At 41.0% G+C, this 72,089-nt stretch overlaps 1 long non-coding RNA gene across 1 annotated transcript; it reads left to right on the top strand.

The window, feature by feature from the left end:
- The first annotated feature begins 44,752 nt into the window (after positions 1-44,752).
- Positions 44,753-61,602, top strand: LOC310842726. Its single transcript, XR_014563324.1, has 3 exons — positions 44,753-44,765; positions 61,307-61,391; positions 61,422-61,602. It is a non-coding gene; the product is annotated as an uncharacterized lncRNA (long non-coding RNA).
- The last annotated feature ends 10,487 nt before the right edge of the window (positions 61,603-72,089 follow it).

Below are 72,089 nucleotides of genomic sequence, written 5' to 3'. Positions count from 1 at the left end.
TCCCCAATAAATGAAAAGCTTGAACTGTTGATCTAGATCCTAGATTAAATACTTCGTCATGGAAGAAAGAAAAGGTATACCAGTTGCTAACTTGTAGTTCTTTGTAGCACATCAAGAAAGTATACCGCTTCAGCAGGATCATAACATGTACAATGCCCAGACATCCTTAGAGGAAAGGTAGGATGTAAATAAGTAAACATGGTACAAATAATTAGCTACCTTTCTCCCAATTAACTTCTGCTACCTTCTGACTTACTTGGGTTTATTTGTTCACTTGTTTAGACCACATAAAACTCAACAGATTTTTTGCCACTTTCCTAAAATCTGGTATCAGAATTGGTATTTTGCATATAAGAAACTCAGTTTTGGTAACGTAGACATTTTCATTCCACAACGGACTCACTCCAGGAATATTCCATGGAATTCTCGCACTCAAAAATCTAAATTATTGTGCTTTGAGCCTTGACTGCTAATCATATCTGAGCTCCTGGTTAGCTCAGTTTGCGACAAGGCAAACCAGTGTACAGCCAACAAGAACAAGACTTATTGGGAGATAGACCAGTGATCCAACCAGCCCTGGATTTAAAAATAAATAAATGTATCAAATGTCAGGGAGTATCACCTGACCCCTGTGGCCTATCGATGCAGAGAGACTTTCTTGGTTGGTGCTGGTAAGTCTTGCAGTTCCCTCCTTTAGCCAGCGAGTGGAGTATAATCTGAATCTCTCTCTCTCTCTCTCTCTCTCTGCCTGACACATCCCTCACATCTCTAGCTCAGCCTCCAGTTCTGACACTTCCTTCCATGGGCAAAACGCTTCAAAAGCTTGCACATCGTAAGAATCGCTAGAAGTGCAGCGCTGCAGAGCAAAAATCTCCCCCTTCATTATAACTAAAAGGCATGCCAACTATCTTTCGGAGAGCTCTTCTCAGGTGAGAGCGCAAGAGAGGCCTAAAGACTCCTTTTGTCGTCTGTGTGATGCCTTAAAAAAAAGAAAGAAACAAGTTTCCGAGTGATAAAATCGGCAAGGACAGGACCATTGTCATTGCTCATTTTATGACCTCAGGCATAGCTACACTGCCTCAGACTGCCTTGGCACCATTAGTCCCTAGACTGTTTCTGCTGATTTTAAAGAGGCTTTTGTTGGTAATCAGTACAGACTTTGGAATCCCAGGACACCCATACTAGTCACACTGAGCTCAAATCAGAAGGTGAACAGGCAGTAACAAGCACTGTGGCCCACACTGACCCTTAGCAGCTATTTATTTGCCATAATAAGTGAGCAAATAGCTTTCCCAATGAAAAGGCATATTTTGGGAACTGATAATAAATCAATCTTTGAAGAACGTGAAATAATTATTAGCTTTATGCCAAGTTGTAAAAGAGAGAGAGAGAGAGAAGGGGGGAAAAGCAGGCCAAATAAGAGCCCCTGCTTCAGACCCAGACAGGCTTCCCATCTATAGAGATTTAAAGGGGGTCGCACATCAAAAGAGGCCATTTTAATAGCGTTCACATGACTGAGGAACAGTACTTCGTTTCTGAAAGCGATACGCTCCAACTTAATGAAATCTTTAACTTGGTGGGGAAAGGAACTCGAAACAACCTGTAGCAATTAGTAACAACAAGAATGTGTCAGTTCTTACTATGTAGAAAGAATAACAAACAGCCCAACTTTAGTGCTGTGGGGGTTTTTTGTTTTTTTAAAAAAGGATAATCCTCCCCCCACCCACCCCACCCTCCAAAATAGTAAAAGCTCTGTTCTTATTTCAAAAGAAGTTAAATTGTGATTAATAACAGAATTAAAGGAAAGAAACGGGGAGCAGTAAAAGGGAACACTGCCCTGCTCCATGAGAGATAAAACAGCTTTGCTAAGCAAAACCTGCAGTGGAAAAGCAGCCTTTGATCCAACTAACTCCTATGGAGGAAAGTTTCTCTCTCTTTTTTTTTTATGACTCCACTAGGATTAGGACCATACCCCACAATGCATATGGTGTTTAATGGGAATACATCTGCTATTGAAAAGGGAGACTGCATATTTTGCGTGGTGAAAGGGTCCAGCTTCTGCCACTAGTATCTCCGCTCACTTCTTTTCACCAATAATCATAAGCATAAAGGATGGGAAAGACCTCTGCTCCAAATTCTGGAGAACTCCTCTGCAAATTGGTCCAGATGGAGCAATGGTGGCCCCGCCAGTTTGCAGCCAGGGTTTGAGTCGCCCCCCAATGCAGCAAACATTTAACTGTTCTTTGGGGATTGGCTAATCTGTGGATTCCAGTCCTCTGGGTTTTTCATTTTTCCACTCTTCAATTCATTTCTCTACGTTTTCCCAGGAGAAGTTGATCCTACATGGTGTCAATCACTTCTCTGCCAGGAAGCCGCTTGCAAAAGAGCAACAGCCAGCACCGCACAAGGCCAGATCCTGCAGGATCTAGACTTGCACAGTGCCTTCCTTCACAAGCAGCTGCTTCTTCTCAAGAGAGATTTCTTGAAGCTGCTTGCTTGGATCCACCTTCCAGAGTCCACCTCATGCCCATGAGGCAAATGGGAGCAGAGCAACAAATGCAAACTTAAACAGCTCAGGACCACAATACCTCAAGGACCATCTCTCTCCATATGAACCTTCCCAGACCCTGTGGTCATCTTCTGAGGCCCTTTTTCATGTGCTTCCTCCATGAGAGGTCTGGAGGGTGGCAACATGAGAACAGATCTTTTCTGCAGGGATTCCCTGTTTGTGGAATGCTCTCCCCCAGGAGGTTTGGTTGGCGCCTTCATTATACACCTTAAGGCTCCAGGCAAAAACATTCCTCTTCAACCAGGCCTTGGGCTGGTTGACATCCAATGCCCTTTTAAAATGTGTCATGGAAGAGAGGAATTATTGGGTTGTACCTGTTTTTATTATTACAGTGGTACCTCGAGTTACAGATGCTTCAGGTTACAGACTCCGCTAACCCAGAAATAGTACCTCGGGTTAAGAACTTTGCTTCAGGATGAGAACAGAAATCGTGCAGCAGCGGCGTGGCAGCAGCAGGAGGCCCCATTAGCTAAAGTGGTACCTCAGGTTAAGAAAAGTTTCAGGTTAAGAACAGACCTCCAGAACGAATTAAGTTCTTAACCTGAGGTACCACTGTAATATATATTTTGTGTTTCAATGTTAAGATTTTATGTTGAGAACCAGCCTGATACCTGTGGGTATAGGGCAGTATACAAATTTATTTATTTATTTATTATTTGCACAGTAGCCTTATTTCTGCACACATTCACACATCCCTCTATATCCTCCACCTAGGCAAACAAAAGACCATTAACAGAGTTGAAGTTAACATTGCAGCCAGGCAAAAACACCCAAGGAAGGGTGCAAAGGGCAGCTAGTGAGAGCCAGCGAGAGATCCCCCAAGAGCCAGATAGAGAGGCCTGAAGGTCCACATTTGGCCCTGAGGGTTCTATACCCACCCACCCACCAACCCACCCCAGATATATACACATTATAAACACAGTCTGTGAATAAATTTAATATCAAATAAAATGAAGTCTCAAGGAAAATTGCGCATTGGTCCTTACCCTAAATGTCAATAAAGAAGGACAAATGGCCCCAAGTAATGATCTGAGTCCAATCTATTGCATCCCGTGATGCACTCCTCAGCACCTAAGTAATCACACAGCAATTGAAACGGCCTCTCTTTTTATGACTCCCACATCCATCCTTAGATCCTAATAGGATGGCAAAGGAAACCAGTTAAAAGCTGTGATAACAGGGGAAGTACAGAGAAGATCGGCAGCGCTGAAGACATGAAACGAAATCAAATGGCAAGTGTGGGGGAGCCGTAACCTTAAAGAGGGAAAAAAGAGAGAAAAGCAAGACCAAAGGAAGACTTTGATAAAAGTAATGATAGCTGGTAGATTTCTCTCTCTGGCACTCCCAATAGTATCGCTAGTGTTAAGACGAAAGCCTTACAAATGAATGAGCAAATCAGCATTCTTTCCTTCCAGTGCAAAGTACTGTACATTAGATTTTTCTACTAATGTTCCTGTCATGCAGTTTCCCATGTGTCTGGCATGGTTAAGGGACCATCTTAACTTCCTTACAGTTGTCACTGGGTTTCAGTAGACTAAACCACCATCTGTCAACAGTAATTTTTGCAATCCCTCCTCCTGCTTCTGTATTCATCTATCTATCCATATGTACATCTCTTTCTTTTCTTTTCTTTTCTTTTTCCTTTTCTTCTTTCTCCTTCTTTCAAAACTTTTACTAGTCTAATACTTTATCTGCTTTGGACATTCATTTTAAATATTCAGATGTTGACACATGTATGGGTATGTATTATTAGCAAACCTATAATAAATTTTAGGAGCAGAATCCAGAAGCAGACTTTTTTCTTAATTTTGAGTAGTGTTAGAGTTCATTGTCAACAAGAGGTTTTGGAGATGCACTTTAGGGAAGGAATTGTGAAGGATCAATAACAGGCAATGTTAACCGTAGATTAATATCATGATAGCTTGGGTGAATAGATGTAAATTTTGATTGCATTCCCTAAGTTTAGTGTGTGTGTTTCATTTTTATAATGCGCACATGCATCTGCAAACCCAAACTATTAAATAGGTTTGTTCATGTTCAATTAACTACTGGTGGAATACGCTTACTGGAGAAAACTTTGGGGGAAACCCATGGCCCAATAAGAGTGTATGTTTGCATTAGGTATGGCAAAGGTTCCAGGGACCAGTTAAGCTTCTATCTTCTCACCATGTTCCTCCTGCTGGATTTAGCTTGCATGAATGTTGCGTCCTCTATTGCTTTGCAGTAGCATGCCATCCACTGCACAGAGCAGGGACAAAATGGTGACATAGTTCCAAGCTGCACTGAACCAAGCTCCTTGGTCACAAAACCTTATATGGCTTCCCACAGATGGATTTGTGTGTGTGCGCACGCACACACACAAACACACACACACATATATGGCACGTCCATATTTGTGAGGACACCAATGCAGGATGAATGATTCATGCAGCATTCATAAAGTGGGCATCTTAGCATCTGGGCAAAGGAACAAGCTGTTCCACACACTGTCTATGGGAATCTGGACATTCTGCTTTCACCACAGAGCACATCATAAGATACGGACACAAGTCAAACTATGCCTATAGACAACATACACCTGAATGTAAATTGAAAGGTCCACAAGGCAATTTTTCAATTCTGCTGAGTTAAAAGAAGAAAAGGGTGAGGGAGTCCCGGGGAACTGATCTCAAGCGAGAGAGAGAGAAGCAAAAGGAATATCCCTTCACAATTCTAGTAGCCCTGAGTTGGCATGTTTCATTACCATCATTGAGTCAACGCTGTTGTTAGCACATCTTATTCTACACATGTATCCAATTTTAATTATACGTAGGATTTATATTAAAAGGCAGTAATAGTAAATAGTGGTAGAAGGATGGAAGCTTGATATCAGATATTTCAATCATATCCAGATTTTTGGATTCATTTCTTTTAAAAATGTATTTATTAAAGCCATGAGAATTCAGACATTTGAGAAGTTCCGATGCAAGTAGTTTACTTAAATGCTGCCAAACAACTGTTTCCCACCATGGATGTAAGTCTCATAATGCACTATCACTATTTAGAAGATGTATTCATTTACTCTATAATGTCTAACAATTGGATCCAGTCAACGGGAATCTGAGCAACCAGAAGAGAAACATGTGATTTTAGGGTCCCCTGTTGGTTGAGAAGTGATCCAGAAGTGCAGAAGCATCAAAACGGTTTGAAAACTAATCCCCAAAACGGTCCCTTTTTTAAAGAGAGAGAGTGCTTGTAATTTTGCTTTTCACTGTACTGTTCTCCTGTTGCGTCAGTAAATGTAACTTAATATGAGCTGGCGTGAACTGCAGCAAGACTGTGCTGGATTAGAAATTTGGGTAAAGGAAGCTCTTCCCTCTCTGTCAATTACATTGTTTGCATTGGAAAGACTGATGACAACCCACTGAAAGCAGTTTGGGAAGATGGGCAAGCAGGAAAGGAAATACACCAGTCTTGGGACGCAGCATGCTGAATCAGATGTCATTCCCCAGTGAGATAACTGTAACTGCAAGTGACTGCCATATCTAGGCACTTTGGAAAGACAACTGCAAGTTATGTACAATGAAGGTCTTCCGATGGTTTTTAACTCACTCTTGAACTCAGTGTACACTACCGAAATGCGTAGAAACTTACATTTGAACAACTGTTTGAATTTCCACCAGATGACTGCTGGACATTTTGCCTTTGGAAAGCATGGATTTCTTATAACGCAAACTTAGCTGTCAGCCCACTCTCTCCCAGCCCCTATGCTTCACAATGTGAGAGGGTTTCCCCCATCCCTTCCTCCAACATTTGATTCTGCAAATGGGCTGCTCTAATTGACTTGTTCTGGCCTGGTGCTGGAGGATTTTCAGGGCAATAAAGATTAAAGGGCTCGGGACAATTAGCCTACTCTGCAAATGGCAGCAGGTGACAATGTGGTTTAAAGCAGAATCCATCATCCTATAATGTCAAAGGGGTAGAGGGGTCAGTCGAGACATACTAGGCAGGAGGTGAAGGATAAAACCTTTGCAGGTGTGCAGCTTAACAGGGTGCTAATTGGGTAGCAGGTAGCATGAATAAGAATCACAGTGGGTGCATGCAATGCATGAAGAAGTGGTGTGAATTGTCAGCTTAGCATGCCAAACTTCTCTCCTCTCCCTGCCTCGCCCGCTCCACCATCATCTCAAACTTCATTGCTGGGGTTCATGTTTAGGCTATAGTTCCTTGAGCTCACTTCTAAATGATTAGTCTACAAGGGTAATGAGTTCTAGATTATGGAACTCCTTCCATTCATATGCTGAGTGATTTATATGGATGTAAATATTGTGGGATGTGGGTGGCACTGTGGTCTAAAACACTGAGCCTTGGGCTTGCCAATCAAAAGGTTGGCGGTTCAAATCCACGCAATGGGGTGAGCTCCTGTTGCTCGGTCCCAGCTCCTGCCAACCTAGCAGTTTGAAAGCATGCCAAAAAGTGCAAGTAGATTAATAGGTACCACACCGGCGGGAAGGTAAATGGCATTTCCATACACTACTCTGGTGTTGGTGTTCCGTTGCGCCAAAAGTCACTTAGTCATGCTGGCCACATGACCCAGAAAAACTGTCTGCGGAGCGGACAAAAGCCAGCTCCCTTGGCCTGTAAAGAGAGATGAGCACCACAACCCCAGAGTCGTTTGTGACTGAACTTAACTGTCAGGGGTCCCTTTACCTTAAATATTGTGTAAACGGAAAATGTTTCATCTCAAGGATCAGTTGGTCTTGCCAACGGCATTAGATTTGAAGGTTCTGTAGAAATGAAGCAAGGAACTGTATTTCTGCCTTCTTAAATTTCTTACCTGACCCCATGACCATTTGTCTTCTATATCCGAAAATATCTAAATACTGTATGGATTATATTCCAAACCACATTTCTGCTCCAAGGTGATAGTAGTAGGTAGATCTTGTACTTCCATAGGAAAACAGAGAAAACTATTGTCTACACCAGGGGTCAGCAACCTTTTTCAGCCATGGGCCAGTCCACCATCTCTCAGACCATGTGGTGGGCTGGACTATATTTTGAAAAAAAATATGAACAAATTCCTATGCCCCACAAATAACCCAGAGATGCATTTTAAATAAAAGCACACATTCTACTCATGTAAAAACACGCTGGTTCCTGAACCATCTGTGGGCCGGATTGAGAAAGCAGTTGGGCTGCATCCAGTCCACGGGCCTTAGGCTGCCTACCCCTGGTCTACACTGACTGCCTGCCCATGATTTCAGATGGGTCTGTCCATTCCCTACCTGAAGATGCCAGGGATTGAACCTGTGTTCTTCTACACACAACAGATTCTCTACCACTGAGCTACAGCCTTTCCCCTTGCATGTAGGGAGCTTGGAGTGGCATAGTTCTCGCTTTGAGGCGTAAGCTGCCAAGCACCATAGTCTGGCATCTTTAAGCAACTTTTTTTTACTATTAAGCATTATCAGTGCTTTTCCCCCAAGAAAAATAGGTGCTAGAACTCACCATGAAGTTCTTACAGTAAGTCCCTGGGTGATGCCAGTTTGTCAACCCATGGAGGTGCTGAAAACTAGGGCAAGCTGCCTCCCTAGCTAGTTTGGAGGTCACCCCTGGTTTTGATGCAATCAAATAAATGCACCTCTGCCTCCCTCGTTCTAGGGCAGCTCGGAAAGACCCTTCGGAAAGCTTAAAGCTGCTGCCACTACACAGAAAAGGAAATGCAAATTGGCCAATCACACATAGGAGTGGCTAGTAGCTAGGTGGAGTCATAGACCTAAAAAAAAATGTAGACTCACACATGCTGGACAGCTTCCATTTTGACTTGAAATGTTCATTTGGGGCTTCTCGGAAGTATGTAAAGGCAAGAAGCAGGCGGGGGGGTGCCACCTACAATGGTGCCCACCTGAGAAGTGCTGGAACTGTGTGCTCTGGCTGAAAAAAAAGCACTGAACATTTTGCAGATCCTGGTTTCCAACATGTAAGTGGTAGCAGAAGGCCCATGTTCTTCTCAGCCTTCCCTCTACAGTTTTGCATCTTCAGCATCCGTACACTGAATATCACAAGTGCATGTGGCTTACTTCCATAACTTTGATCTACAAGTTTGCTGTCTTCTGCACATAGAATTATAGAATTGTAGAACTGGAAGAGACCCTGAGCGTCATCTAGTCCAAGCTCCTGCAATGCAAGAATTTCAACCAAGGCATTCATGACAGACGGCCTTCCCACTTCTGCTTAAAAACCTCAAAGGAAGGACTGGAGATTTCATCACCTTCCAAGGAAGTCATTTCCACTGTCGAACCACTCTTACTATCAGACAGTGCTTCCTAATGTTTTGTCAGAATCTCCTTTCATGTACCCTGGCCTCAACCAGAGCCAGGGCTTTTTCGGCTGTGGCTCCAATCTGGTGGAACGCTCTGTCACAAGAGACTAGGGCCCTGCAGGACTTGACATCTTTCCACAGGGCCTGCAAGACAGAGCTGTTCCACCAGGCCTTTGGCCAGGGCACATCCTCACAGAACTCTAGCCCAATGGTTGCCATTAATTTGATTTGAACTGATTTTATAATGAAATGATTTTAGAATGTTGTATTATTTTACTGTTGTTAGCCGCTCTGAGCCCGGCTTCGGCTGGGGAGGGCAGGATATAAATAAAATATGATGATGATGATGATGATGATGATGATGATGATTACTATCTTCCACATATCTGGGACTCTGGGTCTTTCTGGCCATTTTTCACCATTTCTGGGACTTTATGATTTTTCTGACAATTTTTCACTATTTGTGGGTTTTAGGGGGTTTCTGATTGTTTTTCACCTTTTTGGGGATCTCTGGCTTTTCTGAAACTTTTTCTGAGATTTGAGGTTTTTCTCATCATCTTCCACCTTTGTACATGGTCCCCAGTGCCATGTACTCCAACATGAGGAGGTTGAACAGCCCGGGGGGGCAGGACCAGCTGGTACAACCCTCCCCACACCGAAAGAGTGAGGAGGAAGGAATTTATGTCTGCACAGAGCTATAATTGGATGTGTGTCCACAAATCTGTGCCACTTATTTTCAGACCAATCTACTTAAAACTGACTCCAGTTTAAAATGAATGGAAAAAACAAGCTCTGTCCATCAGCTGTTGGGCAGCCATTCCATATAGACAACCAGCCTCCATCAACAATTCAACCATTCTCCCCTTCTTATGGTTAGGGCTTTCATGTGGCAATTGAAAAGTATTGCTGAGCACTCTATACAAAAAGTGTATTCTTATAAAACACATTCAATAAAAGTGTAGCAGCTAATGGCAACATAAAAAGGGATTAAGCTAAATATTAGGCATCGAAGAAAGTACCTATTTAAGTCCTTGAGGGTCTTTTGCATATAAAAATCTTCCATTGGTTATTTATTTTGGCTGTCGTTTGGAGCACACAAGAAGGCAGTTTCTCCATCCCTTTACTGTATTTCTAATTTAAAGAGAAATCCTGTTGGCAAGACTTGACTTCAAGGACATCATAAACTGTAAGCTGAAAGGACAATATTTTTATATAACTGTGAGGCCCATAACCAAAGGAATCCTTAATCCCAGAATTAAGGGGGCTAGAGATAGAAAAGAAATAATAGTTGGGTTAACTCCCTCCATCCTGCCCACTGAAGACAAGTCCTCAGAGGAGCCATTCTCCACCTCTTTCTTCAGGCCACCTTCATGGCTCCAGATAAGGAAACAGCTCTGAAGGTCTTGGGACATGACGCCACAGTCTAGAAGTTAACAGGAGAAATTGTAAGCCACCGCAGTACAGAAGCGTCTTACCAGAATTAATCAAAAACACCAAAAGTCAGAAGGGCTTTTTATTGGAGTGCAAAATCATGAAACGACAGAAGCTGAATTCCTGAACTATGGTTTAGCTCAAGGGTGGGGAACCCATGACCCTCCTAATATAGTTGGGCTCCAACTGGAGGTTGTAGGCCAACAACATCTGGCAGGCCATTTCTGTTTTATCTGTTAAAGATGCAGAGAGGGAAATAAAATAAAAATAAAATAGATTATGGGTGTTGGTAACTTCCCTGGTTTCTCTGTTAAAGAGGATATGAATTAGGCATGAGAAAGAAGGACAATAAAGAAAATACCTATTTACCACATCCTGAACAGCGTACAAACCCAGAGGTTGTTCAGGATGCATTAAATGACCACCTAGGATTGCTTCAGAAGAAGGCTTTACATAACATCAAAAACTGTTGTGTATTTCTTGTTGGAAGTGTTGTGATGCAGTGATCTGGGATGCAGCATTCAGGCTTCATGACTAGTAGCAATTGATGGTATTTTAATGAAATTTTGTGGATGAAAAGCTATCACTCATTATTGGAAGGATGAACCATCTTCCCAAATGTTACTGTTGTTCCCTATTACAACATACCCTTCAACCATCCCTATTTTAACAGGACATTCCCAGAATTGCAGAGGCCACACAGCTTCTGATTTGATCCTGGAAAGTCCCAGGGACGAGCCGTTGCTTATAGCTGGTGCTGGCTCTTGGAGTGGTGCCGCGCTCTTCTGCAAATCAGCAAACTTAGGTGAGAATGTGGCACCACACATTTTGGTGTCATGCTCTCATATCCTGATTTTCATGAGAGGAATGTTAGAGAGTATGTTTCAGTAACACATCAACGGTGCATCCTTTGTGTTATCTCCCGGCCCTTACCAATTAAAATTTACACACATATTAGAGATGATGGACTGTTTCTTTATGAATCCTTAGATATCTTATTTATCTGTGACTTGCATTGCCATGCATATTGTCCATATTGTCTCTGTTCTTCTCCTTCTTCGTCTATCTCTTTCTGTAGTGCGCTGTGCCTGGAACAAAACAGCAATTTTTAAAAGGCCCTGGACAGAATCTGTATACTTTGCTTTTCTAATTGCTCTGCTCAACTGCATCAAAACCCAGTCACAGATTAGGGTGCCCTGGGCATGTAGCTCATGGCTGAAATTTATTGAAAAACTATATTCCTGACTACAGAAGTATCATCCAAAAACTTCACCTCTATGGTGCAACTCCAATTCATTTCAACAGGGCTCACACTGGAAGACTGAAACGTACCCTGATTAATCTAGCAATTCAGTCAGTTGCCGCCTGCAGCCCCAAGAATACCTCTGAATATCCTGTTAAATAAGAGCCCAGTGAACACAAATATTTTTTATCCTGAAATGCAAAGCAAATAGGTTAAATAACTGATACAGGAGTAAAACGAGAAGAATTTAGGATAATGAGTTTTCTTAGCCTGTTTTGCTTCTGGGTTTGTTCGCTATTTAAAAAATAAGCAATAAAGAACTCAACGGCTTTGTTTCTTTACAAACCACCCATGCACACGCTGAATGCTCCTTATTGTGTTTTATGCCCCAAAGCACTAAAACTTCTCAGCCCGCAAGTCAGGTTTTAAATAAATGTAACAATATTGTTTACCTGAATGGGCATTCTGTGAGAACAAGAAATAGCTATTGAGGAGGATTAACATGGAGAGGGCCTGTGTTAACCCAGCATATTACATTTTTAAACACGAAATTGAGGCCGTTGCTGTCTAGTTTTTTATCATTACTGGCCCAATTGGCTATTTATTTTGGGGAAGAGTGATTGAATACCAGCTGCCAGGTAATAAGGTTTTTCCTAGTCTGTTATAGGAATTAAATTATTAGCAATCAGTGGGGTTCTTGATAGCCATGTATTATGTGCTTGGCACAGTAGCTGTCCCTTAAATCAAGATGTATCTTTTAATCAGAAGTATCTCCTATTTATAAAGACTTCACAGCTGGCATAATTCAAGCTGGTTTTAGAGAAAGGGGGGAAAGAACACCCTTTTGAGAGGAGAATTTAATGCATCCAGAGACACAAGAAAACATCTGCAATAAATTCTAAAACAGGCATCCCCAAACTCGGCCCTCCAGATGTTCTGGGACTACAATTTCCATCATCCCTGACCACTGGTCCTGTTAGCTAGGGATGATGGGAGTTGTAGTCCCAAAACATCTGGAGGACTGAGTTTGGGCATGCCTGTTCTAAAATTTACAAAAAGTATGATTCTTGAGACTGGCCATGGAGGCCCAACTCACAGACCTGCCAGTAGTGCCCAGCAGGTTGGGGGCAGAGGGTATAGCTGGTCTCGTCATTGGTACAAATTGGTAGAGCATTTGCATGCAGATGCTCTGGGTTAAATGTTGTTTGTTTGTTTGTTGCATTTATATCTCACCTTTTTCTCCAAGGAGGGCAAGGTGGTGCTTATGGTTCTCCCCCTCCTCATTGAATCCCCACAACAACTCCGTGAGGTAGGTTAGGCTGAGGGGCAGTGACTGGCCCAAGATCACCCAGTGAGGTTCATGGCCATGTGCAGATTTGAACCTGCGTCTCCTAGGTCCTGGTCATCCAACACTCTAATCACTATACCACTCTGGCTCTCAGAGCAGTGCATAAAGATAGGAAACACGAGATGGTTCCACCAACTGGTGAAATGATTGCCTAAGTACTACACTGAATTCCTTCCTTAGAAAGCAAAACCTGGAGGCAATGTTCTAAGGCTCATTGGGCAGACACAAAAGTGGAGGCACTGCCGGTTTGAAGGACACTTCATGTTGCTAAACAAGCAAAAGAAGGAATGTGAGGCACTGAATGCTTTTATATACTTGTTTTTAACAGTTTTTACCAACCATGTTGATATTTTATTTCACATTTTTGTAAACCACTTAAAGCAGTGGGAGTTTTACAGGCCGGTGGTATATCCATTTTGTTAAATAAAACAGATTTTTCTAGTCTTCCCTGCTGAAGAGATTCACTCCCTTCCAATAGAAGCAGCTTGCAGCAAGAAGCTGAAAAAGAAATCTCCAAGGGTGAACTTTTTATGAACCAAAAAGTTCACTGGGATGAACATGAGCTAGTTCCAGGATGAACTTAGAGTAGAACTAGTTCCTTTTTTAAATGAACTCTCTAGGACATGGGTAGGCAAACTAAGGGGACCGGATCCGGCCCAAACGCCTTCTAAATCCGGCCCGTGGATGGTCTGGGAATCAGCGTGTTTTTACATGAGTAGAATGTGTCCTTTTATTTAAAATGCATCTCTGGGTTATTTGTGGGGCATAGGAATTCATTCATTTATATATATATATATTTTCAAAATATAGTCTGGCCCCCACAAGGTCTGAGGGACAGTGGACCGGCCCCCTTTTGAAAAAGTTTGCTGATACCCTGCTCTAAGCACTGGGTGGTGGACACTCCATCACTGGGAATATTTAAGCACAGACCTGACAGCCATCAATTAGCAACGCCATACCTTCATCTAGCATGGCAGATTCTGCACTCGGGCAGCCTTGAATCTATAATAACATGATCAATCCATGGAGCCTTTTAAGATTTGCTCCACACAGATGACAGGAAAGTCTTATAGCTTTACCATGACAAAACTTACTGTAGGAATTGGGAACTCATTTCAAACAGCACGTGGAGGCAGAATAAACAGCTGTTTTCGGGTTTTGAAAGAGCTGCCACTTCTGCAGAATTGTTTTGAAGAGGTAGGTGTTTCTAGGACTTTGAAACGGAATTTGAATGTTGGAATGCTAAAAGATTTAAGCGAGTACAAAAATAAAGCTTTTAACCTTGCAGGTGGCACTGACTTCCTACATAACTGTGTGAAAACTTTTCAAAAACCTTCTTTTGCCTCAAACGTCCCCCAAACATTCTTCAAAAACTGTTATGTAATATTATGTTGTGTTTTATTTATATACCACTTTTGGCCCAAAGACCCCCAAAGCATTAAACAATATTTTTTATTTTTTTGCATGCAGAAGGTCCCAAGTTCAATCCTGGACATCTTGTGGTAGGGCTGTAAGAGAACTGGAGAGCTACTGCCACTCAGTCTAGACCCGGATTTCCCATCATCCCTGACCACTGGTCCTGCTAGCTAAGGATGATGGGAGCTGTAGTCCAACAACAGCTGGAGACCCAAGTTTGGGAAACCCTGGCCTAGACAATACTGAGCTAGATGCATCGTTGGTCTGAACTGGTACAGCTTCTTATCTTCCTATGTTCCTATGGATTCAGTTGACCATTTGGTTCTGAATTTTCAAGAGAAACTGGTTCACCAAATGTATCTCGCCCAAATATGTCTACCTACATCAAAGTTAAGGCAACTTTGTATGCTCCATAAAAAATTTACTCAGGAATAAGAGAAGCAAAGTGAGAATAGCCTGGAAAGTCCCATCATAGTAGAAGAGAAGAAAAGGAAACTACACCCACCCACCACAACTTGGATGGCTAAGGGAGAGAAAATCATCCCAACCGCTAACATTTCCTTTTCTCTTTTTCTCAAATTCTTTAGCTAGAAAGCAAATCCTTGGCTTTCCTGCTGCACGCCCCAGATGCCCTCTTTGAACACACACACACACACACACACACACACACACACGATATTCACTTTAATAGGTCTAATTATAAAGAAATGCACTTTTTCAATCAGTACCAAAGTACCAGTAGGTTTTCTTCTTTAACACGCCAACCAGCTGTTTTGAAACCTACATCTCTAATCTCTTTCCTTCCACATGTTCAAACAGATGAAAGTAATTTTGTGCTCAACTGTCTATAAGTAATTAGGCTGGGATGTAAAGGAGTCTTTATATATCAGTTCAGAAAGAGCTACACTCTTAGCATACAGAATAATTATCAGCAATCTTCTTCATCTGTAAGGTATACCTAATGCATTTTACATGAGTCCCCATTATTAACATAACCTGACTATCAAAGCTCTATTGAATCTGGTGTCTTTTTCATGTAACTGACTGAAATCCCCCAGAAATATAATAATTTGAAAACAGTGGTGCTGATGATTTGTTTCAGCTGTAATTTGTTATTTCGCGTGCCCCCCTTCCGATCTTTGTTGTTTTCCTGGTAAAGACCTAAGCCAGTGGGGCTCCAATATACATAAACAAGTGTTCAGCTTTTGCTACAAGATGGATATTAATATTCAATAAGGGTCCTAGAATACTGCCTTTTCTTGGATTCCCAGGCTAAATTCCCTTAATATTATTAATTAGGAGGTCACAAAAAGAATACATTAATGGGAAACAAATTGGTATGTACCCTAAAGATAAGGCTATACCAGCTTTGTAAAGTCACAGAGAAGCATCATGCAGGTTCTAGGCAAGGTCTTGGATCCTGAAGGGCTTTTCCTGTCTTGACATCCCGATGTCAGATGCTTGAGATCTGCCTAGAGATGATGGGTAATTATGTCTCTGAGTCACAGGGGCAGGGGCAGCTTGTTAACGCCAATCCACTTATAAAAGGGGGCTGGAGCGTGCCTTGCTAAGGAAGAGGCACCATGGGATGGAGCTGCCCTAGTTGTGTTATGATGATGAACCTAGCAGTGGGAGACAAACCATCTTGGAAAGATAGAGGATACTTTCAAGTAGGGATTCCCAGTGTGTGGCTCCAACCCAGGCAATGAGTCATAGCAGGCCAGAGTGGATAGCCAGGCAACCAATGTTAGATTAGGCAGTGCATCATACAAGCTTAAATTCTTTTGCTTCTTGATAGCTTAATCCACAAATTCTGTCTGTGGATCCCCATACTGCTAAGTTCGTGTGTTGCTGTTCTGAAATAAGGTTATTAACACCACTTTGGGATCTTACAGGGAAAGAGCAAGATTCTTAGTTGAACAGAAATGAATTTTCTTGGGGAAATGTGTAAAACGTATTTGCAAAAAGTATATTTGAAGACAATTGTTGGTTGTTTTTTAGTTTTTATCTCACGCCTTTTGCATACCCACCGAAACTATAGATTGTGAGGAGGCATGGTCACTGTGGTGGAGCTACGTAACTTATGCTGCCTGATGACTCTCGCCCATTAGGGGAAAACCCACTTTCTTTCAATGCATGGCGGCTTCATGCAAAACTCCCTAATAATATTTGATTAATTCAACTAAAGCCTCAGGGTAGGTCACAGAAAATTAGGAAATGCTCACATTAAAAATCCATTAGATTCCAATGAAGCAACTTGCAAACATCACAAACGCTTAGCTGTTTCTACCTGTCACCCACCAAAGCCTGCCTGAATTGAAAAGTATTCTAACACATGCAAAAGATGCTCAGGTTTCAATAAGTTTCTAAGGAGGGAGTTTGTCCATTCCAATATACATGCAACAGGATTTTAAAGTGTGATGGGATTGTTTTATTTTATTAATATAATCACGTTGGTGTTATTATTTTATGCCCAATGTGCTGAATATATTTGTTCTGTTTGTTTTGCATTGATACTGACCTCCTCATCATGAGCCTGTCTGCCCACAAGCAAGCCAAGGCTGCAATCCTATGCCCTCCATTCTGGATTTCTGCAGGGTTTACTCTTTAGCTTTTTCTTCTCTTGAAGATGTCCCACAATGCAGCGGATATGGATTTTTCCTTCAAGTCAGTGGAGGTTTAGGATCAGAGGGGGAAATTGCAGCTCTTAGAAGGTAGTCTGCACATTTTGTTTCATAACTTTCCTTCTAAAAGGGCTGGAAACTTATTTTTAAAAGGAGAAAGCTCAGTGCTGTGACCTTTGCACACCACTATGTCATGTTGTTAGCTGTAACATGAACATCCTATAAGAGATCACCATTTTCACAGTACCTCAGGTGGCCGCATCTCTGAAACCAGCCCTCCTGAAACCTGAACATTTACACTACTTTATCTTCCTATAATGTGTCCTTATTGTTTTCTAATGGTACCCCAGCTCTGTAGCTTATTCACTGAAGTATAAAGCCATGAATCAGTAGCCTGATTCTGTAGTATCGAGCGCACACCATTTATTTTGGAATTAGGTACATCAAAGATTTAGCAACAGGACTTATCACCTGGTATATTATAAGGACAATATGAGGATCAACTGTGGCAATAAGATTTTTATTTCATTTTTTTAAAGAATGATGGTGTGGAATTGTTAAAATGAGATGTACCAGGACCCAAGTCTGTTTCAAATTCATGCCTCTTTACATGGAAGCCTTTTCTCCCTCATTCCAGATGTGTGGGGTTTGGTTGTGGCTAGCTCTGCATATTCAAAGGTGTTCTGTTACTTCAAGTCTCCAGAGACTGAACTTGACACTAAAACTGGTTTCATGCCTACGTGCTATTTCAATGAAGATTCAGATCCTGTATGAGTAGGTATGTGGTCTATCAAACATGGAGCAGCCATACTGGGGCAGCTGCATCACTGATGCACATGTCCGCATCGATAAAACACTGCAAACAACATTGATCATACATGTAATTCAACCAAGATACCTTTTGTGTGGTCTTTTACATTATGTAGGAATGCACATGTGGATCACTAAAACATTGCACGAAAACAATCTTGAGGCAATTATACATATGATTGCATCAAAATTAGTAGTAGATTACTTGGTCTGCAGACCATAAACATCAAATACAGTATAGGGTTATTAAGACAACCGCAGCAGAGGGCAGAACGCAATATGCTTGTTTACAGATAGCACCTTTTAAAATAAAAGCATAACAAAATCCACACTCAAAGCTGGTTCAAAAATGCAGGCAATTATGATTCAAAACTCATATTCCCTTTAACAATTGTGTGCTAGTTTTGATGACTACAGTCAGGACCTTGACTATCCCCCCCCCCCCCCGTAATCTTACAGAAGTCTGCCATTGAAATTGAAACATAAAATTCACCTGAGTCCCCCAAGTGCAAAGCAAGTACTGGAGAGATAAATTTGGATCCCTGTAAAAAATTACAGTTCAGTATAGAAGAGCCTGCCATAATATTTCAACTGAGCTACTTTGCAAGTACAAATGCTAAGATAAACAGGCCTTCTGTAAGAGCTGATAGCAAAGCATTGGTGCTGGTTGTTTTAATGGTGTTTGCACATGTGTATCAGCAATGCAGTGGGGAGAAAACAGATAAATAGAATTCTCTTCTTTCAGCCTGTGCCGAATTACCATTTTGAAGGGTTTTCAAGCTCAGCCCTGAAGGCTCATCCTTACATTTGACCTTCCAGTCTACTGGTTGGACGGCGGCTACATATTGTTATGAATTGCAGGGGGCAGGTCCCCCAAATTCTTAAATTAGTAAATGTTATAACTGAGCTAACATTTGGAGTATTAAGGGAATGTGCCAGACACACTGTAAAAATGCAGGCTATACCAGTTTTCCTGTTCAGGAGATCAGCTGACCGAAGTGCCATTAGGAAAGAAAGAAATCCAAGTAGCAGGCCATGAAGGGCAATTGACAATGCAGATACTTAGTGGACAGAGACAGAAGGAAGAAGGGGGAGGTTGCCAGGGTTACAGGGCGTGATGTCACCACAGGAAAAAGTGCCTTTTGCAGGAGGCTCTTGAAATGGAGGTTGCCAGTGTGACAGGGGGTGATGTAAATGGAAGTTGAGTTTTGCAAGGGGTCCTGGGAAGAAGGAGCAGGAAGTAGGCAGGAATCCATTCATGCTAGCCAGACCCAAGCTTGCTGAAGCTATTAGAGAAGCATCAAAAAACACTGTTGGAGTGTAATATTCTGCACCCTCTCCACTGAAGGATTCAGGCTGTAAATATGTGTAAATAAACAATATTTCATAATGACACTGTAGCCTTAATTTTCCAAAGGAAACACAAAACCTGGTTAAGCGCCAAGACCCCTGGAATCTTATTACCACTCAGTAGAGATTGGGTTAATTGTTTTTCTCTAGCTTTCTTATTCTTGTGAGAAATTTGGATGAGTTGATTTCATTTAAAATATTTTCTGTTACTATTTTCCCCCTTTCTTGATGGTTTTATGGTTGTAAGAAGCCTGTGTGGGCACTGCCTGAAAAAGTGACCTTAAAGTGTTGATGAATGAAATTATAAATAAATAAAATATATCAGTGGTGGGGAACCTCTGGATCTCTAGATGCTGCTGGGCTACAGCTTCCATCATCAATGGCCATTGGTCATGATGGTTGGCACTGATGGGAGTCTTACAAAGGGAAAGGGCTGTAGCTCAGTGAAAGAGCATCCGCTTTGGATACAGACGGTCTCTGGTTCAACCCCTTGTCTTCTCCAGGTGTAGCTGGGAGAGAACCCTGCCTAAAACCCTGAAGAGACACTGTCAGTCAGTGTAGACAGTAGTGCTGAGCTACCCTCCAACTTTTCTCCAACTTTTTCTCCATAATAATAATAATAATAATAATAATAATAATAATAATTTTATTATTTGTACCCCACCCATCTGAGTTGGTTGACCCAGCCACTTTGGGTGGCTTCCAACATATATAAAAACATTTTAAAAATTTAAAAACTTTCCTAAAAAGGTCTGCCTTCAGATGTCTTCTAAACGTTGTATAGTTATCTCCTTGGGTCAGAGGTCACATAACTCCATATTCTCTAATATTTATCTGATAAAAATAGGGGTGTCCTAAGGAAAAGTGGGGCATTCGGGGGTCAAATCAGAAGCCGGGGTGGCTTCTGTAAATCCAGGAGTGTCCCTGGAGAATAGGGACACATGGAGGGTCTGCATCTGTAGAACCACAAGCTACCCACTCCTAAGGTACTGTGCAAAAAATGTGTAGAAATAATTTTACAAAAATTCTAGGTAACCATGTTGGTGTTGAGGGCCATAAGTATATAAAAAAATGGAAACTGGGGGAATACATTTTCTTAAGGCCAATGAAAAAAACAAAAAATAGTGAACAAGCTTTCAAATCACCCTACCCCAAAGAAGAGTTCTTGGATGCTTGATAACTTGCTTACCAATTTGTGACATTTGCATTGCTTCTAATAAAGGTATTCCCCTCCTGTTTCTTTTAAAATTAATTTCAGAAATCCTCCTTGTTAAACCAGAATTTAGGAGGAGTGGATGCAGGGCCGAGTGAACCCATGGAACAATAAAGAATGGAATGGGGGAAATCCATTCATCCTTAATCCAAATATCATTACAGCAGCATATCCATCACAGACCAGAGTAAGTGTTTCAGAAATGCTGTCCTGTATTAAAGCAAAAAGGAAGCTGTATTATCTCCCACCCCCCTTCTTATACCAACGAGGACAAAAGTTTCATTAAAGCTTAATCTCCAGATGCATACATGGTTGTGATCCAACACATGGGAGGGAAAGAATGCCTTGCAATAAAAATAGTTTCTGAGTGCACCACACATGCATTTTCCCATTAGAAACCAATTAATCTACATCTGCCTGAGAGTTCTTCAAATCATCTGATATTATGCATAATGCCTAATGTATTCATGACAATAGCGTAAGTAGCCCACGGGGAGGCAAAAAAGTATGGAAGGAGAAAAGGATAGAAACTGAAATCATGCCGCGGTCTTTTGTCTTAACAGAATGAATGTGTGTATTGTCCGCTCTGATGTTCCATCCTTTCTAATAGTAAAATGAATCATTTCCAGATTATGCACAGGATACGTTTCTCTCTTTTTTTAAAGTGCTCACTAATTACCTAAACCAACAAATCCCAAAGTGTGCTGCCCTTATGCAAATGCTTTCTCATTGTCACCTTTCTCTGCCTTATAATCATCCTGTCAAGTAAGATAAGACACAACTAAGCTTCCTGGAGGAACTTAAATGGGTCTCCCAGTTCAAAAAACCAACAGGCTACATGCTACTCTAAACCCATGTGTAGAGCCACACACCGTTTTAATTGTGTGTTGTTGTTGCTGCTGCTGCTGTTTTGAGTTCAAAATCCTTATTTCCAACAGTGCATAAGTTTTAATCAAGTTATTTTTATTTTAAAAAGTTGTTCCCCTATTGTTTCACGACTGTTTGTGTCTTCATCCTCAGCAAGAACTTCTACAAGTAAGGTCACATAGTTCTATGCATGCAATCTGATCCCATGCTTCCACCAAGTTTCAGTCAAGTGCATGCTAAAATATTTGCCCACAGTTTCATTTATAAGAAAACAAATACTATGACATCTCTGATAGCTACTTAGGAACAGCCCCATGGGATCTGGCCATAGACTCATCTAGCCTAGCATTCTGTTCTCATGAAGGCCAACCAATTATCTACAGTACTTAAGTCCACAAGCAAGAAATGAGCACCACTGTTCTCTCCCCCAGTTGTGTTCTTTGGTACCCAAAGGCATAGCACCTCTGAGACTGGAAGTAGTTCTCTCATCATTCAGCTTCACTGGATGACTGTGAGTTCTGCTGTTGTGATAGTGGTACAAAAACATCTCTTCCTTCACAGCATCCATACTCTGTCATGTGACCCTCACTAATCATTTTTCTAAGCTACAAAGCTCCAGGTGGTGTAGACTCTCCTTGTAGGGGACTTGTGCCAACCCCTTGATCCATTTTGCCTGTCCTTTTCTTTTACCAGGAGACTTTGGTAGAGAGTCTTGTCTCATCTGAAGGGCTACCTGGAGAACAGGGAATATAGAAGCTGGTTATCTCTACTATAAAAGACCAGTCCATATCGAAATTGACCTACCTGGAAAAACCAGAGCTTTATGAACTCCAGTTTGAGCTGACCAGATCTACATTTCCGGGCCTAACTGCTTATCAAAACTTATTTATTCACTTCTGCACCTCACAGATTTTTCTGGTGTACTGTAGCTATTGGCTCCAGAAACCTATCAAAATACATTTCATTTGGATGTACTGTGAAAAAGAAATGAGCATTTTGAGAGAAAGCAGAATTAAAAATGTAAATGAAAACATGTAGATGTTTCATGCAGATTTCTTAAAAGGAGGAAATGAGGTAGACTAGATTTACTAGCTCATGAGCTCATATGAGGTGATGAATCTCAGGCACACAGGCCTTTCTATCCAACTCCCATTACTCTCTGTAGACCACTCCCCAGACACTCTCCCTTGGTCACACTTCACCAGTCCTACATTGTGCACTCCTTGGGTATATTTGCCTGGCTATAATGATTCCTTGAACTGTGAGAATGTCTCTTACTTGGTAGGTGGTGGGGGGGTCTGCATACAAATCCCTGGCTCTTGCATGGCTGGAATATCACCTACGATATGAAGGTATTATTCTGATTTTTAAAATGTATATACCACCCTGAGGATCACAAGATTATTTACAATATAAAAACACAAAAATACATAACCTCGTAACAAACAAAAATAATACACCCACCCAGCTTGAAAGACCAGAGTTTGTTTAATTAGCCAAGGGCCTGGAAAAAGAGAAATGCTTTGCCTGGGGCCTAAATATATGTAATGAAGGTTCCAGTCGAGCCTTTCTGGGTAGAGGATTCCACGAGGGGGAGCCACTGCAGAAAAGGCCAGTTCTCATTTTGCCACCCTCCAGACTTCTCATGGAGGAGGCACATGAAGAAGGGCCTCAGATGATTATCGCAGGGTCCGGGGTTGGTTCATATTGGGAGAGGCAATGCATAAGAGTTGCATCTGTTGCACTGCCTACTTTTTAAAAGAGTTTCCCACCCTGGTGGGCGAGGCATGTGGAAAACCATCACGCAACTCCTTGACCAAGGCAGCCAAATCCAGACCCTATGTGTACAATCCACCTTTCAGTCCACTTTCAGCATTGTGGAAATTATCCCTGAAACCCCCTGACATTGTGTTGGTTGAAGACATTATCTAAAAAGTGGCACGAGCATATTTCTCCAGTTGATGGATTGCACCGCGTGCCCTTAGAAATATTCCCAGCTACTCTGAGCCTGGATAGCAATTGTGCTTCTGAGAAACTGACTTACACAGCCCCTGGGCCAACCATGATGACCCATTAACATGATATATAATTTTGACACCCCACAGTGCACAGAAAACTAATGGATAATTTACATTCTGTTTAATATGCACTAAGCAGTAATGATAATGGATTTGTGACTTTTTGGCTCTTTGTCTTTTTAATTTTAAAATGCATCTTTAATTAGGTTTCTTGCCTGTCTAAAAATAAAGATTATGAATAAAGATTGATGAGAGCAGCAAACTCTGCATCTATTATTTAAGCTGCCCTCTCTTTGCAGATGTTGTCAGAGTGTTTGTTTGATTTGTACTCGATTTCTGGGCCATACTTTGCTCTTCATGTCAGGTCGTGCCCTCAGGTTACCAAGAGTTCCTTGAAAGCCAAGTCAGTGTCAAGAGCAGACTTCTTTCTTTTTGCATTAAGCTTTTCTAATTATTTTTAAATCATGATTATTTTCATGGTGAAGTGGTTTCCCAGCACACCCTGGGAAACACAAGCAGCCTGGCGAAACAACAGAGATCCATGTAATGTGCAACAACTCAGAACCAGGTTACCTGAAAGGCTGCCTGCTCCTGTACAGACCTGTAAGATCACTTAGATCACCAGGGGCACCACGCCTTACAGAAAGTGGTGACTTGAAAAGGGCATTTTCTGCTATTGCCCCTCTGTTATGGAATGCTCTTTCCTCTGTCATATGTGAAGCAGCAACCACAGGTTGCCTCAGACATTTTGAGATAACATTCTATTGTCTAGGATTTCCCTGAACCGTAAGATCAGACCCAATCTTCATTTGTCATAATTATTGTTTTTATATGTTTATATGATTACTATAGGGATGCAGGTGGCGCTGTGGGTTAAACCACAGAGCCTAGGACTTGCCAATCAGAAGGTCAGTGGTTCGAATCCCCGCGACGGGGTGAGCTCCCGTTGCTTGGTCCCTGCTCCTGCCAACCTAGCAGTTTGAAAGCACATCAAAGTGCAAGTAGATAAATAGGTAAGGTACCTTCTCTGTCGGCAAGGTAAACGGCATTTCCATGTGCTACTCTGGGTTGCCAGAAGCAGCTTAGTCATGCTGACCACATGTCCCAGAAGCTGTATGCCGGCTCCCTTGGCCAGTAAAGCGAGATGAGCACCACAACCCCAGAGTCGTCCATGACTGGACCTAATGGTCAGGGGTCCCTTTACCTTTACCTTTATGATTACTAATACCATTATTTATTAGATTCATCCAGCTGTTTTAATGGCCAGTGGACTATTTTTGATTTAATGTTGTTGTTGTCTTTATGTTGTGCACCACTTTGAGAGCCTTTAAACAGTAAGTGGTTTATAAAGCTTTTGAAAGAAAATAGATGTGTGAAAGCAGGTTTGAACATGCATGACTGGTGCATCTACATAATGATATAGGTAAAGGCAGTACTTTTTTCTTTAAAAAAAATTTAGGGATACTCTCATTTTTCTACTCATATTGAAATACTGCCCATTCAATGAGGTCAAATTTAGATTCACAAAATGTTTAGGGGTATGCGTACCCCTGCGTACCCCCAGAAAAAAGCACTGGGTCCCTGGACAGTTAAGTCCCGCCAAAGGTGACTTGTGGGATGCAGCGCTCATCTCGCTTTTCAGGCGGAGGGAGCTGGCATTTGTCCACAGACAGCTTTTGGGGTCATGTGGCTGGCATGACTAAACCGCTTCTGGTGCAACAGGATACCGTGGCAAGTGCCAGAGCGCATGAAAACACTGTTTACCTACCTGCTGCACTGATGTGCTTTTGAACTGCTAGGTTGGCAGGAGCTGGAAGAGAGCAATGGGAGCTCACTCTGTCATGGGGATTCAAACCGCCGACCATCTGATTGGCAAGCCCAAGAGGTTCAGTGGTTTAGACCACAGTGCCATCTGCATCCCCCAATGACAGAAAACAACAAACATGAAAAGAAGGCAAGATGACAGAGCATGTAGCGGCTAAGGTTGGAGATATCTATTCAATAAAGACTGGATAATGCGGTCCCTTGGGTATGAAGTCTACCCAACATATCAACATCCAGGTGTTGTTGGACTGCAATTCCCATCTATCCTGTTCTGTTGGGGCTTGGGGGCCACAGGGGAAGTGGTTGTAATTGTGTGAGCCTCTTCCAATTGACTTCAGGTCTGGTCCAAGGCAGATCAGAACTCTGGCCAGCTCCCAGTAGGCCCTGCTGGCTGAGATATCAAAGATGCCAGAATCAGAAGGCTTCAGAGAGCTAGCAGGACCTTCCTTTTGAGTAGCTCCACTTCCTTGGGAGAGCTGTATGCAATTTTAAAGGAACCATTGATGATCCTGCAGTCCCTTCCGAAGCTATGCAGCAGATGATGAAGGGGAATCATAGTCAGGATGAGCATGATGAAAAACTCATGTTCTCAGGCCATGGCAGTATAGAAGCAGGTGCTGAGTCCCTTGCCCCCAGTGGATTGATTAGAGAGTTTCTGAATCTGAGTCTTCCCCAGGCCAACAATGAGAACCCAAGACAGAGGGATTTGACACAATCACGCCCAGCCCAGCATGGCCAATGGTCAGGAATGATGAAAGTTGTAGTCCCACAGCATCTGCAGGGCACCACATTCACTACTCCTGCCTTAAATGCACTGTTTCCTAAGGGAATGGGTTTCTCAAAACGAAAGAGTGAGTACCCTTTGAAGTCCATCATGAAATGCTTAGCTCTTTATGGAAAAGGGCGGTTGGAAGAATGAAGACGCATTTCACTAATGTTGTGTTGAAAGACATTTTTTAAATATCAGCCAGAATATACTTGTTCAGAGGATATCTGCTTGTCTTTATCAGTTTGTGTTCAAGTTACTTCCAAAAGAGATATTTTGTCTCTTCACGGAGATTTCCGTAGCTGTTTCTAATTGGTGAATTCCTTAAATGGAATTTTTGCCTATCCAGATGACAACACCAGTTTGTTACAACTACGGCTAGGAAGTCCATCTCAAAATCCAGCAACATATGCATGAAATGCAGTCAGATTCCCTTGCTGATAAGGGTGCAAAGGATTATAGCAGAGCTTTCCAGAACTCACCATGAAGTTGTTACAGTAAGTGGTAAACTTTTTAACTTTTTCCCGGGGGGGGGGGGAGCACTGGTTGTGACACATTAGTGTCAGCTGCAATATATACTGTAGGTTTGTCATGAGAACGCTCCTCCTGCAGCTGCAAAGGGGTTAGTTTAACCTCCAGTTTGCTAATAAATTGAATTACCGTGTCATGAAAAGAGGCAGGTTTAACATGTGTGTCGCCAACATGAAAGGTTTGGAAAGCTATGGATTACAGCCTAAAACTGTAACTAAAGCCCACCAGAAGCAATAGACCTTACCTCTGAGTAAACATGCATAAAATCAGTCTGCTTTTGCTGCAGTGTGAACCCATTGCTTCTTTTCCTTGTCCGCTGTTCCCCATTGCCTTTAATTAATGCTTTTGTATGTTTGAAAACTGTTCCACCTTCGTTTTCTCTCTGACAAAGTGATCCCAAGTTGTTAAGGTCTTGGCAAAGTAACACCTTGAACTTGGCTCGGTAGCAAATTAGCAAGAAGAAGAAGAAGAAGAAGAAGAAGAAGAAGAAGAAGAAGAGAACAACAACAACAACAACAATTTATTTATACCCCGCACCACATGGTGTATATACCACCTCTGGACGGCTTCCAACAACATATTAAAAGACAGTAATGCATCAAACATTAAAAGCTTCCCTAAACAGGGCTGCCTTCAGATGTCTTCTAAAAGTCTGGTAGTTGTTATTCTCTTTGACATCTGGTGGGAGGGCGTTCCACAGTGCGGGTGCCACTACCAAGAAGGCCTTCTGCCTGATTCCCTGTAACTTGACTTCTCGTAGCGAGGGAACTGCCAGAAGGCCCTCGACGCTGGACCTCAGTGTCTGGGTGGAAAGATGGGGGTGGAGATGCTCCTTTAGATATACTGGACCGAGTGCAGATCTCTGAAAAGTCTGAAAAATTAATCTCAGACTTGAAAAAGCACATCAAGCTGAAAGAGAGTCACTTTTCCAACTTCCTTCTTTAGCTCTTTGTACTGCTCAATGTAGAAAAATATTACCTCTTTCATCACCTTATGATCATGGGCGCAGTGGCAGGGACTCAGAGCTCTTGCCAGTGTAACAGGTGCCACACTGGCAATCTCTGTTCTTTGAACACACTCTGTGTCCAGGGGGTTAACAGGTTTTGCACAGAATTACAGCCATTGTGTTATATCTTCAATATGAAGAACAAACCTAAGAGCTGTTCCAACAGTAGCATGCATTCCTTACAATCTATTCAAAAGCTAAACCATTGGCACACATACCCACCGACATAAAGACAGATAATTGCCACAGGACATGAACCCAGTTATAATAAGCAACATGAGACATGCAAAGCAAAAGTATTTTTTAAAAAATAGAAAAGCTGACCCTTTGAATTTAGTTTTTCTCATAAATATGCATTTTCTATTTGACCTTTCCTGTATTCCAGCACAGAGCTGATTTGTTTTTCCTTCATCATTAAATGGTGTCATATCGTAAACAACCACTTCCAATAGGTTGCCATAAAATTGCATGTCCAATTGAGCTCATAATTTTCTCTGAATAATGTTATGTATTTTTGAGTCGCCTCTGAAAATAGATATCTATCCATTTCTGATTCCTCATTTAGCATTCCCGTGCTATATGCCTGTTAGCAAATGCTTGCTTTTTTCCACTTCTGACACTATATGTCTTTTGTTTCTCAATACAAAGACCCCTCTACACCTTCAAGACCACTAACAGTTTCTCATTTAACATAATTGTTAAGATCATTTTTTCTCATTTGTTGGTCCCTGACAAAAGAGATGTCTGGGGAGCAAGGCTCTCATCTTCGCAATCATTTTGGACCTTTTAGTAGACAGGACCATGTTTATATCCATTTTGAGACTGTTTCCTGAAACTTAGCAATACTACACTAAAAACCAGCGACTGAGGGACTGTTTTTGTCAGGCGTGTTCCTGTACCTATGAACATATATCTGTATGTTTTATGAGAGGTAACACGGCACATATACAAAAGTAACTTTCGGTATGATGAATGCATATGATATAATCAGCCCTAACTTGGTTGGCACCCTTGTTTGTTGAACATGAAATGACAAGCAGTCATTCAAAACACTTTTCTTCCTTGTAGCAGACATTGCCTGACTAACACTGAAATGGGCAATAATAAAACCAAGAGGCATCAAAATAATACATTTTAACTTAGGTTATGTACACATCATACATTTCGAACACATGGCTTCCCCATAGAATCATAGAATCATAGTTCACCCCCACAGAGCTGTAATTCCCAGCACCTTTAACAAACCAATACTCTTTGGAAGAGTGCTTTAAATGTATAGTGTGTTTGGGCAAATCGAGAACCAAGCAACCCAACACTTTTGGAACTATTTCAGGCAAGATAATTTTCCTAAGTGGTATGTATGTAGGGAAAGCATATTCAGACCATAATGTACAACAAACACACATGTATCTGTGGACAATGCAGGTGTGGAATGACTTATATGTAGTGGAATGACTTATATGTAGAACAACTACATTCTTCAAAGAAATGTGTAAAACCAAGGTTTAAACCCCAACTAAATGCTGAGCCAAATGTTTTATAAAATTCCTTTGTTACATTATTTTGAGCACCACTTGCACCAGTAATTCTACTAGAAGGATTTACCTCAGCTGTATGATTATTAATGTTCAGTAGATTAGGCCCATAAAATAGCATTTGCCTCATCATTAACAGAGAGTAATCCTCAAAACACATTTTTTCTCATTCTTTTTAAAAAAGCTTTTCTTAAACGCTGACAGCAATCCTCTTTTTTGCCACTTCTTATCAATCTATTGAAAGTGCTACCAAAGTATATATTTACTATCAATTGTTTTATATTCAAGGGACTCGTTTAGACAACCTTTATTTCTATTCATTTTTAAAAAGAGCATTATTTATGAGTGCAAAAAAAATTGTATCTTTGTTGTTCAATGTAAAACACATGTTCTTGGAAACACCAGCTATTTTCAGACTTTCATTAGTAAAGCAGACCTCTGGAAGATATCACCAATTTCCTAAGATATCTGAATTGACATTTCTTTTCTTTTTAAAAAAAGAGAATAAGGGCAACAAACAAAATATTTAATATCCAGTTTATATTATCGTCCATAGCCAAGTGAGAGAGAGCACTAAACAGCTGTATCAAGTGCAATGCTAATAATCTTTTCATATGTTTTAAAATAGGAATACAACAATACGAGTCCCTTTGGGCTAATAATATAAAGCCTTGCTGATTTTCCATCTTAAACTTATAGTGTCATATTTTTAAAAATAGTTTGATCTGATACAATTAAAGTGTGTTCAGTGTCTCTAGACAATGGCTTTATTTATTTATTTATTTATTTATTTATTTATTTATTTATTTATTTATTTATTGCATTTATGGGTGTTGCTATTAGAATCTCATTTATTAGACTCTGAAGTGCTTTTCAAAATACAGGAACATTGTAAGGCAAATAATAATCGTTTGTGTGTAGTGTTGTGGAAAGCAGGCTGGGACAGACTTGACTCCTCCATCTCAAAACCTGACATCTGGCAAGCTTAGACCTGGTTAAGTCCCATGCCTAATGTTTGATAGATTATGTGTTTTGTTTAGAGTTGGTGATTTATCTGTGTGTCTGGACCAATCATACATTGCAAAGTGAAAGCAGTTGAAGGAGTCCTCGAAATAGGATGGAATTGAAGATACATAAACAGCACTGCATCAAGCTGAAAAGATTGGCTGGCCCATCAATCTGAAGCCATTTGCAGTCTGCATGTGCCCTTTGAGTCTGATGTGGAACCAAACTCCAGAGCTGTCAGAGACATGGCCGGTAGAGAGGACTCTGCAGAAGGGAAGGAAGAGGCAGAGGAAAACAGGAACTTGGTTCATTCATACCACAGAAGTGAGAGACGCCCGTATTGCTCCGGATTGCTTCCTGTAAGTTTTTGCAGCAGCACGTAAATGTAGGTGGAAGTAGGGGGCTGGATTCAACTCCAAAGGAGGAGGAATTGGCTGCACCTGAGTCTCCAAGAAGTAGGAGATGGAGCAAGCGATTAGAACAAAGGAAGACCAGCAGGAAGCAGGGGCAGGCTTGAAGTATATCTGGCCTTGGAAGGGGCCAGAAGCCAGTCGAGTCAACTGATTCAGACAGTGAGGTTTGAGCTGTGGGAAGCTGGAATTGCTGAAAGTCCTTTATTGATAAATAAACGTCAACTAGTCGAACTGCCAGCATGCCATGTCTTATGTGGGAGAAGTGCTAAACCTGACAAGAGCCGATGCTGAAATTGCCACCAGGGCTTCCGCCATCCTCCCAGCTCACCTGTGTGTGGCACGGCAGCAGACCCTCCCAGTGTCCCTATTTTCCAGGGACGTCCCTGATTTAGAGAAGCCATCCCGGTTTCTGATTTGATCCCGGAATATCCCACTTTTCCTTAGGATGTCTCTATTTTCATAGGGGGAATGTTGGAGGGTATGGCGTTATCTGACCGCTGAGCAATCTGAAGGCAATCCTGTATAGGGAAGGTGTTTAATTGTGTTTTTATATATGTTGGAAACTGCCCAGAGTGGCTGGGGCAACCCAGTAAGATGTATGGGGTATAAATAGTAAAATTATCATTATGGACTGGGACGTTCCTAATTTCATTGCAGGAATGTTGGGGTGGCGTATGCAGCAGCACTGCGCAAGGCACAAGTTGATTACTTAAATCTACTCAGAATGTGTGGTGGAGCAGTTAGGTAATTTAAAACTCAAGGCTTAATGGTGTTATACAGTGCTATTTTTCTAGAAAAAGAGGTGCCAGAACTCACCATGAACACCTCCCTTGTTCTCTTATAATGACAATGGCGTCCACTGGAACTGAGTTCCAGTGAGTTCCAGCTTGGGGAAAAACCTGGTTTTACAGACTTCACTCCTTTTAAATGATGATGTGCATTACTTCTCTTTCTTAAATTTTGGGTGAACCAGCCATGCATTTGGAGATTCTCCTGCTCTGGAGACTCTCCTGCCCCCAAATCCTGCCCTGGTGATGGCATTACTTGAAATAGCTGAGGCTGGGAACTACAAGCAGGCTTCCCATAGACATCTGGCTGGCCACTGTGAGAAAAGGATGCTAGACTAAATGGGCCTTTGCCAGATCCAGCAGGGCTCTTCCTGTGTGATGTGCCTAACTTGCTCTGATGAAACATCATGGAAGCTATTCAGAGGCATGCAAGACTGCACTGTAGCTCCAACCTTCTGGTTTAAACTAACCAGACTTTTCTGGTACATGAAGATATTTCAGGAGCCACAGTGGTGGCCCTGGATGTAAGAATCGCAGGTTCAGATCAGTGCTCATTTATTAATCTTGTTGAGCCTCAGACCTCTATCCAGCCTGACTTAACCCACAGGGTTGTTATAAGGCATAAATGCTGCTTTTGATTTCTTAGAGAAAAAATAACCGGGAGGGAAAAAAGAGCCAGTGTGGTATAGTGATTGGTCTAGAAGCTGGGAGACCAGAGTTCAAATTTCTACTGAGCCGTCATGTTCACTGGGTGACCTTGGGCCAGTTATCGCCTTTCAACCAATCTTACTTCACGTGGTTCTTATGTGTGGAAGGCAGAACAATGTATGCCTCCTTAGGTTCCTTGGAAAAAAGGGATATAAGTGCCGCTAAGAGGAAGAAGAGGAAGAGGAAGAGGAAGAGGAGGAGGAGGAAGAAGAAGAAGAAGAAGAAGAAGAAGAAGAAGAAGAAGAAGAAGAAGAAGAAGAAGAAACAGAAGAATTCAAAACACAAAATATTCCTAGGTTTAAGATTATAAATCAGCCACTGCTTGTTGTAAAGTCTTTGCAGCCTTCAGGGAAAACCACCACATTTTAAATCCTGGGTGTTCCTTAATATCTTAGAAATCAAATTTCATGGAGTCTAATGTGCCTATGATATCTGTGACAGAAGTTCGGCTTTAGCCATAATTAATGTCTGCCACCCAAGATATTTATTCTTCCCTATTAATAGCAGCTTGCATCATAGTTGCGGGATGTGCAAATTATGCTGATGCCATCCCTTAATGAGAACAACATGTGTTCTTGGCCTTCATTACCTGGACTTCATTACTCACACGGCACTAAAATTTATAGAGGACAGCTAGTTAATTGGAGGAACAAGCAGGAGGAAAGAATAGGCTGCTGTTTGGTACATGAACTGCAAATGGGTTTAAAAAAAAAACAGTTGCCTGAATTGCATTCTCACAAAAGGAAAGCAAAACAGCCTCGTGAAAGTTGGCGATGCAAAGGGAAAAAAATTAAAGTTAGCAGAAGAGAATAGTTTTCCATATACATTTAAAACATGCACACACCAGTAATCAAGGTGATGTGAAGAAATATATTTGATACAGTGTGGGGCCTCACATGCACTCTGTTATATACACCAAATCCTTTTTCTCCTTCCCTTCCCAAATATCCTCTCAATTCACTTCAGCAGTTGCCATCTAATTACACTTACAGCTCGGGGAGGGGGGAGCTGTGGCCCTCCAGATGTTTTTGAACTCGCATTAGCCCCAAGCATCATGGGATGATGGGCGCTGTAGTCTAGCAATATTCTGATTCCTAGGCCTGACTTAAGGCAACATTTGAAGTGAATTTGGGGTGCTGGCTTGAACAGTGTACCTGAGGAATGTCAAAGGGAACAGAAATTATTTTTATAAGGATATCTTGTTTGGTTTAACAAAGTTCGCTGAATTGTTCTAAAATCTCTCAACTGTACCTTGAAAGTAGTTCCCATAATTGTTGGGTGAACTGAACATGAATAAAGTTCATTTTGGGACAGCAACGATGGTAGGAGACCACTATTTTCCTCAGAGTTATTGTTCGCAGAGTTCCCTGGGAAAAAGGATTGATTGTTAAACCAGTCTGGGAAATTGTAGCTTTGGAGAAGAACAGGAGTCTCCTAATGATTCTCAGCACCATTAACAGTACATTTCCCAAGATTCTTTGAAGGAAGCCATGGCTGTTCAAGGTGGTATGATCCTGATTTAAATGTATAGGTAAAGATAAAAGACCCCTGGGTGATTAAGTGCATCGCTCATCTCGTTTCAGGCTGACGGAGTCAGCGTTTTTCCACAGACAGCTTTCTGGGTCATATGGCTAGCATGACTAAACCGCTTCTGGCACACTGAGGACCATGACAAGTGCCAGAGCACACAGAAACGCCATTTACCTTCCCACCACAGCAGTACCTATTTTTCTACTTGAAGTGGTATGTTTTTGAACTGCCAGGTTGGCAGAAGCTGGGACAGAGCAATGGGAGCTCACCCTGTTGCATGGATTCAAACTGCCAACCTTCTTATCAGTAAGCCCAAGACACTCAGTGGCTTAGACCATAAATGTATAATGCAGATGGGGCCATGTCAGAGGCACTCTGTAGCATTGTGGGAAATGTAAATGTGTGATTCAGGTGACCCTCTGCTCATTGAAGTGCCTTTTCTACTGCCCTCCACCACCACCCACTAACATGGTAAGCACCCCCGCAAACACACACACACACACACACACACACACACACGGCAGCAACCCAGCCCCTTGGCCTGACATGTCTCTGTCTTGCCTAACCCCAACTTGGCAGAAGTCAGACACAGTAACAGAACTAAAGGGGATTTTAAAATATATACTACTGATAAAAAAATGTATCCAGTCATACCTCGGGTTGAAGTAGCTTTGGGATGAATATTTTCGGGTTGTGCTCTGCGTGTTACTTCCGGGTTTCGCTGCTCGCGCATGTGAAGACTGTCAAAATGACATCACACGCATGCGAGGAAGCATCCAAACACGACCCGCGCTCATGCAGATGCGCAGTCCCATCTTATGTTTACTTCAGGATGCGAACGGGGCTCTGGAACGGATCCCATTTGTATCCAGAGGTACCACTGTATGTGAAAACAATTGCCCTGCAATAAATGTGAGGCAGATTAGTTGCTCTATACAAATCTGGGATAATCACACAATTGCACCATTTATTAAAAGGCAACTTAGATACACCACAAAAGTTGAGTGGCCTGATTTGGGGTCCATCACCAGGAACGTTTGATGTGAAATAACCTGTGCAGCATGTATTGTATCCTGAGTAGACAACTGTTTCCTGTTGTCAGGAAACGGAACCCAACGTTAATTAAAATCATTACTTTTTCAGGCACCACTACAGCAAGAAAAGTGTATAGTCTAATTGTAATATAGATATTTTATATACTTATAAATACATGTTTAAATTACATTTTCCCCAGGGAACACGACATTATCCGAGGGTGGCAGGCAAGTTGAGGCAAGTATTAGGTTTCCCTGCAAATATAAAGGCTTTCATTCAAAAGGATATTTATTCCAATATGAATGTGCATAGATGCACAATGGTTTGGCAACTTTCCAAAGTGGGGGTGTTTTAAGAAAGCTTTTTTTAAAAGAAAAAAGAAAAAGAACCACACAATTAAACCAAAATCATACTATTAATCAAAAAAAAAGCACTAGGTGACATTTTCAAAGTATGTAGAGGGAGATGAACAGATGGCGCCTGTGTGCATTTCCAGAGTTGTGTTTTGAACTTGCAGCTCAAAAGGCCTAGGGGTAAAATTAACAGTTAATAAATATGGTGCTTTCAAATATTCATTGCTTTGGAGGAAATAGCTCCTAAATAGAAAGCGTTGACGCAAGTAAATAATAACCCCAGAGAAATGTCCAGTCCATAGCACATTTTGGAAACCTTTGCCATTTCTCCCTTTGTCTTTCCCACCCACATTCCATTGTTTATTTTCCTAGAATTCTTGCTCACGGTTTAATAGGAGACAACTCTATCGTGAGTCCAGAAGTGAAAGAGAGCAACATACCCTGAAGTAAAAGGAAACCAGCATCACCCTCTCTGTTCCAGGTGATTTTCATCCACAAACAAGAGGCACACTACTGGACTTCCTCCTCAAATATGCAAAAGCACAATGATACCATTTTAAACAGACATGGCCACCCCCCAAGAATTCTGGGAGCTGTAGTTTGTTAAGGGTGCTGAGAATGTTTATTAGGAAACCTCTATTTTTGTCAGAGGGATTAACTGTTAACCCACTCTGGGAAATGTAGCTCTGTGAGGGGAAATAGGGGTCACCTAACAATTCTCAGCACCCTTAACAAATGCTTGCAGAAGTCTTGGGGGAAGCCATGACAGGTTTATAGTGCTATTATCGTACTTTAGGTGTGTGGAGTGAATGTGGCCTACGTTTAGCCCCATTCATACATGACTTGCATGTAGAACATAATGTGTAAATCACTGAGCATAGTTCCACTGAGTCCGATTTGCAATATTGTGTCTTCCTTTTTCCACAACTGCATCTTGAGTGGCACAGACTATGTATGAGGCTCTTATGATCTGCACAGTTGGGACACTTGCACCACCAGGTGTCCTGAACACATGGTGCCCCTCCTCACCAGAAGAAGCTAGCACATTGGGCTTGAAGGCACAATCCAGACAACGATGATGGAAGAAGCCTTCTGAAGGCACAATCTTGTCCCAAGGTTTTGGGGCATGGGACAAAGAGTGTATCCATGCTTCACATGCTACGTATGTGGAAGACATGAATAGGGCCTTAAGTCAACAATGTAGGTGGATTTCTGCATGTGGTGAAGCAGAAGTGTGGTTGCCACACTGAACACCCAGCTTGCAACTGAACCAACATGTTAATATTTTAAGAAGAGCCACCACAACTATGTTGGGCAGTAAGCCTGTGTCCAGTTTAAAACCAGATTTAATATTTTGCCATGGACAGTGTTGAATATGGTTCTAGTCAGCCTTGATTAAAATCCCTGCTTAACTGTGGGATGCAGAGCCATTTTACTTTTGATTTGATTTTTAAATTTATATTTTTAAAGTGCCTGCATGTTCTTTAAAATGGTTAGCTTCTCCCCATTAAGCACAGAAGGCACAGAAGCAGCAATCAAGTCCGATTTCTGTGATTATTGCCACAAAATATAAATCTTTAAATGTGCATGTCATCCATGCTATTATTCACTGATAGCAGTACATATTGCATTTCCCTTCAGCCTGGAGTATATTTTGTACTTGAGTTTTAAAAAGCGAAGTGTGAATTGACTCTGTGGATGGCTCAGGTCAAATCAATATCAATAATAAACAATGAATTTGAGAAACCCAGGACAAAGTGAGAAACGATTACAAATGATGCATAAAAAGCAATATTTTTATAGCAGCATAGTTGGACTTATGAAGTCTCTTGTGAGCCATAAAAAAATAGTTTAACCCTGAAGTCACTTATTTGAATGAACCCTCAGGTAATGTTGGCTTTTATGCTGATTGTCTTTTAAATAGTTTTGGCATTATAGTTTTCATTGCTTTGATTATAAATTGTTTCTGAAAACTGGCTTTACAAAAACATATATACATAAAGATGAACTACAAAGAAACAATCTCCCCTATAAAAATTGAACAATAATTATAGATAAGGAAGGCGAAAATTGAAATGTATGTAGAAGCGCCAGAAATCACTGATGTAGTTAAAATTGATAGGGGTGGCAAGTAAACAACATTGCAAATGCACTATATTGATTTCAGTTGTAATTACTTAGAATTTCATTACTACATGACATTTTTGTACATTAATAATGTTTTGCAAAGCCCACTTGGAGATATTTAGAGAATTTAGGTTTTGACAAGAATTATAGCATTGTACAACCATTTTTAAATCTCCTGACAAAACTGGAGAACTGGATTGAAAGAAGCATCTTTTACTTCCTACCTTTATACACCACTATGCCTGAAGTGCAACACATGGAGCAATATATCCATGGGAGGCTTTTTATGCCAGCAGAGGCATCACACTGGCAAAAGTGGGGGGGGTGGAAGGAGCTTTTGCAAACTTACCCCTGCAGCCCAGTGGTTCCTCCCACATTGTTCCAGAAAATCGCCTAACCCTCAAGTGCCAACTGGCTAGATCCAATCTAGAGAATTTGGGATTTTGGCTGCAAAAACACCATAGATTTAGAAAGCCCTTGACTTCCCCAAAGAATCCTGGGAACTGTGGTTTATCCCTCACAGAGTTCCAGTTCCAAGCACCCTTAACAAACTACAGGTCCCGGGATTCCTCAGTTAATTTTGGCTTTCGTACTGCTTTTATTCTTATTGTATTTTTATATAGTTTTAGTATTATAGTTTTCATTAGTTGAACCTACACCATTGTCAAAATCTAAATCTAAATCTATTTTTAGGCATCTTAATTTCTAGATGCACTTATTTTATCTTGAAAAATAGAGATTATATATGTGTGGGAGAGAGGGAGAGTCTCTACAAGAGTAAACAGATGCCAAGTTTAGATTTTCTGCCCAATTGATGTCAGTGACTAGTTCACATTGAGTTCCCAACTAGGCATCATTTTCAGGACATAAGCAATCGCGCTCAGCAATAAAAGCACAATAAATTAAAAATAAATTAACAAGCAAGGTCTGGCAATTCCATCAAGGTTAAGCATGCAAATGGCACCGAACCTTTGCAGCGGTCCAGCAAGAAAAGCCGTATATGAGGACAATAGTACAGCTTTTGCAATGAGCCTGTAGGATTCATCCCATTGAAATGGCTGCAGCTATATCAAACCCCATGAATTATTACAAAATTAAACTTCATAAGCAATATGCCAGGGCTTTGTGTGATGCATTTGCTAAAAGAATCTTTTGATTTATTGTCTTCTGCTGAAGCATTGTGAGTGAGACAAGGTCTGAATAAAACTCATTTCATTAGGTTACCTTATTACCTGGCAGGTTTAGATCCACATATGAGAAACATTATCCCATCGTACCTGTAATAGCACTACCTGATGAAATAAACACCCAACTCCTTGAAAGATGGCCATATGAGCCTGGTTTTCAAATAATGCATTCTTCCTTCAAGTCCTTGTGGAGACAGTACAAAGCTCTTTTCTACAGAACTGCATACAATATTGGGGCTCAAAATGTCACCTCTTACCAGAAACCCGTGTTCAAATTCAGGAATATGCCCTCATCCAGCAATCAGAGCTGCAAGAAGGGATTCCAAAATCCAGCCAATGGAATCCCCACCAGCACTGCCCAGTCTGTGATCTCCTCTTTGCATCCACAAAGCGACATGATCCTCACCAACTGTCTGGAGTTGTAATGCAGATGGAAATTGCCATACAATGGGGTGGAGGACCTGAGGTTCTCTGGATGTTGTTGGACTTCAGCTCCCATCAGCCCCAGCCAGCATGGGAAATAGACGGGGATCATGGGAGTTGTAGTCTAGCAACACCTGGGAAGCCACAGGTTTCCCATTCCTGCCACACAGGCTACCACTTCTGCACAAAACCTGTTTGCACACAACTAGCGGGTGATTGATTGATTTATTCTTGTCACCCAAAGGTCTCCAAGTGACTTACCGGACATTAATGCATTAAAATAAAAGAGTTCATAGAGGTCATTAAAAGGTACAGTGGTACCTCGGATTAAGAACTTAATTCGTTCCAGAGGTCTGTTCTTAACCTGAAACTGTTCTTAACCTGAAGCACCACTTTAGCTAATGGGGCCTCCTGCTGCCGCTGCGCCGCTGCCACTAAATGATTTCTGTTCTCATCCTGAAGCAAAGTTCTTAACCTGAAGCACTATTTCTGGGTTAGCGAAGTCTGTAACCTGAAGCATATGTAACCCGAGGTACCACTGTATATAGTAAAGCCACCATACATAATAGAAGGCATACATAATATAAAGCCTGCATTGCATAGCCCAGCGCATGAGTTAAACTATGGAACTCCCTCCCACAGGACACAGTGAGGACCATCAAACTGTATGTGATAAGATTAAGCTCAATTCACAGAGGATAAAGCTATCAATGGCTACTAGCCACAATGGCAATGCTGTAGCTCCACTGTCAGAGGCAGTATGCCTCTTAATCCCTGAGGGATAGCTCAATTGGTGGAGCATGAGACTCTTAGTCTCAGGGCCATGGGTTCAAGCCCCACATTGGGTGAAGGATTCCTGCATTGTAGGGGGTTGGACTAGATGATCCTCATGGTCCCTTCCAGCTCTATGATTCTATGCAAGTGGGCTTTGCCTCTTTCTTGACTTCTTTTCTTTTCCGAATTCCTTTTACATTTTTAATGGACAAACTCGGGCCATTACATAAAGATTCCACCTTAATTAGGATTTGCCAATATTTGATATAAATGCAATATACAGAATGAATATAATTTTGCCATTATGTTTGTGACAGTTTGGTATGCTGTGAATTAAATACCCCCCCAAAAATCTATTATTATTATTATTATTATTATTATTATTATTATTATTAGCCCTTATCTAAAGGATTCTCCACCCCTCTGGAACAGAAGCGAATATGAGGTAAACACAGTAAACATGAAGGGGAGAGGCAGTGTTGTGCACTGGTTAGAGTGTCAGACTAGGAGCTGGGATATTAGGGTTCAAATCCCTGCTCAGCCATGAGGCTCACTGGGTGGCCTTGTGCCAGTCACTACCTCTCAGTCTAACCTACCTCAAAGGGTTGCTGTGGGGATTAAATGAGGAGATGGAGAATAATGCCCACCACATTGAGTTCCTTGGAGGAAAAGGTGGGATATAAATTCAATAGATGATTAACTAATAAATAAAAGGGAAATTCCATTGCATGAGTGAAAATCCCTTCTGCTCAAACAGCGACACCATTGGATACAACCCAATACGAATCCATTTAGTTCCCAATTGATTTAGGTTTTGTTAAACAGGCAAGGATCTGGCCCCTTAAGCCAGCAGCACTCTGAAGTGCTGATATTGTGATGTTGCAGCTGCCAGGTGGGTACATATAAATCTCAGGAGATATCTCAGGATGCTGATGCCTCAGATCAATTGAAAATAGGCCCATCAGAGAAGTGATGTATTAGGTCTCATTTTTATTCTCCTTAGGGGCAGTGGGGGTTGATGTCTTGGGGGGGGGCGTACGTCTGTTTCTCTAAATTGCCAGGACAACATGATGGTTGGCATCAGGTTACCTCAAGTTCATCCCATATCAAACAGTTCAGCTTGACCCTATCAGATATCACGTCTCTTTCGCTTGGCAGTGGAAAGTCATTTACATTAGTCTGTAATTGTTTATTAAGTGGATCTGTGTTCTTTGGAGGGATCGGATAGCTTGGGGAATTGGTAATGGGACAGCACTAGCCCCTTATATCCAGCTTGCCTATGCTCATCTGCCACAGTTCTTAGCAACCTGAATGCCTTATGTTCCGAGAAATATGTTCAGTAGCTTCAGACTGAGAATGCACATCAATAGTATCATTTGTATAGTCCAGGCACTGCAGAGGTTCACTTAAAGCCATTGTTCTCTTGCAAAAAAAGGGGGGGTCCATCATAGTTGGCACTGCCAACAATAAGGCCAAGTGGATTAAGTGAGTGAGGAACAAATATCCACCTGTTCAGTTCACTCCATAAAACAGAAAAAACATTCTGGGAAGTACTTAAAAATGTTCCACCCTGTGAGACTAGATCCACTAGATCTTGGTCAAAAGAAGTTGTTGGTTTTTCTTAAGGGCACCTGCCGGTCCCCATAGTTTGGGCAAAATAAAAGAACAGCAAGTGTTTTGTTAATAAATACTTTTATTTCATCTTTAATGGATATAAGGCAAGGAAAACGACTTTTGAGTCAAAACAGCATAATTTCAAATTAGGCAGAATTGTGACTATGGTTGACTTGAGAATGTTACTTGAGAAGGAGTCTGGAGGTTCTGGTCCTTGTATAAATTTCATACTATGCATCATTTTCAGTTTTCAAATGCTTAGACCAGTTTCAGGAGATTTTACCAAGAGAGCTTTCAGAAGGTTTTTGCACTGGGGCAAGAACAACAGCTAAGAAGCTACTTCACAAAACACTCAGACAGATATTGCACAGGAACCTAGGGTAAGGCTTTGTAACATCGTGCCAGAAATGTTACCATCCACCCACCCCAGAGCACTTTCATACTGTTGTTATATGAGGGGTAGGATTCACTCACACTCCAATTTATTAGGTTGTGCAGTAATAGTTGATGGGAAGCTCTTGCACAGCAAACCTGGTTTCCCCAAAAGATATCGAAAGTGATAGAGACATGCACTTGAAAACGTAGGGTAACATTTGCTTTGACACAACATCATCTAACCTCCCTGAACGCATATCCTAGTCTATGTTCTTTAAGTAGCCTACATTGTCTAATCTCCATGCAAACAAATAAGAAAAAATGCTTAGTAAACAGATCATCTGGAAGCACTCATGTTCCACCAGATTTCCAATTAGGTAAGATTGGGCAGGGTTTTACAGATGACCAACTCACAAAATGGTAACTTGAATACCACTATAAGCTACCCCCTTGCTAAATGGATGTCTGAAATAACCACTTGTCTGGCTCGTTCTCAGGACATACTAGGTAAACTCTTCTACAAAAGGTGACCAACCCTTTTTTTATTGCTTTTAAAAAGGATAATCCATTCATGCTACACTTAGAACATTTTATATGAAGGAGATGTTCCGGAGACCAGAAGTGATATTTTTCAAGCAGTGTAGATCTGAAAACTGAGCAGTGATTTCTGGATTTTCCCAGCTTACTCTAAACTTCATTTTAAAAATTTAGGAAGCAAATACTGCAGATCAGTGTCACACTGATACAGATAGGTGCAGAGGACTTCCCCTGTGGGAAAAGACATTTGTGAGACTGCCTGAGAAGGTTTGTTTTTGCAATCACAAACCACCTACTAACCCAGTCTCAAATTAAATTGTGCTTAGCAATTTCAGTGACCCAGGCCTAGCAGCTGAATTTTATGCTATCACAAAAGGGTTTTGAAATGCGCATATATATTTTTTAAAATGCCAAAGTTCCTTGCATTTCGGAGAAAGTACAAAGGATTTTTTCTTATTTCATTCTCGGGATATTTTTTGTTTGTTTCTTCTCCTTTCTCTCTTTTTTCATTCTTCAGAAGTTGTTTGTACACTTCCAGGGTGGATCAACCACTTCCAGCATACTGAAATCTCTCAGAGTTAAAACATACGTACCATTGCATCATGGGTGGTGCTGATACTAACCTGAAACTGTTGCACAAAAAGAGCAACTGGGAACTTCATTTTCCTTTGGTCCTTTTTTTTAAAAAAAAAAAAATATTTTTATTACTTTTAAGAAATACAGAAAAGAGAATAAAGAATGGTTATAAGAAAATAGAATAAAAGAATAACAAATTTCCATGTTCTTTTTCCATCCAATCTAAAGGACTTCCCCACATCCTCCAAACCCTACGTTCCCTGTCTTATAAAGCATCAGCAATTTGTTAACTTATTTCAAAACTTATTGTATCTTCCAATTTATCATGTTCCCTAATTTCAATTTACTGTAACCCAATTCTTATAAGCTTTGTATTAAACACAATAAAGTTGTTTCATTATTTTACCTCTAAATTCTTGTATCTTAATTTCCATTTCATTAACTTACATTTGCTGAAGCTAGAGTTTCCTGAAAGGTGCATTTTTTTTTAACATTCATACAGCTTATAATGTTTTTTCAAATAGTCCTTAAACTTTTCCCAGTCCTCCTCAATTGTTTCTTCTCCCACGTCTCGGATTCTGCCAGTCATTTCAGCCAATTCCATGTAGTCCATCAACTGTGATTGCCATTCCTCCAGCGTGGGTAAATCTTGTGTCTTCCAGTGTTTTGCAATCAGGATCCTTGCTGCTGTGGTAGCATACATGAAAAAGGTTCTGTCCTTCTTAAACACTCTCTGGTCTACCATACCCAGGAGGAAGGCCTCTGGTTTCTTAGGTAAGGTAAATCTCAGTACCTTTTTTAGTTCATTATGGATCATTTCCCAGAAGGCCTTCACTTTCGGGCAGGTCCACCAGAGATGAAAGAATGTCCCTTCCGCCTCTCCACATTTCCAACATTTATTGTCAGACAGATGGTATATCTTAGCTAGCTTGACTGGGGTCATGTACCACCGGTATACCATTTTCATAATATTTTCCTTCAAGGCAGTGCATGCCGTAAATTTCAAACCGGTGTCATTTTCCTTTGGTCACCACCAACATTCTGGGGTCAAATCAGAAGCCAGGATGGCTTCTATAAATCTGGGACTGTCCCTGAAAAACAGGGGCATTTGGAGGGTCTGCATTGAACATCCATTGAGAACTTCCATTGAGAACATATTCTTTCTTCTAGGTTTGGGCCTAGAAAAGAAATCAAAGAAAGAACATGTGCCTGAAGAATGAATGGCCAACCTCCCTCAAAAACAGCCAGAAATTTCTGGTCCTGTTTTCAGGAATAATAATAATAATAATAATACCCCACCCATCTGGCTGGGTTTCCCAAGCTACTCTGGGCAGCTCCCAGCAGAATAGTAAAAACACGAGAAAACATCAAACATTAAAAACTTCCTACCATCAAACAGTTATTCTGAAGATCTGCTGGTCTCAAACAAAGAGTTCTGTGCTAGAAGAATCTGATGAAGATCCTTTTGCACAGCACTTTGGACCTGTTATATATTTTCAGAGTGTGTGGGGAACATTTCAATCTGCCTGCACGTTTTATTGGTTGCTTACTTAAAGGTTGCTAACTTTTCATACAAGATGCTTACACCCATTACTTATATTTCCCACACCTGTAAATCTTCATGGGCTAGAATACATATTTTATTCTATTTTAAATGGCATCCAGTTTCTGTCCTGCGTTTAACAACATTCACACGCACCTTGAGAGTGTGTGAGAAGCCAAAAGCTGTGATCAGGCCCATGTGTGAAAACACTCTGACAAGATGCAAGAGAGTGTCGGGCTGAGAATTCATAGACCTGGAATTCATTAGCAAAGTGAATACAGTATCTTGTGGCTTAAATAAGGATTGTACACATTACAGTGTTACTGTCCCCCTTTGGTGTTACAATGATCCTTTAATATTCATGCTTTGATGTTCTCACAAATGCAGGACTTCTGTTGGAGGAAGGGAACCTTTAGATCTCTAGATGCAACCCAAGCAGTTTTGCATACACTAGAGATGTCAGAAAAACCAGGCCCGGAAAATACATTTGGGGACTTGTAAAGACTGCCATAAAAAAGAGATAAGCTTTACCAGCCCCCCAAATTCTTCTCAGGGAGGGAAACTGGGGTGAAACTTGGGAATTTGTCTCCGATATTAATGTGAGCCAGATTTTGATATTATCCGACTTTATTATGTATGCCAGCAGTTGCCAACATAGCACCAAGGGCCCTCCCTGGTACTCACAAAGTCTCTGAGCACACGCATACACACTCCACACTGTCCCTTTGGTCATGAGATTGTGAAGGTGATCACAAGTGCCACAGAATATTCCACACTTGGGGGGACGACAATGACTAAACCTTTTAGTGTGGCAGTTCCTACACTTGGATCTTTCTGTGCATTGATACAGTGGTGCCTCGCAAGACGAAATTAATTCGTTCCGCAAGTTTTTTCTTCTTGCGAGTTTTTCGTCTTGCGAAGCACGGTTTCCCATAGGAATGCATTGAAAATCAATCAATGCGTTCCTATGGAGACCGTCCGGGGACAGAGGGGAAGCGCCGCGTGCCTTCCCCTCTGTCTCCGGACCTGTTTAAAGCAAGGGGCGGTGGGGAGAAGATTGCTTCTCCCCGTTGCCTGCCCCGCAATCTCCGGGGACAGAGGGGAAGGCGTGTGCGCCTTCCCCTCTGTCCCCAGACCTGTTTAAAGCAAGGGGCGGCGGGGAGAAGATTGCTTCTCCCCGCCGCCCCTTGCTTCAAAAGAGGTCCGGGGACAGCGGGGAAGCGCAGCGGGGCAAGCAAGCCCATAGGGAAATGCGTCTTGCGAAGTGGCTAAGAAAACGAAAAACTCCTTCGTCTAGCGAGTTTTTCGTCTTCCGTGGCGTTCGTCTTGCGGGGTACCACTGTATTAGGCAAACACCTTTATGGTTTTGTTTTCAGCTCCTGCTAAAAATGTTTTTACTCCAGCAAGCCTAGCCAGGCATGTAATTCTGACACATAATTTTGGTAGATATAAGTGTTTTTAATTTGCTGGTTTTATTTTCTTTTTTTAATTTAAAAAACCCTTGCTTTTGATGTTTGTATTTTACTGACATATAATACTGACATTAAAACTGTCTTGTAACCCGCTTAGAAGTCTTTTGCTCTAATAAGCTTTATATAAATGGAAAGAAAGAAAGAAAGAAAGAAAGAAAGAAAGAAAGAAGGAAGGAAGGAAGGAAGGAAGGAAGGAAGGAAGGAAGGAAGGAAGGAAGGAAGGAAGGAAGGAAAGAAGCCAAGCTCCTGTGAGTGGGAGAAGCAGGCCTGCCTTTGTCCATGTCAAATATTGGCATTTTCATTAGGAGAATGGTATCTAGACTTGCTGCATGGTGTATTGTCACCAAACCCCTCTTTCCCCAAATCCAGCCGGCAATGATGATCTTATTTCAGTTTTTGTCATGAGCTGACAGATGATCCCATTAGCCGCAACTCTTCTCCATGAAGTGCAGTCGTGGGGAGACAAATAGACCTTTATGAAACCTTCGCTATTAACACTATTTGTTTTGCCACCAGTTGACAACTTTAGGAAATTGCTCATAATTGGCTGCTGTTGTGAAAGCACAGGACTCTCTGCCATTATTATGCTATTGATTTTCAATAATTCCTTCCCTCCTCCCACCCCGTTCTCCCCACCTTCGCTCTCTCCTCTCTTAGATGCTTTTGTGTTTCTGCTATAAAGGCCCGCAAAGAGAGTCGTTGAGTAGGGTCTGTTGTACATCTGGAAGTTCCATGTGGAAAGAGGCCCATAAAATGCACATCAGGAACAGCTGAAGTAGATATTTTCCCCTCCTTGAAGTGTTACATTTTCACCCTGGAAGAGGAGAATAGAATTAGTGTGTAACTAAACAGGAGGGCACCCTCTGTAAGATATTCATACTGGTCAAAGGCTGATCGTTATATCACTACATTTAGAAAGAAAGAAAGAAAGAAAGAAAGAAAGAAAGAAAGAAAGAAAGAAAGAAAGAAAGAAAGAAAGACTCCCTCCATTGGGTTGTTTTAAATATTCATTTGGTAACACAGAGATTTGTGTGCAATGGCTGATGAATCCAGTATTGTTGTTGATGTTGTCATCAGAAACTAGACAATGAAAATTGTCCTCACTTTCATAGAGATTCACCACCCACCCAATTTCCTTTTCAGTGTTCATTCCCCTTTCTTAATTGATCTACACTAACAACAAGAGTGTTGTTGTATATCATTACTTGGTACCTGCTTGTGTTCTTTACCTTCTTTTCCTACTCTCTCTGTTTCCCCCCTTTTTATTCAAAATGCATGCAATTATGCCTGTGGCCCAAACTTTACATCTTCTGCTATGTTTCCCCTCCTCCCTTTCTTTTTCTTTTCTTTCTTTCCAGATGAAAGGAATAATGATGCTTAGAAGAAATGTAAAGACAGTCTAGCTGGTGCTTCCCAACAGGTAGACGGTTTTCTTATAAAAAATAAAAAATGCTGACAAGCACTTAACGTTTCCATGCAGGGTAGCTGTCAGTGATGTAGAGAGATCATTTGCCATTCAATTAATACTCAGGTCTGAGATCAGAGGGAACGGGCGATGGCTTGGTGCTGCTTCTTTCTTCCACTTCATATTGTAAACCTGCCGTCGGTGTTGACTCACTTTCCTGGCCAACCTTTTTTTCGGGTTGCGGGGGGAGGTCACAGGAGAACTGTTTGAATTCTCTCCTCATCCCTTTTTTTGCTCCCGAGATGTCAAGTGATTACAATGAAACACTGGAAAAAGTCAAGTTCAGAAGATTTACCCCTCCCAGGAGATTTTTGCCCAGATCTGCTATAAAACTCCATCCAATCTTTGATCTTCCAACAACTTGTACTCTTCTCTGTTACTCGAAACCCAGCATTATTATTAAGCTTAAGTCAATGGCTTTAAACTTTTCAAATATTTACTCTCCTGCCTCCCAATGGGATGTTAACAATAAAAAGAATGAAGGGCTCCTACATTTGTTTTTACTTTACATAAACGAATTAGGTCCTTTCGACTAGTCCCATTTATACCCTCAGCAATGTAAACTAAAGGACTTAAAAGGCAGTCTGCACCCTTTTGTGCCAAATAAAAATCAGGAGATTTCAGGAAGGCCTCTACCTTCTCTCCCCTTCCTAAATGTGAATAAATGTCCTGGCCTTTCTTTTCATAAGGGAAACATGCAACATTAGCAGCCAAATTGTTTGCCTTTGCTTTTTTTTAGGGTTTTTTAAAAAAAAAACTTCAAAGGGGTTTCACTTGATTATATGCCTTCCCCACCCCCATGTTTCATCCCTCATAACCATTGTTTAATGAATTTTTATTAGAAAAGCATGGCTGCACTTATGCGGGGGGGACCTTTCTTTGAAACCAGGAGAAGAGAGTGTTTTCCCTAGCATTAGCCTGTTAGTTTTTAATATCAGGTTTGCACTAAGGTTGACTCCTGGTGCATTTTGGAACCATAAGCCAACAAAGTGAAGCTAATAGGAGAGGAAATAATGGAGGAGAGGCAAGAGAGAAAGCAGGAGAGAGAGAGAAAGAGAGTCCCTTTTGAAGTGCAGACAGGAAATAAGTACAACTTTCTATTTCTCTCTCCTCCACCCCACCCTAAGCGCCATTTATTAAGTTTACTTCCCTCCCTCAAAGTTTGCATAGGAGGAAAAAAACAAGGTTAATATAGATTTGGGAGGAGAAAGAAAGACCCATTGAAACCGAAAAGAATCGAGAATTATAATACTGTAATGATTGAAATGTGGCTTGGGGTTGCTCTTTGACCCATCCTTGTCATTGGAAGCCCAGGTGACTCCAGTGGCTAGGAGCACCATGGTATAGCAGCTGTGATCATTCTTTGCCACTCTGCCTCAGGCATTGGTAACCTCAAAATTAGACTACTGCAATGCGTTTTATGTTGAGCTGGTCTTCAGTCCGGATGTTTTGCAGATAGCGCAAAATGAACAAGCATTATGTCATCCTTAAAAGAGCTGTACTGGCTACCAGTTAGTTACTGACTCAGGTTTAAAGTTCTGTTCTTAACCTTTAGCCCTAAACAACTTAGGACCAGATTACATGGAACAGCAACTTCTCCCTTATTGCCCTATTTGAACCAAGTCCTCTTGGTTTTGCCTCAACCAAGGGAGGTTCTATCAGTGGGAGGTCCTTTACTGGAGGGCTGTCCTCCCTATGGAATCACCTCCAACCCATCCATCCCTTGAGCTCAGGTGAGCATCTATTACCACACATTGAAGCATGTGCATATGCTTCCAGGCTTTTGCAGGTGCTTCTTCTCCATTAGGTTGATCATTAACTCCAAATATAACTTGAACCCTGCTCTAAGTTTTCAGCAGGTGTGATGAGAAGGGTTCAGATGGGGTTCTACAGCTCATTGCCAAATGTCAACCACCTTACAGCTATCCAATCCCACTTCACTGCCACCCATTTCATCAAGCTTGCACACTGCTAGACAATTTTCAGAGGACTTCTGCACCTGTAATAACTCACTTGCTACAATAGAGCAGAAGAAGATTTAAGGATAAATCCAAAGCATGCTGTAGATCTGTACAATTTTGTCTCATTTTTATAGACGTGCCCTAAATTGAAAATTGTAGTATTGGATACTTGGATATGCCTGAAGCCCTCATGGTATCTGGAAGATTTTAAAAACATTGAACACATCTAGGCTTGAGCTAGATGTAGTTGCATGTAGCCATGTGGACAGATCTTCAGGAAGGTGTTGCATATAAAAATTTCCATTTGCAATGCAAGTATAAATATGACATCAACCATGAAAACACCATGCAGCACCATGGGGTTATTTGGTCAGCCTTTCATTAGATGCTCATCCAGATTTGTTTCAAGGCCTGACAGAGTCACAGGTTGAAGAAGAGGCCTGTTGGATCAGACCAGAGGCCTACCAGCTCCTGAATCCTGTTCCCGACAGTAGCCAATGAGTTGCCTCTGGGATGCTCACCAGCAGAACATAAGAGTTTCCACGCGCAGAATCTGCTTCTGCATGGATGTCTCTCTTTCTGAATTGGGCCATCAAGGGAAATATTTCACTTTTGTTATTTAAAAGATCAAGGGGGGTGGAGGCAACCCAACTGAGAAAAGCAATGTGGCTTCATTCCCTGAGGAATGAAAACACTTCAGAAAAGGGCAAGGGGGAAAAACACCTAAATGCATGAAAGCTCATAAAAAACTAGATGATGTGAAAACGTTTTAAATCAAAGCAGCAGGTAAAGCTGGAAATAAGGTTATCCTCACTAAGGATCTCGATGTTCCACATTCATAGTAATGCTTCATTTCCTGCAGACTATGAGTAAATCAAAGCCTACTTTGGGCCCCCATATCTGTCTAAGATCTCATCTCCAAGAATTTATTATTTTGGCATTTCCCACATCAGCATTACCTCTGGTCCAAATTTGGGTAATGGAGTATAACAACATATTAACCAGTAATAAGCGTGAAATTTTTATCCCATTTAAAATGGATACTTAAGTGCAAAGGAAAACAAACACATCAGAAGTGTGAACGTTTCCACGGTGATTGGCGACCCAGGATTGAGAAAACAAAAGGACTTCGGTCAAAAGTGGAAAATGAAAAGAAAAGTCTAGCTAATTGGTGGCACTTTTTGCTGTGAAAGAATGTGAGAGGAAAACTCCAAAGCAAGTTCGGAAAAGCAAAACAGATGTGTGCAATGTCTGGCTGGGCTATTGTTTTAGCTATGTAATCTCAAATCACTGATTTGATTTCACTTTAACAAGGGATTACTTTAGCAGGCAGTTTGGATTAACAGCAACGCATATAAATAAACAGGCTACTCCTGAATTTTAAATACAACACTAACAAAAGGCCAGGCAAAAAGTACTTGGGGGGGGAGGGTGATTTTAGACATCCAGATTACAAACCCATTCCACAGAACACTGCAAAGTTATGTTTAAAATCACAGACCCTCCACAGGCCCAGATTTACAGAAGCTGTCATGGTTTCTGATTTGATTCCGGAATGTCTCGGTTTTCCTTCGGACGTCCCTGTTTACATTGGAGAAATGTTGGAGGGTATGGAGTTATGTGACCCCCGAACCAAGGAGATGTAAGTATGCAAGCCAAGCCCAGTCCCAAGCCAGGCCCACTCTCCTCAAGCTGCACCTTTCACCAGCCCTTCCCTTGATTGTCTTTGCCTAGCTAGATTGTGTCCTGGACCTCAGATGATGCCTCTTGCTCACATGGATGGAGAGATGCATGGTGTGTGTCTGTGTACATGTAGAAACCTCTGAATTCTATATGGCCGGAATATATACTATTGAAGAAAGGTAAGAGTCACAGCTTTGGGTCCACCCACTTTTGCCTCTGGCCCTGCCCCCTGCTGACATACAGCTGCCAGAAGGTTGCCCACCATGGAATCTGGTCCTCTGAAAGAAGTTCCCCACTTTTGCTTTAAAAAGCCTCAGCACACTATTCAGACAACAGTTCCTGCGTTCATCTACCATCGCGTAGTCACCTGATGCTGGTTACAACACAACAGGGCCTATCCTGCCTACCCGTATATCAATCAATCAATCAATCAATCAATCTTTATTACAGTCCAGAGACCCAACAAATCATTACAAAGCAATGAACAATTCAGACAGCCTACCTCCAGGTTAAACAAGCATTGTGTTCAGACCTAAAGATAAGGAACATTGGTTCTTGCAACCACCGATAAAAACTGCCACTGCTAATGTTCTAGCATTTATCCAGTCTTCCAATAGGAACCTGACATAGTGAGCCTATGATTTTCCCAGGAAAGGTACCAGCAAGGTAATACCCGTATATTTTATGGTACCAAGGCACCAGGAGCAGCTGCAGGACTTTTCCTTCCCAGATCCCATTTCTTGCTTTCAATCTGCTTCTATGTACTATGAGGCAACAGTAATGTCCCACTTGATTTAGCAGATGGAGAAGAAAATATGTAACATGACCTAGGATGGAAGGAAGAGGGCAGGAGGCACAGCATTGGTTGGTAACATTAAATGGTGGAGGCTGGTCCATTAGGGCCACTATGCCACCATCTCAGTCTGCCCTCAGTGGGACAAAATATATAAGAGATGACCCCTGTGGTCTTCAGTCACACACTTCTCTTAAAATCTGAGACAAAGTCACATTAATCACAGATCAACTGGATTAAAGGTAAAGGTAAAGGGACCCCTGACCATTAGGTCCAGTCGTGACCGACTCTGGGGTTGCGGCGCTCATCTCGCTTTATTGGCCAAGGGAGCTGGTGTACAGCTTCTGGGTCATGTGGCCAGCATGACTAAGCCGCTTCTGGCAAACCAGAGCAGCGCATGGAAATGCCGTTTGCCTTGCTGCTGGAGCGGTACCTATTTATCTACTTGCACTTTGATGTGCTTTCGAACTGCTAGGTTGGCAGGAGCAGGGACTGAGCAACAGGAGCTCACCCTGTCACGGGAATTCGAACCACCGACCTTCTGATCGGCAAGTCCTAGGTTCTGTGGTTTAACCCACAGCACCACCCACGTCCCTTCAACTGGATTAAACACCACAATCCTAAACACATTTACTTGGGAGTAAATTCCATATAGTGTTGCTGTATCTTAACACAAAAATAGAAAGTCCATCTGACCACATTTGGCAGGGTTTTCTCATTTTTTCACATCCCGTTCTTTTGCTGGCAAGAAGAGGGACAGAGTGGATCATTGATGAAGCAGGACTCTGCCTGCGCCACAGTGGTGACAGAACGTTGAATGCACCTGGGTTTCATTTCAGTTCTCTCAGATGTATTGTATAAAGCTAAGTGTTTTTCCCCTATGCCACCTCATTTATTTGTCAGTGAGCTGAGTATTCCAAATCATGCTGCAAACCACAGAAACTACTAAAGGCAACTTCTTCTTTTTTGCTGATTTCTCCAAACTCAGAATCATATAAGACAATCCACATAGGGAATGCCTAACTGCCCTTACTTGACGTGTTTGCGTAAGTGACACAAATTATCTGGTCTGGAGAATAGGGTTGCAATAAATCTGATATGCCACTTCAATCAAAGGACTATGTTTTAAGATGGGCAGGCTAAATCAGAGGCATTAGGCAAATAGGTAAATATATACCAAATCAGATCATTGGCCCATTTAGTTCAGTATTGTTTGTACTGACCATCAGTGGCTCCTCAGGGGTTCAGGCAGGGGATATTCAGCCAGGGGATATTCTGAGACCAACCTGGAGATGCTGAGGATTGGATTTGGGGCCTTCTACATTCAAGGCAGATACTTGACCACTGAGCTATGGCCCTTCCATGGAAAATATACGTTTAGCTCCTAAATTAATGTTCTTCGTTAAAGACCTAAACTTAATGCTAATTCCAGTGGTTTGACAGCGCTGAAAACAACTGGTTCACATTTCACTGAAAAACTGGGTTACGGATACAGTACTGGGAATACAAATTTATCTGCTGAATCACAACCAGAACATTTGGATTTATGGTACGTAGGACCAAGTTTTCCCAGTGAAATCCAAGCATGGATTTCCTGCAAAAGCAGAAAGACACCCATTCACTCTGTGTGAACATGGGTCTTCCTTTTTCATAGCCAGCGATAGGAAATCCATAAACTCAAGCTGTTTATTACAGCGACCAATATTCTTCTCTTCATTGGGAGTGTAATCATTGGCTTCATTTATGCAGGGTTGATTAGCTAACTCATTGACTATCCATTTCTTCATGTCACATTTTTTTTCAGTTCTACAATGAATAAGCATCACTTGGTATAGACAATCCAGGAATTAACAGAAAACTCAAGCAGAAGCATTATCATTGGGTTGAGTTGTGGACAAGGCAATCGCTGACAAAAAATAATAACCTATGGTATAGTAGTTTTTTTATTCTCTTTTAATCCACTTTTATGTATTTTGTAATCCATATACGAAAGAAATAGATTAACTGTGATTCCCTCTTTTAAAAACTCAGCATTAAAAACAGCATCATGAAGAGATAATAAATGCAAATGACGCAACATAAAAGGCAATGCCAGTTGAAATAAACTATAATTTTCTTCTACCACAACCTAATTAAAAATGTCCTTAGCAACGATATGAAAAGAACTTTCAGTGCAAGGATGGGGAACCTATGGCATGGCAGATGTTGTCGGACTACAACTCCCATCATCCCTGACAGCTAATCATGCTGGCTGGGGCTGGTGGGAGTTGGAGTCCAGCAACATCCAAAGGGCCACTGTTGGAGTCCAACAACTGGTTCCCTATCCCTGGAGGCATTTATAGGTTGGGGGGGTCAATAATGGTTACAAATAGTTAGGAAAGCTCCATCAAGCAGCTTAAACTTTATTAATAGGCATACTCCTACTGTGACTTGAGATGCAGGAATTTAACTGTTGGGTGTTTTTATGAATTCACTTCAAGCCTAGGTTTCTCCCTGTCAAATCAGTTTTCTATGTACAAAGAGTTTTTAATATATTCAGACATGTGATCCCCCCCCCTCCAGTCTATAATGGTGCACCCTAATAAATGCCATGTCACACTGCTGTTCCAGTCATGTGCTTGCAACAGAATCTCATGAATCACCCTCATGTCTGAAATCCCTAATTATTCTCATGTAGGTCTGAATCAGTATAACTATATAGTCAATAGAACTAATGGTTTTCAATACCAAACAGAAGACTCAACACCTCTGCTATTGGAAAATGAAAGCTGTAAGGTAATTTGTCTCATCTCAATGGCTGCCCCCCTCCCACTTTTCACTGCTGCTACAAAAACAATATTATAATATTTGCATTGCAATCATTCCAACAACAATTTAGAGTGTGTGGAGCTTTCTAATAATTTTTAATTAAATACAATGGATTGGGAAGCCTGTAGCAATGCAGCTTAATTTGGCCATCTATCAGCACGTCGCAACATTACCTTGACCAGCAGTCTGAAATATGAACAAACTGGACCTTTGACAAGGTTGAGTCCCAAGAGAGGAGAAAAGCCAAATGAAGATGAGGAAGAGAGAATGGACAGTAAAAAGGATCTGAAGAATTGAAATTACTGTCTGTTAACACTGGTAAATAAGAAAAATGGATACCAGTCCACACAGTTTTATTATCTTTAGACTGTGAGGAAACTGACTGATTTTTCTTGAGAATTTGTGGGATAAAATGTGTGCTTGTGGAGTTAGGTAAAGTTACAGCCTCATGAAGAATACTGGGATAGGACTTAGTTAAATATTGGCCTTCCTTTAAACACACATATTCACCTGTAATCTATCATTCAAGCTAATGCAGTGCTATTCAGATTTATATAAAACAATAAGGTCCAAACTTAGAGGCTCAAAGTGCCTTGCAGCAGAACAGTCTCAAAATGTGTTTTGTGTTTTTATCTTGTATTTTTAAGCTGTGAACCACCATGAGATCTACGGATGAAGGGAGATATAGAAAATTATCTTATTTTTATTTTTATATAAGTACTTTAGAATAGATTAGCTAACATTCTTCCCGGATTTATTTCAGTCAGATGAAATTTTAGTTCCATTTGAAAGGTATTAGTTTGTTCTCTCTGTTCTGTGAGAGCTGCTTCTGATCCTACAATGTATTGTCAGTGCAAAAGACAGAATATAAAATGCATGTACACTGTTTATATTGGAACCAGCACATGCACTTTTAAATCACTGCATTTCATGGCAAAATACTCAAGAATGATCAGAAAAAGACCAGACTCAATAATATTTGTGTTTCTGAGAAAACAGCAGTTTGAACATGTGTGTGCCATTCATGATGTAGACACGCATGTTTTGAACTTGGATATCTATTAGAGTGCACTGAAAGTATTATTAAAAGCAGCCCTAACTCTTAACTAGTCAATTTAACGATAAAGTGTTCTAAGATCGTCAGATCAATGACCTACTTTTCACAATTGGAACGTTGGATCTCCTTTGCTATCCCTGGCGGATTTAAACCTTTCCAGCTCTGTGTCTTCGGTTTATGAAGTTTTAATGAAAATATATGTTGGAATACCTGCTACATGATGAGCTGCCGTTCATACATTGTTTTGGAATGGAAGATTATTTTTTGAGCCTCAAGAGGGGATTTGGGCCACACTTTTGTTGCTCTACAGCTCAGGACTTGCACTTTCAGTGTGTTTCTATCACTGAGATTAATTTTGGTCCTGCCAATATAATAAAGTGTGTTCACTGTGGAATTTGCTAACGCCAGTCTTGTGTCAGGACTGGCTCAAGACATTTCATTGCCTGAGGTGGAACAGAAAATGACAACAACAAAAACCCACCCCCAGCCAAGATGCACAGTACCCAGGGCTCTTGAGTTATTTTGGTGCCTCAGACAGAAAATCCCACAAGCACTCTCCTTGAGAGTAAAAATACAACAATAATAAGTTGAATAATTAGAGATTATTCAGAAAGGGGTTGAAAATAAAACTGCTAATATTATAATGCCATCATACAAATTGATGGTGCCACATCATTTAGAATACTGTGTACAGTTCTGCTTGCCTTACCCCAAAAAGAATATTGTGGCACAGGAAAAGGTTTCCAAAAAGGGGACAAAATGTTCTGAGGGTTGGAGCAACTTCCCCATGAGGCACAGTCACAACATTTGTGGCTTTTAGTTTAGAGGAAATGTGAGTAAAGGTGTATAAAATGGTGCATGCTGTGGTGAAGGTAGATAGGAAGATTTCCCTCTCCAGCTCTCTCATAATATGAGAACTTGGGGTTATCCAATGAAATTGAATGATGGGGCACTTTGAGAACATGGTATTTAATTTGACAGGCCTTTGGCCTGATGCAACAGGATTCTTCCTATGAATCCTTCCTGCCAGTGTTACTGCTCCCAGCAGTGGCGTAGCAGAGGTTGCCAGTGTCCAGGGCCACGTGGAGAGGTAGGAGGCAGGGGTGAAATGGATGGAGTACACATGTGCATACAGCTGCCTAACGGTCTCCATGTCACCCCAGGAGATCACAGCCACAGAAATAAGAAAAGACGAGTCGCTCTGCTGTCTGGAGAGGTCACTTCCTGGTTTGCATGGAGAAGCAGTTTTCAAGGGAGCCCAGTGACAGAAGCATGCAGCTGTATTAAGGCAGAACCAGGTATTTAAATTTTGCGCCCCTGACAAGTCTGTGCCCAGGGCAACACATTACACCAGTGGCTCCCTGTTCACTTGTCCTCTCCATTTGGGCTCAGTCTGCGCCACAAACTTGAGAGAGAGCACAAGGTAACTAAGTGAAGGGTGCTTGTTCTATCTCCTAACTCTTTTTAGTGCTTGCAAGTTCAGAAAGGGGTGGTGAATAGGCAGTGAGAGCAAGGAGAAAGAGAAGCAAGGCCAGGACCTTGTATATTCAAAGAGGGAAGACAGGTATTCAGGTCTTGCTCTGTGGAAGACTAAAGAGGTTAATGAGTTTGGTTTAGTGTCCAGTCCTAAGACTCTGTACAGTGTAATTCAAAAGGCTCAAGAAAATGCTACATCAAAATGAGAGCAGTTACAGCTGGGAGGGTAAACTTCTTATGACTCATTGCAGTCCACTCACTTTGTCACTTCTATATAGGTCTGAAATCCTCTGAGGAGTGATACAAATGAGTTTGCATTTTGATCTTTGATATTATTATGAAAATGACGTACAGCCAGGCAACTTCCAATTAGCCAAATGTTTTGAAATGAGATATTTTTGAAAAGCTGTTATATAGGAAGGAGGGTAGATTTTGAGGAGATTTTAAATGCTATGTATGTATAAGCAAAAGATTTGAATATTACACATGCACACATACATTCAGAGAGGGGGGGTTTACTACTTATATTATGCATATATTTGATGGCATAAATTACTGGGGTTGTGAATAAGACAATGTTTTTATATAAAACATACCAATTTGGTTGGAAAGAATGCCGCATTAGCATAAAACATTGGACCAACCTTTACCAGAGGGTGGGGAAGACCCCAAAAAAAATGACGAAAGAAAGAAAGAACTTTGCATGCTGATAGTGCCACAGAAGCCTCAATTATTCCATTTTTTTGATTATATACATATGTCAATCTTAGAGGAAAACTGAGCCCTAAGGCAAAATTCTCCTCTCAGATTCACACATCAATGGGAGATTCCACATGCAATTCCACAGTCCGTTGGAGCTGAGGGATAGGCTGTAGATCTGAGTGTAGAATTTTATCTGTTTACCATTTTAAACACTGTGTTTAAAGTATATTTATAACCCTACCTCAAAAAGAAAAGATAATAATCTCTGGATGAGACATTCCGAGGGGCGCCACAAGCTTAACATGTGTGGCCTTCCTCTTCTTCCCCTGAGCCTACATATTTGGCTAGCAATAGATTTTTCCAGTCTATTAGCTGTGCCTGGCTCAAATGGAATAATCGGTTAATTGATTAAATGGATTAATATGATTAATTTAGTCATCAATTACAGTTGAGTACTTGAAAACATAGAAAACCTGGAGTTGAATCCTAGAAGCCTAGGAAGCAGCCTTACATGCTTGGCCATTTAGCCCATTGTCTCTCTCCAGCAGAAAGAAAGGTCTTTCACATCAGCTACTACCTGACCCTTTTAAGTAAGGGGTGGTGAACTTTCTTCAACCCAAAGGCATTATTATTATTTATTATTTCAATTTATATACCACCCTTCATCAAAAGATCTCAGGACAGTGTACAGCACTAGAAACACATTACCGATAAGGTACTGATGTTCTTAGAACAAAACCTGCAAGCAGAACTCAAATCCGCTTGGGACGAGTTATGGATTGTTTCTGATAATTCTTGGGCCGTGTCTTGTGGGTGAAAACCCAGAAAACACAACACAAACCAAAGGAAAGAGAACCAGCCAAATATATATATATACATGCTTGACGCCCCTCTATACCGAAATATGTCATCTCCTCAACGTCTACGTTTTCTTGTTTTTGCAAAAGTATTTCATATGTGAAAGTATGACCTCTTGCGAATTTTCAATTACCTTTTCTGTTTTGACGGACTAGAAATATTTACATTAATTGTTCCATACTTCTGGGACGCAGCTTAACAGCTTCCAATAGCCTCGTTAGACCATTTCTACATAGCAGCTTGTTGTTTTTTTCCTCCAGACACTGAGCCCCTCTCTTGATTTGAGCTTTAGCACTGGGGGAAGTTGACTTTGGAAAGATGCTGGAGATCAAATGCTTGGCTTACCGCCGCCGCGGCATCAACCATTCATATCAGTGCATAAATGTTACATTGCATAATTCTCTACGAGTTAATTTCGCCCACATTCGGACTCCTACAACAGCCATTTGGATCCCTTTAGTCCCACTTAAGCCCCACTAAATATGCTTAAGTGATTCACAGGCGTCAGGTGGACCCTCTAGACTGGTGTTCGTTTTCTCCTAAAAGCCTAGAGTGGCAATGATATCACCTCTTTATGCTTTGCCGTTTCAATTAGGGTTCAAAGGCTGTCGTTTCACTCATGCCATTTGCTCTGTTTCAACACCTTGCTGCATTAAGGCTTCCATATTCATTAGTCAGTATCAAGTTCATTAGTACACATCTTAGGTTCTCCATAACCTAAACAAACCTGGGAGCCTCTTGATCATGTTTCATACTCCGGTTTTAGAAACAAATCATTGCCCCTCACGCAGAAGGGGAAGAAAAATCACAACACAAGGCAGATAGAATCTGAATGTGGAAGGACAGCCAGGGACATCTGCTCATGTTATATATAGAAAAAGAAACTTTAAATGATAGGAATAAAGCATTCCTAAATAAAGCAGTTGCTCTTAGTGTTAACATGATCCCCCCCCCTCCCGACTAGTTATCTCCCAACAAAAATGTTTAGGATTTTTGTAAGCATTTATTTAAATTATCGTCCATTCCACCTGTTTCCCATTTCCCATTCTGAATGTTTACTTGGAAGTCTTTTAGGGTTTTTTGGTTTTTTTGACAACAGACTGAATGGATTTCAGACCGCAAAAGAGAGACAGACTGTGGGCCCTTTCAGACTGTCGCTATTTTCGAGTAGGATTCAATCACATTCCTGAAAATTCAGGTTCTGCAGTTAAAGCAGTCTGAAGCTCTCGCTCGAGAAACCTGCTTACCCTTCCCGCAAAGACTGGACATTTTGTGATAAGGAATGTGATGGGAGAATATCTCCTAAGATCCCTGCAATAAAAAATAAAAAATCGGAATGAACGCTCATTTAAATAGCCAATGTCATCCTTGTAATCAAATCAAGTTGAATGCCCAATAAACAGGTCATCTGGAAGCAACTGGACATGAAATGGGGGGAGAGCATCACTTTCCCCCAGCCTTTCTTTCTTTTAAACCACTTTGGAAATAAGACTTTGTGATCACTGAGAACAAACTTTGTCATGGTGTTGTTGGACCACGTTCTTTAAGTATTGGCACTTAATCTAAGAGATAAGCAGATTCTCATATGAGACTTAGCCTTGTGCTGTTCTTCACTGGCAAAAAGGCAAATGGCGTTTGAAAAAGGATTTGCGAAATTTGTAGTATGCATAAAACAATAATTGAAGAATCTATCCTTTTCCAACCAAGCGGCTGCTTGTGTTTGTTATTTAAAATTCAACTCAGGTGGGTTGCCATAGTTACAGTGAGTTTCTGAAATAAACTTTATTTCTCTGTCAACCCTTTGCTTGTATACAAATAACCAAAGAGCACTCATCCTTTCAACCCCTGACAGTGTTAAGAGAATGAAGGCATTGGGTTTCGTAGTAATCTTAGAGGACGTGAGGCCACTAGATATGGTTGTGAAAGTGTAAGCAATGTATCACTTGGCATTAATGTCTCTGGGATAATCACTGCTTCCAAATGATCATAATGAGTCATTAGTGACTGGTGCTATTCATCATTTCTTCTAAAGCAATAGAGGTGTGGCATGGACTATTGGCCTTCACAGTCCCCATTAAATTTCCTCATGGAGTTACCCTCTTGAGAGAGTTGGGAAAGTCGGCTTGCTTGGCCGGTGGCTGCCCTGGAAGTGCATTTTTGTGTTTGTTATATTGTAAACAGTCCTATGACCCTTGGATGAACGGCGGTATTAAAATAATAATTAATCAATTAATAAGGCATTGAGTCCCATTGGTCTCCAGGAGAGAAACACAGGTCAACCTCCTGTGGTCCTCCAAGTGGTGTTGAACTCCAGCCTCCATCATCCCCAGCCACCATGGCCCAGGGTTGTGGATTATGGGAGCTGTAGTCCATCAATATCTGGAGTAACACAGGTTGCCCACACCTCCATTTATTGCAAAGGAAGTCTTGCACAAATCCCCTGTAAAGGGATACAGCATATGCAGTAAAATTGCTTGTCATGTTGTGCCCCACTTCCTCATTTTTCATAGCAGAAGTTAACAATGCAAATTACTACTACGTTGCTGGGCCAGGCCAGCCTTTGTAAGAGGTGTCACCAAAGTCAGGGATCTTGATGGCCTCACTGTGTATAGCTTTCATCACATGCTGAAGCCACACCTCTTTAACTTGACACCTGATACAGTGGTACCTCGCAAGACGAAATTAATTCGTTCTGTGAGTTTTTTCATCTTGCGAATTTTTCGTCTTGCGAAGCACGGATTCCCATAGGAATGCATTGAAAATCAATTAATGCGTTCCTATGGTCAAAAAAAGTTTAAAAATCACCAAAGTGTACAGTACTGTACATACATTTTCTAAGACTCTGGGGGACAACTCGAAGAATGTATCAAAAGTGTTCACAAGGTCACGTGTCAGGTCCTTGTCAGGGTGGTGCCGCTGTGCAAAAGCCTGCACATCTTTCCACTTCTGGCAAATGTCCCTCAGTTCTTTCTTCTCCTTCTTCCTCTCGCCGGCCTCTGCAGCAGCAGTCTTCTTGGGCCCCATGGCAGCACAGCTCCTACCTTCGCAAACCCCCAAAAAATAAATAATCAGTGTTTCACATCCAAAAAATTCAAAAGCACCAAGCCTCCTAGAAAACACCTCAACCCAAAATCCAAAAAACCCCCAAAAAAGTTTAAAAAGTTTAACTTACCAAATGGCTGCAAAAGAAGTTTTGGAAAAGCTTCAAAAATCACCAAAGTCTTCAAAAACCTCAAAAAAGGCTACCACACCGTGTGCTATGAGTTGCTCCTCGAAGTCAAGTTGCAACTGCACCTCTTCAAGCAGTGCACCCTGGGTATTAACGGTTTTAAGAAAAAGGAAAGAAACTTGCAAGACGTTTTCATCTTGCGAAGCAAGCCCATAGGGAAATTCGTCTTGCGAAGCAACTCAAAAAACGAAAAACTCTTTCGTCTTGCGAGTTTTTCGTCTTACGAGGCATTCGTCTTGCGAGGTACCACTGTATATAGAAAAAGGCACATCCTATTCTTCTGATTGATTTAACTGATTTCAAACTTGTATGCTTATATTGATGAAACCTACGGTACTTTGGGACCTAAAGGGTGTGTAAGAAATCCAATTAACAACAACGGACAGACAGATAGATGTTACAGAGCAGATCAAGCCTCTGTCTCAGACTGCAGTGGTGAGGATTTGAAGGGGAAATGTGAAGGGCTCAGAATCCAGCCATGAGAAAATTATTATTATTATTATTATTATTATTATTATTATTATTATTATCATTATTATTAAATTTCTGGCTGAGTTTCCCCAGCCACTCTGGGCAACTCCCAACAGAATATTAAAAACACGATAAAACATCAAACATTAAAAACTTCCCTCAACAGGGCTTCCTTCAGATGTTTTCAAAAAGTCAGATAGTTGTTTATTTCCTTGACATCTGATGGGAGGGTGTTCCACAGGGTGGGTGCCACTATCAAGAAGGCGCTCTGCCTGGTACCCTGTAACCTCACTTCTGGCAATGAGGGAACCACCAGAAGGCCCTTGGAGCTGGACCTCTGATGGGGAAATGGTGACAGGGGAAGCTTTGTTTGGGTGCTTTGGTTTTTATACTTGTAAGCTGCTTAAATGCCTGTTTTGGCATTAAGAGATATATAAATGTTGTTGTTCTTGTTGCTTTTAAAGAAGCAGTCTTCGATAGGAATCAGAAATTCATTCCCACCTGCCCACCTCTTCTCCCCTTGCCATCCCACACACATTGCTCATTTTCTATTGTTCAGAAGCAACCTGTGTTCTTTAAAAAGAAACCTGTCAAAGTTGTTTGACCTTAACTGTGGTGGTCTATTATTATAGCTCCTGTATGAATGGCAAGCAAATCAAAGAGAGAATTTTTTCAAGAAAGAAAACAATGCCACTTTTCCCCACTGACAGGATATAAGAACTCTATTCTGTTATCGTGTTTATTTGTACTTAATTGAATTCAAAAAAATAAATAAATCTACAAAGAAAAACTAGAGACACCTCCCCAAATTGCTCATGGCAGTGGGTCAGCCCATTCGTTTTTGGAATGGGAAATAAATTCTCAGCTAGAGCAGAAACCATGCATAGACGAAATCACAGGGATAAAAAGCCTCAAAACAGAACAGCTTCAGGAAAAAAAAGAGGGAAAGTGACATTTGACAATGCACGCTTAATTCAAAGAGCAACAGAGAAGTGAAGCCGTTTTTCAGATAAAAACTTTCTTACACAATAAAGCCTAAGCAGCATTTTGCTTTTGCTTTACCCATTAAAATCAATGGAATTACTCTTTTCCATACATTAAATGAAGATTAATAGAAAATTGCTAGATTTTATTAATCAAACTTCTTTGTTTGTGTGGTTGTTCATTTAGGCTGCAGTACTATACAGTTTTTCACCCATACGTTCAGTTTACATCATTGATAAATACTTGTTCTTAACTGGATTGTATATTGAATTATTTGTAGTTGAACTCATGCTCCTTATTCATCATCCATTAAAGACCATATTTACCAAGGGCACAATCCATTTCTGGTACCCATATTCTGTTTTCCTTCACCTTCACAGTAAATAGAAGTCTTGGGGGAATTAAACTGGAGAAGCAACATGGGGAAATGGCTAAAACTCTTGCCCTCACCCCAAGCACCATGCCTGATCCATATTGGGTTACTGAGGAACTTCTCTTAAAGAAATAAAAAGGAAGACATCAGGAGTTCTGATCTTCTTTGTCATGGCTGCATTCAGCCATGGGGTTTATTGCATTAGTTTTACGGGTTATAATGCTGGTACTTCTGTCCCAATTTCCAGCCTTCCTTTTCCACACCAGTACTTGTTGCATTATGAGACCATGGCTATTTGATCCATATCCCACCATGTTGTACTAAATTTCATTCACCCCAGTGGGCATGGCGTGACACAACAGCAAACATCATTGGCTATATTGGTACTCCCCAACTTTTTCCAGGCATGTTTCCCCACTAAACTTGGGAAGCACTAAACTTCCACTAGATTTCCAGAAGTCAATTTTATCTTGAGTAAAAGATCACATAAAATGCAAGAGCTAACAGGTAATGAAAAATCTCACCAAAGTCCATATAAAATCATGGAGCTACGGATTTAAGACTTTCCTCCTTAGGGTGTAATCTTATACACAGTTATCTGGGACAAGTCTCATCAAACTTGGAAGGACTTCCTTCTGAGTAGACCTGCATGGGATTTCAATGCTTGTCAAGTCATTTGCACTGAAAGTAGTGACCTGTCCAGATTATTATTTTTTAAAGCATCATGGATACTTTTTCTGAGATTCCTGCATTGTAGGGGATTGGACTAGATGGCCCTTGGGATCTACATTTCTATGATTCTTTTAAAAAGAATGGGAGTCCAATGGATTTCAGTGGGACTTAAATGTAGTTAATATTCTCTGAGCTATATCCATTGCAACAGACTGGAAGCATTAATCAGTTCATCAGCATTTATTTATTAACTCGGGATTTCAAATGCGGACCTTTAATCGGCTCTCTCTCTCTCAAGCCAAAGAGTGTGTATTGCTGATGGCATGCTTGTAAGCTGCTTTCGTGCTTCACTTAATTCAGGAGGTGTTTGAGGTTCTTCGCATGAGGAATTATTCATAAATGTTATTGAGTCAAAATAAAGGGTTCTCGTTACATTTCGCAGGGTCGGGAAACCACCTGCTTTCAAATACTGTAAAACAGTGGTAGGGAAACCGTGGCCTTCAAGATGTTGTTGGAGCCCATCAGCCTCTGCCAGCAGGCCTAATGGTCAGGTATGAAGGGAGTTGTAGTCCAATAACAACAGGAGGACCATAATGTGTCCCAACCCTGCTGTAAATGCTAATCAAATTATTAATTAGTTATTAAGACTGGGAGAACTGGAGCTCTTTGGTATATACTTTGCATGCAAAAGGTCCCAGACTCTATTCCTTGACTCTCCAGGTAGACCAGGAAAGACTGCCTGGAATAATACGATACCCACTGCTAGTCAGTGTTGGCAATCTCAAACTAAATGGGTCAGGTTTCTAACTGTGTATAAGGCAGCTTCCTTTGATTCCAAGCCCATTCTCTGGTTAAAAGCACCCTCAATAACTATAGGGAAACTACAGTTTTCAAGACGTTGGACTACAGTTCCCATCATCTCTTATACTGACCATGTTGGCTGGGTCTAATGGAAGTTGGAGTCAAAAGAACATCTGGCACGCCACGGTTTCTCCATCCCTGACCTTTTCATTTGTGTTGTTAACCTCTGGAGTTTTCAGAAGAACAACAGAGAGCAAAGGGATACATTTCGACCAGGTTAGATGTGATTGCTGAGGCAGGCGAGTTTGTACGATGCTTTCGATTTGAGACACATTTTAAAACAAAATACGGTTCTTTTGAAAGGGCACACATTTGGGAGAACTAAAGGGTCATATAGGGAGAGTAAACAACTCTCTCCTACTCCCAGAAAGGGTGGTAAAGTTTGTGGAAGATTGCAGTCAAATCCAACAATGCATATTCTTGCTAGTTAGTAAATTTAGGGGCTAATCACCACAGAGTTGTATTGCTGATAGAGAGAGACTCAAGACATAGAAATGTAATGGGTAGAGAGGGCTCTGTGTGATGTCATTTCCCCTCCTCTCCTGAGTGGGAAGAATCAAATAAGTATATCCTGCTCCTACCCTCCCCCTTTCTTCCTATGACCAGCAATGGGGGAGGACATGCCCTCCACTGCTCCTGCCCAGGCACATATAGTTATCTGCATAGTTTTTACTGGTGCTGTAGCTGAGAACCAATGCAAAGACTATGAGTAAGTAAACCATATTTTAAACTTACTTTTCAGTTTGTTGTCTGATTCTTTATTATGCAAAGTAAGAAAAGGGGGCGCCAGCTTGCTTCACAGCTGGACTTACCGGTAATTAAAAGAAGGCTTCATGGCCTATTCCAATATGCTTTCTGTTTTTCTGCTAGGGATGGGACTTTTAAACTATGTTCAGTGTATGTTCAGCCCCCACACATGGGGGTCTGGGGAGATAAATTGCAATTAATATATCCTCTCCTACTTATTAAAACACATCCCACAAAGCTAATACAAAGCATAACATGATTCCATTCTAAGGCACACCATTTTCAAACAGTGTTCTTAGCAGCTTTGAGATTCCTTGGAAACTTATCAAGGATTCTTTGACATGAATCTCAGTCATGGCATCCAAACTTCTCTGAAATACAAACTGTCTCCCATTGTTGCCATCTCCTGCAATGAGTTGCCCGGACAGGAGTTGTTGACTGCATTCACGCATTTATCCCCAGCTTATGTGGGACAAGAATTAAATACGAGCAAGTGAGCCATTTTAAATGTTTGTGTGTGTTTTTATTGTGTGCATAACGTTGTCTGGTGTTTTGTATGAAATTGCAGTTTACAAGCATTTTTTTTATAAATAATCTGCCAGTAAGAACATTTATATGCCAGAGGCAAAAAAAATAAAAAAAAATAAGCATGGCACCTGCATGGTAGGAAAAAGATAAATCTGTATCCAGCATTCTCCGAGTTTTAAGTTGCAGAATCCAGTGCAACAGTTGCGCTAGTGGAGGCTCATTGTACAACAGATGGTACTATGTTGAGTAAGAAAATTAACAGAGGGCTGCTTTTGTATTTCCTTATGCAACAACATCCCACCTAGTGCAAAACATTTCACCAGTGGAACAAGTATAGCGCTATGTATTTAGTGCTGGATGAGAAAGACTCTTTCCATGTGGTTCCAATATTCATATGCACTCTGTAGTCATGTCTCTCTCTATACCAGAGGGGTCTCTCTCTATACCAGTCTCTCTCTATACCAGAGGGATACACTATGTGAGTTGTGTGTTTGTGTCTGATTAGAGCCTTAGTACAAGAAGTGAACAGGATTTAGATACAGTAAACAAAGTGTAGAACATTTTCCTCTCCAGTAAGTTTTGTTACAAAAAGGGAGAATGGAAACAAAAGTATTTTTTTTTCCCTAGCACTAGACTAGATTTCTTTTTTAAGCATGGAATTGAAAAGGATCCAACATGTTAATTGGTGTTGACAATAATTTAAGCTATCCTGCCACACTTAAATGTTTAATTTTCTCCATTGGAACTTCTACTCAGAGCCATGGCAGGTTGTATATTTTATACTGCATCATAAGCTGCATCTTATTTGCTTTTACAAATGTAAAGATGAAAAATAAGAAACAATCGCTCTGTCTATTTAATGCAAAGAGTCCATTATGAAATATTTCCTTTGGCACTGCTTCTTTTTGAGTGTCTTTTTAACACGGGATTACAAATATTTATAAGTTTATTCATATCTCACTTTTACAAGGTGTACATAAATAGCATGTGATTCGACATAATGCAGTCTGGAACTGGAGCTCAGAGTATCTGATGGATTTATGCAGGAGCATGCTGACATACCTAAAATTATAAAAGGTGTCTGTTTTCTTTTTAATTCCACAATACCAGAGGCTTACATAATTTAAGACCAGTTGGTTCTAGATAGGGTTGTTTCTTCTATTACAGAAATCCCTGAAATGTCTGTAAATTCAGACTGTGTATACAGAATCAATACAATGCAAGGATATTGTAAATCATATCGACTGCCTGTAATTCAGCAAAAGCAACTTCTTTAAAAAAAATGCAAAAGCGGTATGAATATACACTCACCATTAATTTACATATTATACATTTAGAATGTTAAAATATAAAACAATAAATAAAGCATCCACTTATACCAAAACAAAGAAACAAATAAATCAGCCTGCATGTGCTGTAATTCACACATATTGTAATTCATGGAAATACTGCTGTTCAATAAATATTTCCCAATTCAGTCTTGATATTTTCTACATTCCTTGGACGATTATTGATAAATGCAACATATCATCAATCAAATGCATCTAGATTGTTTTAATATTCAGTCTTCTGAACTCCACCTTAACTATTTGGGTGACTTTGGACAAACAATGCAGTAGCAAATATACTGCATTATATCAACTTATACGCCTATATCAACTTATACGCCTATACCCAGATATAGAGGGTGTCATTTGCCCTGTTCCCTTTCTTTCTGCAAGCATCCCATTGACTTCAGCAGCAAGAGTACTGAAAAGAGATAGCAAACAGCTGACCATTCTGCATGGGCTCTGTTTGAGGGATCCCCTACCACATAGCAATGGTTATATCATGGATCATTGGTTTATATTTGAGGTAAAACTTTTTAAGAGACATATTACCAACACAGCATAATGTTACAGACAGGTTAATTCAAAACAGACAGTAAAAAAAAGAAGTTAGCACTCAAGGCAGCTGTAGTTTAGCACTGCTGAATCCCATAAATTTGATAAGATACTTGAGTATATACTTAAACTCAAATCGATGAAACAAAGTAGCTCATTTTGACTGAATAATTATGCTTTTAGAAAGATACACTTACATGACTTCCATAAACCCAGCTAATAGTTGCTTCAAATCACTGGTTCTATTCAAACCTCTCTGATTTTTTACACAATATTTCAAGATATCCGTTATTTTGATATATTCAACCAGAGGTCCAGCTCTGTCAACACATTGCCACTTGGCATTTGAATTCCTGATGATAATCTATAATCATGGTATGTTAAGAGGGTAATACAATACAAAGAATATAACGTTTACAGAAATGGAAGCAGCTGTAATTGGAAACATCTAGCAATTCAAAGGTTATTTCTTAAAGAATTAAGTTGGAAAGTGTTTATTAAGAATGTGCAAGGCTTTTAGGCAGCGATTCTATTTTCACACCTGCCTGGGAAAAAGTTTCAATGAACAGAGTTTGACTTTCTTCCAAGTAAACATGGATTGGGCTGTTTCATCCATATTTCATCAGAAGTGGTAAATCTTCCACGTCTAGAATTATATTTTCCTTCATTAAAATAAGATGATTAGTTTGTGCTGTTGTTTCACATAAGGATAATGATGAGATAACATTGCTCTATTATCCTTTCTAAATAGCGTCACTAAGAAAGTGCAGGCTTTCATGACAAAACCTCAAATCTCAACAGCCTGCACTAAACCAATTAAATTAGTTCCAGTTACAAAGAATATTGAAGGTTTACCCATCATGGTTGTAGCCTGAGCTCATGTGCATTTGGTACATTAGTTGCCCTGATTCAGTAATCCACCAGACACCATACGGAGGGAGCAGCATGCATGCACCACGACCTACAACCATTTCACATCAACAACTTTGCATGAAATTCTGCAGCTCATTGAGAAAAAATATCTACATCCAAGATCAGGTTCTACGTGTGCAGTTGCCAATTCACTCTTTTGGATCCTAACCTGGGCAATGTCTTGTGCATTCACATGCAGAATACTGAACAGACTTCTGGTTTGGGGCAAGAAAACTTCTCTGGGATCACAATAATGGAATGTGCACATGAACAGTCATTACATCAAATGTTGTTTGTAGCATTTGATGCCACTTAGAAAAGGTGTCCTTTTGAATTGTGGTGCTGGAGGAGACTCTTGAGAGTCCCATGGACTGCAAGAAGATCAAACGCATCCATTCTTAAGGAAATCAGCCCTGAGTGCTCACTGGAAGGACAGATCCTGAAGCTGAGGCTCCAATACTTTGGCCACCTCATGAGAAGAGAAGACTCCCTGGAAAAGACCCTGATGCTGGGAAAGATTGAGGGCACAAGGAGAAGGGGACGGCAGAGGACGAGATGGTTGGACAGTGTTCTCGAAGCTACCAGCATGAGTTTGACCAAACTGCGGGAGGCAGTGGAGGACAGAAGTGCCTGGTGTGCTCTGGTCCATGGTGTCACGAAGAGTCAGACATGACTAAACAACTAAACAACAACAGAAAAGGTGTCCAGGAACTCATTTTATGTCCCATTATTAGCCCTGCACCAACTCTGACCTGGATCTATCCCACCTGGGTCACAAAATTACTTATGCGAGGAGGGTCATGCCTAAACATGATTCCCAGGGTGTTACCTTCATGCTTGAAGTAAATGGATTCTGATTGAACAGGCTTGATTCTGAGTCAACTAGAAGCAAGAGTTTTCAGCATGTTTCTAGATTACCCCAAAATAAATTAGGTCAGTCCAAGCCTATTCTCCTCAGTGTGGGTGAAGTAGAGCAAAGCACAGCTTATCACACTCTATGGGTTGGTCAGTAAAACCTTCACAATGTAACTACCTAAACCTTAGTAGCATTAGGTTCTAGAGCAGTGTTCCTCAAACTTGGGTCCCCAGCTGCTGTTGGACTACAACTCCCATCATCCCTAGCTAGCAAGACTAGTTGTCAGGGATGATGGGAGTTGTAGTCCAACAACAGCTGGGGACCCAAGCTTGAGAAACACTGTTCTAGAGCAGTGTTCTTCATCTTCTGCCTGGAGCTAAGTTGAAGACCACCTTTTAATTATTTCTCTCACCAAGCTACTTTAAGCATAGAGAGAAGCATGTGGTATAGTCCTTCCATGGACCTGAACCACCTTACAATGTAGAAGTGCCCTCAATGAAAAGGTTCATTGCATATGGGAAGCTGATATATCATAAAATTAGACTGTGTTAGCTTTTGAAGTTGAAGAAACTTTGGACATGAGAGCCTTTTCAAACAGTAATTTCCTCTTATGAATTATGAGGTGATACAGGCCCAAGAAGATGAGCAAAATTCATATTATTTGTGATTTCGTACTCCTGGATGTGACAGTATTCAAACTATTCCATCACTGCTAGCATAGTAGCTCTGAAATTCTGCAACACAGTAAAAAGAAATAAAAACTATTTTATAAAAACTAAATAAAAACTATTTTATAAAAACTAAAACTAAAAACATCAGGCAAAATTCTTCAATAATATGAATCAGGCCTACAACAGCTCAGATAATCATTCCACTTTCCATCAGGGCTGATATATCACCTTTCTTGGTGACACTTAACAATCAAGAGGTATATTATATATTCCTGCTTATAAAGGCATGGTCACTCTGAAAGGGGGCTGTATGCAGGATTATTTAGTGCCAGAACCATTCATCAATTTAAACTGATTGTCACTCTGAGGGTCCATCTGATGAAACAGGAAAATCTGAACCAGAACTGTCATCTGCAAAATGCGAGATTCATCATTTAGTGGCTGATAGCAGACAAAAATAAATAAAAACTGAATGGGGAGGGTCCATCCATTCATTTCTTTTGTTCCAGTTGTTTCTGCATCATATAAGTTTTACATGTTTTTGAAACGTAAGTATATCAAGCAAAACTTGTGAGTAGAGGCAGTGCTCAGATGAGTATGTGTTCACATGCCATCTCTCTCCAGCCTTTGTAAGGACAGCATTTGCCGTTATTATTCCATGTTGTTCTGAATACTATTTCTTCTTAGACTGAGATGGACCTTTCTATCTCATTCATTCTTCAGAAGTGCATCTTTCTTAAGCAGCATCTATGGCAGTTGATACAAGATGTTTACCTCTTCCCTGGAAGAAAAAAGAAATCTCTCCAGACCATCTGTTGAAATAACCAAGAGCCATTTGAGATGTGCCATTTTTTTCCAACACTGAGATGTTCTCTGTGTTAGGAGGCAACACATATACCACCAAATATGAGGTGATGTGAGAGTGTGTATTGCATCACAAGCACATGGATTTGAAAATGGTATGTGCACTTGTGGCAAAATAAGCATAAATAACCCACATTATGTATGATAGCATATATCTATTTTCCTCAACTGAAGTTAGTTCCAAGTTGAAAAAATATTTCATGTGAAACAGCCCTTTCTGAAGAGTAAGAATAGTAGTTCTGCAGTCTGTTCCTAAACAAAATGAGAGTTCAGTACAAAGTTATATGCACATAAGGTCATTTATGGTCAATGGGACTTGTGTGCACCAGATTGTGGCCATAATGCGAAGTTTCATTGTGTATGATCGGCGTGTAAATCAACCATTTATCTTCTGGACAGAGGGTTACTACTGGCCCAGTCTAGTTTTAATAATAAATACAACCTCACACTTAATGCAGTACACTGTCTCTAGCCATGTTCAATACAAAGAAAGTGTACAGGAATGTTAAACTGCACAAAACAGATGATCTGGCACAGGGGTGGGTGGGTGGGTGTGGGTGTGTTTGTGGTGGGTGGGTGGGTGTGTCACAGTACAAATCCCCAAGTGTAAGAGAATATAAGGTTTACCAAATAGAAAAGAAACTGTGTTATAGTAAGTTCATTGATGCATCAGGAGATGCAGCTACTAGGAACAAGGGCAACAATAAACTTCACCTGTTAAAATGCAGGCGTATTTATAAAGCAGGTTTCCCAAACTTGGGTGTCCATCTGTTGTTGGATTACATTTCCCATCATCCCTGACCATGGGTCCTGCTAGCTAGGGATGGTGTGAATTGTAGTCCAAAAACAGCTAGAGACCCAAGTTTGGGAAACCCTGCTGTTAAGAGATTTCAAAGGCACAAAATGGCAGGGCAACGCTACTC

The sequence above is a fragment of the Podarcis gaigeae genome (genome assembly GCF_964106915.1).
Source record: "Podarcis gaigeae genome assembly, chromosome: 4".
Taxonomy (NCBI): domain Eukaryota; kingdom Metazoa; phylum Chordata; class Lepidosauria; order Squamata; family Lacertidae; genus Podarcis; species Podarcis gaigeae.
This window is presented reverse-complemented; position numbering and strand designations above follow the sequence as displayed.